The 71294-nt window shown below is 45.6% G+C and overlaps 2 protein-coding genes across 2 annotated transcripts; one reads left to right on the top strand and one right to left on the bottom strand.

The window, feature by feature from the left end:
• Window positions 1-2958: 2958 nt before the first annotated feature.
• Window positions 2959-14375, top strand: MYDGF (myeloid derived growth factor). Its single transcript, XM_058163649.1, has 6 exons — window positions 2959-3152; window positions 5990-6040; window positions 7611-7672; window positions 9121-9202; window positions 12711-12783; window positions 13756-14375. Exons 1-6 carry the CDS (start codon window positions 2985-2987, stop codon window positions 13833-13835), a joined length of 516 nt encoding a protein of 171 aa, XP_058019632.1. The 5' UTR covers window positions 2959-2984; the 3' UTR covers window positions 13836-14375.
• A 15657-nt stretch (window positions 14376-30032) lies between these two features.
• TNFAIP8L1 (TNF alpha induced protein 8 like 1) lies at window positions 30033-67731 on the bottom strand. Its single transcript, XM_058163648.1, has 2 exons — window positions 67094-67731; window positions 30033-34544 (listed from the first exon to the last, which is right to left on the bottom strand). Exon 2 carries the CDS (start codon window positions 34537-34539, stop codon window positions 33979-33981), a length of 561 nt encoding a protein of 186 aa, XP_058019631.1. The 5' UTR covers window positions 34540-34544; window positions 67094-67731; the 3' UTR covers window positions 30033-33978.
• Between the last annotated feature and the right edge of the window lie 3563 nt (window positions 67732-71294).

Genomic DNA, 71294 nt, shown 5'->3' with positions numbered 1-71294 from the left:
ATATTAATAGAATAGAATAGAATAGAATAGAATTTTTATTGGCCAAGTGTGATTTGACACACAAGGAATTTGTCTTGGTGCATATGCTCTCAGTGTACATAAAAGAAAAGATATGTTCATCAAGGTACAACATTTACAACACAATTAATTGGATATGATGAAACAAAAGAATAGGACAGGAATGGTAGGCACGTTTGTGCTCTTATGCACGCCCCTTACGGACCTCTTAGGAATGGGGTGAGATCAATAGTAGACAGTTTTTGGTTAAAGCTTTGGGGATTTTGAGAAGAGACCACAGAGTCAGGTAGTGTGTTCCAAGCGTTAACAACTTTGTTACAGTAGTCATATTTTCTGCAATCAAGATTGAAGTGGTTAACATTAAGTTTAAATCTATTGTTTGCTCTTGTATTGTTGTGATTGAAGCTGAAGTAGTCTTCAACAGGAAGGAGATTGCAATAGATGATTTTTTGAGTTAAACACAGGTCCTGTTGAAGGCGGCGGAGTTCTAAGTTTTCTAAATTCAAGATTTCAAATCTGGTGGCATAAGGTATTTTGTTGTATTCAGAGGAGTGGAGAACTCTTCTTGTAAAATATTTCTGGACACGTTCAATTATCTCATTGGATAAAAATCTCATTGGATTCTTCCTGCTGATGTTGCACCCAGTACCAGTTTGCCTACACAGAGAATGCAACAATTATTCGGACAGCTTTGCGTAACAAGATTTTCCGTTTATTTATTTATTTTATTTATTTAATCAAATTTTTATACTGCCCTATCTCCCAAAGGACTCAGGGCAGTTTACAGCCAGATAAAAATACAGAAATCATACACAATAAAAACTAATTAAAAAACTTATTTAAATAGGCCAAAATTTAAAATTACAATTAAAATGATAAAACCCCATTACCTAAAATTAATAATTAACCCCAGTTAAAATTAAATAAAACTTTTAAAACTTTTAGTCCAGTCCCGCTTGGATAAATAAATGCGTTTTCAGCTCACGGCGAAACATCCGAAGATCAGGCGCTTGGCGTAAACCAGGGGGAAGTTCCTTCCAAAGTTCGCTGTTGTGCAAGTAGAGTTTTGCAATTTAGGGCAGGGGTCTCCAACCTTGGTCCCTTTAAGACTTGTGGACTTCAACTCCCAGAGTTCCTTAGCCAGTTTTGCTGCCTGAGGAACTCTGGGAGTTGAAGTCCACAAGGGCCAGGGTACTTACGGGACGCCTTCTGCTACCGAATACCTCCCACCAACCCGTACGCTCACACAGAGAGGGGCTTCTCAGGGTGCCGTCCGCCAAGCAATGTCAGCTGGCGGCCCCCGGGGAAGGTCCTTCTCTGTGGTGGCTCCTACCCTCTGGAACGAACTTCCCCCTGGATTACACCAACTGCCTGACCTTCGTACCTTCCGCCGTGAGCTCAAGACCTATTTATTCATCCGTGCGGGACTGGCTTCGTGATTTTTAAATTTTATAATTTTATATTTTTAGAGAGTTTAATTTCAATAGGATATTGTTTTATATCTCAGCCCATATATAATAAGTTTTTTAATTGTTGTTTTAATTGTATATTGTTCTATTTTTATTATGGCTGTGAACCGCCCTGAGTCCTTCGGGAGAAGGGCGGTATAAAAATCTAATAAATAAATAAATAAATAAATAAACAAGTCTTCAAGTTGCCAAAGTTTTTTTTTTTTTTTTTTTTGTTTACATTTATACCCCGCCCTTCTCCGAAGACTCAGGGCGGCTTACAGTGTATAAGGCAATAGTCTCATTCTATTTGTATATTTTTACAAAGTCAACTTATTGCCCCCCCAACAATCTGGGTCCTCATTTTACCTACCTTATAAAGGATGGAAGGCTGAGTCAACCTTGGGCCGGGCTCGAACCTGCAGTAATTGCAGGCTACTGTGTTCTTAATAACAGGCTTTACCAGCGTGAGCTAAACCGGCCCTGAGTTGGAGACCCCTGATTTAGGCAACGGGAAGCTGTGTGAACTCCAACTCCCAGAATTCCCCTGCTAGCGAATGGCAGCAGAGAGGACTTGATTTTGGCATTCTTTGCTGCCCTCTATAGGTCGTCCGCACTTTGCAGCCCAGATTTGGTAACTCCCACTGAATATCCGCCGGCGCCCCCTTAAAAGATGGCCGCCTTGGCCTCCCGGAAACAGAGGCGCCTGCGCTGAACAGTAAAACGCGATTTGGTTGCTCCAGCTACCCGTAGCTTAATCACCTGGCCACGGTTTTTTTTTTTTTTTGTTTCTGCTTCCAAGATGGTGGCGCCCAGGTTACTCGGCAACGGGAGGCTTTGGGACAGTTCGACGTCCTTCTTCTTCCTCCTGCAACTCCTTCTCTCGGCGGTCGGGGCAAAGCAGGAGCCCGTCACGGTCGACTTCGATGTCAGACCCGGCGGGATGGTTCACTCGTATTCGCAAAATCTGGTGAGAGCGACCGAGACAGGGCAGAGAGCTAGGTGGCGGCTGCTGATTGGTTGGGCGCCCCGAAAAGCTAGCTTCTGATTGGTCGAAGGGAGGAGCGGGTCTTTTTTTTGTGTGTGGGTGTGTGGTGTTGTGATTGGTCTCTTAGGAACCGAAGGCGGGAGTGACGGAACGTTTTGGCATGTCCCAGCTAGGCTTCCGTAGAAAGTGGCTAAATGCAGAACTGTAGTTTATAGTGGCTGCCCCAAACCTACCCCGGGGTAAATGGGTGGTAGAGCCCCCGCCACGGTTTTGCTCCTGCCTGTGCCAATGGCAGCAGAGACCCTGATTTTGGCATTCTTTGCTGCCCTCTATAGGTCGTCCGCACTTTGCAGCCCAGATTTGGTAACTCCCACTGAATATCCGCCGGCGCCCCCTTAAAAGATGGCCGCCTTGGCCTCCCGGAAACAGAGGCGCCTGCGCTGAACAGTAAAACGCGCTTTGGCTGCTCCAGCTCCCTGTAGCTTAATCAGCTGGCCACGCTTTTTTTTTTTTCCGTTTCTGTTTCCAAGATGGTGGCGCCCAGGTTACTCGGCAACGGGAGGCTTTGGGACAGTTCGACGTCCTTCTTCTTCCTCCTGCAACTCCTTCTCTCGGCGGTCGGGGCAAAGCAGGAGCCCGTCACGGTCGACTTCGATGTCAGACCCGGCGGGATGGTTCACTCGTATTCGCAAAATCTGGTGAGAGCGACCGAGACAGGGCAGAGAGCTAGGTGGCGGCTGCTGATTGGTTGGGCGCCCCGAAAAGCTAGCTTCTGATTGGTCGAAGGGAGGAGCGGGTCTTTTTTTTTTGTGTGTGGGTGTGTGGTGTTGTGATTGGTCTCTTAGGAACCGAAGGCGGGAGTGACGGAACGTTTTGGCATGTCCCAGCTAGGCTTCCGTAGAAAGTGGCTAAATACAGAACTGTAGTTTATAGTGGCTGCCCCAAACCTACCCCGGGGTAAATGGGTGGTAGAGCCCCCGCCACGGTTTTGCTCCTGCCTGTGAGATGGCGGCACTTGCCATTGGCTCCATGCATGCTGTGTCCTTTTCCTCTTAATATTTCACATTTATGTGACTGCCCCTTTAAACTTCTTTCCAAATAATGCCAACTTTTCTATTATTTTTTTATTGTATAGTAATATCTTGATTAGAGGGGTAAATTCCATTTTTTTGTAGGCTTTGCATGTCGCATTTCTCTCAGCCCTCCCCAGTTATTGCTAAAGTTTATTTTATTTTATTTTATTTGTCACAACAGTATATATAAGCATAAGCATGAAATAACTATATAATATATAAGCATATATATATATATAAGCATAAGTATGTAATAACTATATTAATTGGATATAATGAAAGGAAACAATAGGACAGGAACGGTAGGCACGTTAAGGTATCGGGCTAGAAACTGGGAGACTGAATTCTAGTCCTTCCTTAGGCATGAAAGCCAGTTAGGAGACTGTGAGTTCTAGTCCTTCCTGAGCCATGAAAGCCAGGTGGGTGACTTTGGACCAATCACCAGGAGACTGTGAATTCTAGTGCTTTCTTAGGCGTGAAAGCCGGGTGGGTGACTTTGGGCCAATCACCAGGAGACTGTGAATTCTAGTTCTTCAGCCATGAAAGCCGGGTGGGTGATTTTGGGCCAATCACCAGGAGACTGTGAATTCTAGTTCTTCAGCCATGAAAGCCGGGTGGGTGACTTTGGGCAATCACCAGGAGTCTGTGAATTCTAGTTCTTCAGCCATGAAAGCCGGGTGGGTGACTTTGGGCCAATCACCAGGAGACTGTGAATTCTAGTTCTTCAGCCATGAAAGCCGGGTGGGTGACTTTGGGCCAATCACCAGGAGTCTGTGAATTCTAGTTCTTCAGCCATGAAATCCAGGTGGGTGACTTTGGACCAATCACCAGGAGACTGTGAATTCTAGTGCTTTCTTAGGCGTGAAAGCCGGTTAGGTGACTTTGGGCCAATCACCAGGAGACTGTGAATTCTAGTTCTTCAGCCATGGAAGCCGGGTGGGTGACTTTGGGCCAATCACCAAGAGACTGTGAATTCTAGTTCTTCAGCCATGAAAGCCGGGTGGGTGACTTTGGGCCAATCACCAGGAGACTGTGAATTCTAGTTCTTCAGCCATGAAAGCCGGGTGGGTGACTTTGGGCCAATCACCAGGAGACTGTGAATTCTAGTTCTTCAGCCATGAAAGCCGGGTGGGTGACTTTGGGCCAATCACCAGGAGACTGAATTCTAGTTCTTCAGCCATGAAAGCCAGGTGGGTGACTTTGGGCCAATCACCAGGAGACTGTAATTCTAGTTCTTCAGCCATGAAAGCGGTTAGGTGACTTTGGACCAATCACCAGGAGACTGTGAATTCTAGTGCTTTCTTAGGCGTGAAAGCCGGTTAGGTGACTTTGGGCCAATCACCAGAGACTGTGAGTTCTAGTCCTTCCTTAGCCATGGAAGCCGGGTGGGTGACTTTGGGCCAATCACCAAGAGACTGTGAATTCTAGTTCTTCAGCCATGAAAGCCGGGTGGGTGACTTTGGGCCAATCACCAGGAGACTGTGAATTCTAGTTCTTCAGCCATGAAAGCCAGGTGGATGACTTTGGGCCAATCACCAGGAGACTGTGAATTCTAGTTCTTCAGCCATGAAAGCCGGGTGGGTGACTTTGGGCCAATCACCAGGAGACTGAATTCTAGTTCTTCAGCCATGAAAGCCGGGTGGGTGACTTTGGGCCAATCACCAGGAGACTGTGAATTCTAGTTCTTCAGCCATGAAAGCCGGGTGGGTGACTTTGGGCAATCACCAGGAGACTGTGAATTCTAGTGCTTTCTTAGGCGTGAAAGCCGGTTAGGTGACTTTGGGCCAATCACCAGGAGACTGTGAATTCTAGTTCTTCAGCCATGAAAGCCGGGTGGGTGACTTTGGGCCAATCACCAGGAGACTGTGAATTCTAGTTCTTCAGCCATGAAAGCCAGGTGGGTGACTTTGGGCAATCACCAGGAGACTGTGAATTCTAGTGCTTTCTTAGGCATGAAAGCCGGTTAGGTGACTTTGGGCCAATCACCAGGAGACTGTGAATTCTAGTTCTTCAGCCATGAAAGCCAGGTGGGTGACTTTGGGCAATCACCAGGAGACTCTGAATTCTAGTGCTTTCTTAGGCATGAAAGCCGTTTCGTTGACTTTAGGCCAATCACCAGGAGACTGTGAATTCTAGTTCTTCAGCCATGAAAGCCAGGTGGGTGACTTTGGGCAATCACCAGGAGACTGTGAATTCTAGTGCTTTCTTAGGCATGAAAGCCGGTTAGGTGACTTTGGGCCAATCACCAGGAGACTGTGAATTCTAGTTCTTCAGCCATGGAAGCCGGGTGGGTGACTTTGGGCCAGTCACCAGGAGACTCTGAATTCTAGTGCTTTCTTAGGCATGAAAGCCGGTTAGATGATTTTAGGCCAATCACCAGGAGACTGTGAATTCTAGTCCTTTCGTGTTTTGAAGACTAGATTTTTGCTTCCCTACCATTTCATGTGTTATTTTTTTAACAGGGGGACGTTACCTGCACTTTTACCTACGCAGCTCAGGGCGGGACGAACGAGGTAAGTTGTTTTTCCCCCCCTTTCAATCCTTGTGATTTGTTCTGTGTGGATCTAGACCAGGGGGTCTCCAACCTTGGCAACTTTCAGTCTTGTGGACTTCAACTCCCAGAATTCCTCAGCCAGCTTTGCTGGGAGTTGAAGTCCACAAGTCTGAAAGTTGCCAAGGTTGGAGACCCCCTGGTCTAGACAAGATCTATTCCGCATTTTGCAAAACTGAACTCCCATACAGCATGCCGGCTTCTACAGAGGGAGGGTCTCAGCCCCAGAAGTGGAGGTGAGGGTGAAGAAGCCAAGTCGGCCTCAGAATCTCATTCTCCGCAGGGTCCTGGAGGCCCTTTGACCTTGGCTGTTGCCAGCAGTTTAGACATTAGTGGCTGTGTGTTGCGTTGTTTTCAGGGGACAGCAGGTTTACACTGTTATACAAGCTGTATACTCACTAGTTTACATTGTAGCCAAGTGTCATTTCTTCATTGTTGTCACATGAAAAGATATGCTTAAATATTTACAAAATGTGAGGGGGAGTACTCACTTCTGTGATATACTGTATATTGTATTCTCCTCTCCTCTTCCTATATCTCTTCTCTCCTCTCCTCTATTCTATTTATTCTATTCTATTTTTTTTCTGTTCTCCAGTATATTGTATTCTTCTCTCCTGTTCCTATTCCTCTCTACTTCATTCTATTCTATTCTATTCTATTCTATTCTATTCTATTCTATTCTATTCTATTCTATTCTATTCTATTCTATTCTATTCTATTCTATTCCCTGTTCTGTTCTCTACTTCGTTCTGTTCTGTTCCATTCCGTTCTGTTCTGTAATTTTATTCTGTTCTATTCTGTAATTCTATTTCATTGCATTATTCTATTCTATTCTATTCTATTCTATTCTATTCTATTCTATTCTATTCTATTCTATTCTATTCCCTGTTCTGTACTTCATTCTCCTCTCCTCTCCTCTCCTCTCCTCTCCTCTCCTCTCCTCTCCTCTCCTCTCCTCTCTTCTCTTCCCTGTTCTGTTCTCTACTTTGTTCTGTTCTGTTCCGTAATTTTATTCTGTTCTGTTCTGTCATTCTATTCTATTTCATTGCATTATTCTATTCTATTCTGTTCTATTCTATTCCCTGTTCTCTACTTCATTCTCTTCTCTTCTCTTCTCTTCTCTTCTCTTCTCTTCTCTTCTCTTCTCTTCTCTTCTCTTCCCTTCTCTTCTCTGTTCTCTACTTTGTTCTGTTCTGTTCCGTAATTTTATTCTGTTCTGTTCTGTCATTCTATTCTATTTCATTGCATTATTCTATTCTATTCTGTTCTATTCTATTCTATTCTGTTCTATTCTGTTCTATTCTATTCTATTCTATTCTATTCTATTCTATTCTATTCTATTCTATTCTATTCTATTCTATTCTATTCTATTCGAATGTATTCTATTCTATTCTATTCTATTCTATTCTATTTGAATGTATTCTATTCTATTCTATTCTATTCTATTCTATTCTATTCTATTCTATTCTTTTCTATTTCTATTTCTATTTCTATTTCTATTCATTGACCTTCGCCCTTCTCTCTGCTTTCAGCAATGGGAAATGATTATTGGGGTCAGCGAAGACAAGAAGCTATTTTCCTGTTCAATCTGGAGGTATGTCGTTTTTTTCCTCCTCTCCCTGTTACCAGGTGTAAGCTTTACAGGTAGTCCTCGCCTTACGACCACCAAACAGCTGTTAGGTGAGTTTGCTCCATTTTACGACATTTCTTTTCACAAGTGAATCGCTGCAGGTCTTAAACCATCATGAATGTGGGTCAGTTGCCCCACTGCCTGAATTTTGATTGCGGGCCCACGGGGTTGCTGCACATGGTCATTAAGTGTGGAAAGCGGCCGTAAGTCACTTTTTTCAGAGTAACTGGGTGGGTGGTCCTTAAACGAACGGTTGTACGTCGAGGACTACTTGTATTCCACCGAGAGAACAATTTGATCGGTCCATCAAAATTAAAATCTTTTGTCTAGATACATGTCGTATGGGTATGACTAGTTTGATGAAAAAAAAGACAATGGGGAAACCAGATTCACTTAACAACCATCTGGCTGGTTTAATGACTGCAGTGATTCACTTCACAAATGGAGGCAAGAAAAGCCGTAAAACCTCACTTGACAAATTTCTCACTTGGCACCGTATATTTTGGGCTCAGTTGGGGTCGTAGGTCAAGGGCTTACCTGGGTTCGTATTTATGCTTTTTATCGTCTGCTTTAAATCTTCCTGTTATTGGTGGTGTTATTGTTGTTGTTATTCTGTCTGTGGCTTTGCAAGTACACGGAGGGTCTAATAAGACTCGGCCAAATAAAACATGCAATTCAATTGAATTCAATTTTTCCTTTCCGTCCCCTTCTCCTTTCTGTCTCCTCTCCCCTCTCCTTCTCCTCCCTCTCCTTCTCCTTCTTCTTCTTCTCCTCCTCCCCCTCTCCCTCCTCCTCTCCTCCTCCTCCCCCCATCCACCTCCTCCTCTTCTTCTTATTCTCCTCCTCCCCTCCTCTCCCTCCTCCTCTCTCCTCCTCCTCCTCTTCTTCTTCTCCTCCTCCTCCTCCTCCTCCTCTTCTTATTCTCCTCCTCCTCCTCTCCTCCTCCTCTCTCCTCCTCCTCCTCTTCTTCTTCTCCTCCTCCTCCTCCCTTCTCTCCATCCTCCTCCTCTTCCTCCTCCTCTTTTCTTACTCTCCTCCTCCTCCTTCTCCTCCTCCTCCTCTTCTCCTCCTCCTCTTCTCCTCCCCATCCTCCTCCTCCTCTTATTCTCCTCCTCCTCCCTTCTCTCCTCCTCCTCCTCCCTTCTCCTCCTCTTCTTCTCCTCCTCTTCCTCCTCCCCATCCTCCTCCTCTTATTCTTCTCCTCCTCCTTCTCCTCCTCCCCTTCTCTCCCTCTCCCTCTTCCTCCTCCTCTTTTTCTTTTTCTCCTCCTCCTCCCCTTCTCCTCCTCCTCCTCCCCCTTCCCCCTCCCTCTCCCCTTCTCCTCTTTTCCACCTCCCCATCCTCCTCCCCTCTCCTCTTCTCCTCCTCCCCCACCATGTCCCCCATCCTCCCCTTTCTTCCTTTTCTTTTAGGCCCCAAGGAAAATCTTACCTTTTCTTCACCCAGTTTAAAGCTGAGATGAAAGGAGCAAAGATCCAGTACGCCATGGCTTACGTGAGTCCCACCTGAGGGGGGCTGGGGGAAGGTAGCGCCTGCTTGTATGCCAGTTTGAATTGAGGGGGGGGGTCCCTTTCTCCCTCTCAGTTTATGGGTTCGCTTACTACCACATTCTTGGCCTTTCCTATATTTTCTGCTGACCACTAGGAGGCGCTACCCAACCAGCGGATGAGGTACATCGATATACCTATACAGGTAGCTCTCAACTTGAGCCCAAAATTGAATGTTGCCGAGTGAGAAGGGAGCCTTGCCCCGTTTTACGACTTTTCTCGCCACATTGGTTAAGTGAGTCGCTGCAGTTGTTAAATTAGTAACACGGTCGTTAAGTGAATCTGGCTTCCCCCCCTGGAGTCTGCTCGTCAGAAGATCTCCAAAGGGGATCGGGTGATAAATGTAAGTCCATTGCCAAGTGCCCAAATGTGACTCTCGTGACCATGGGGATGCTGCAACGGTCGTAAGTGAGAAAAATGGCCATAAGTCCCTTTTTTCAGTGCTGTTGTAACTGCGAAGGGTCACTAAATGAACTATAAGTCGAGGGCTACCTGCATATATAATATATGCAATTCGAGGACAAAACTGGTCTTATGGTGAGTGCCTTCGAATAGTCAATGGAACATATAAAAAGGAGTTAAACCCCCCATAGGGTAAAGTCTCCTGAGGCTTCTGCTAGGAGGCCCAGAAAGAACCAACAGTGATAAGACAGAACTAATGGAGAAGAGCAACAAAGAGAATGAGGGAGCTGGAGGCTAAACACATATGAAGAACAGTTGCTGGAATTGGGTATGTCTAGTTCAGGACTGTCAAACTCCCGGCTCACGGGCCAGATGCATCATACACTGGCCATGCCCACGCCCGGTTTAGCGAAGGGGGGGAAAAAGTCCCAATACGTCACGGGACGATGCAGTGATGACGTGAGTTTGACACCCCTGATCTAGTTTAATGGAAAGAAGGACCAGGGGAGACATGATAGCAGTCTTCCAATATCTCAGGGGCTGCTACAAAGAAGAGGGAGTCAAGCTATTCTCCGAAGCACCTGAAGGCAGGACAAAAAGCAATGGGTGGAAACTAATCAAGGAGATGATGATGATGATTATTATTATTATTATTAATCTACCCTTCAAGAAGACCTCGACTTAATTTCTGATTGGTCTAAAACTTGGCAACTCCAAATCTCAACCAGCAAATGCTCAGTCTTACATATTGGAAAAAAGAACCCCAACATCAAGTACAAACTGGATGGACATTACCTAACTGATGACCCCCACCCTGTCAAAGACCTTGGAGTTCTCATATCTAATGACCTTAATGCCAAAGCCCACTGCAACTACATAGCAAAAAAGGCCCTAAGAATTGTAAACCTAATTTTACGCAGCTTCTTTTCAAAAAAACTCTACACTACTAACTAGAGCATACAAAACATTTGCCAGACCTATTCTTGAATACAGCTCATCCGTCTGGAACCCATACCACATCTCTGACATAAACACAATAGAACGAGTCCAGAAATATTTTACTAGAAGAGTTCTTCACTCCTCCGAAAACAACAAAATACCTTATACCAACAGACTTGAAATCCTGGGATTAGAAAACTTACAACTCCGTCGACTTCGACATGACCTGTGTTTAACACACAAAATCATCTATTGCAATATCCTTCCTATAAAAGACTACTTCAGCTTCAATCGCAATATTACAAGAGCAAAAAATAGATTCAAGCTAAATGTCAATCGCTTCAAACTCGATTGCAGAAAATATGACTTCTGTAACAGAGTTGTTAATGCTTGGAACTCATTACCTGACTCCATAGTCTCTACTCAAAATCCCAAAATCTTTAACCAAAAACTGTCTACCATTGATCTCACCCCATTCCTGAGAGGACTATAAGGGGCGTGCATAAGAGCACAAAAGTGCCTACCGTTCCTGTCCTAATGTTCCCTTTGATTGTATACAATTTTATGTATTCAGTTCATGCTTATATATATTTAATTGACTTGCCTCTAGAAGTTGTGGGTGCTCCAACACTGGACATTTTTAAGAAGGGACTGGACAACCATTTGTACCCTACCTAAACAGGGGGTTGGACTAGATAGGAGACCTCCAAAGTTCCTTCCAACTCTGTTATTCTATACTTCCATGGTCTCTTCCAGCTCTATGATTCTATGTCCTATTTCATATCATTGTTAATTAGAACCAAATGCATGGCTGGCTCAGGAATTCTGGGAGTTGAAGTCCACAAGCGTAAAGAGGCCATAGTTGCTCACCCATGCTCCATTAAGTGAAAATCAAGGGTCCTTGAGTGGCTCAGACTGCTAAGACAGTCTATTATTAACAGCAGCTGCTTACAGTTACTGCAGGTTCAAGCCCCACCAGGCCCAAGGTTGACTCAGCCTTCCATCCTTTATAAGGTAGGTAAAATGAGGACCCAGATTGTTGGGGGCAATAAGTTGAATTTGTATATAATATACAAATGGATGAAGACTATTGCTTAACACAGTGTAAGCCGCTCTGAGTCTTCGGAGAAGGGCGGGATATAAATGCAAATAAATAAAAAAAATTAGAGGAATTTGTTTAAACATGTAGACCCAATATATTTAATCCCCAAAGGCCACTTTGGGGAAAAAATACTAAAATGCGATTTCAGCAGTGAATGGCTAGAATTCTTCATCCTTTTCCATGCTACTTAACAGCTAACGGGTGATTTGGAATTTAGATACTTTGTGTGAGAGAAAGCTGAATAATTGCATCAAGACCAGGGGAGGTTTTCTCCAATCTGCTACCACCTTCCCAAATTTTGCGAAATTGTTGCCGTAGCATCTTTGCTGCTACGTGGACAAAATCCACGCTTCAGGGTGTTGGTATGTTTTGGTGCCCAGGAGCAGAAATGGAAGCAAATCATACCCCACAGAAGTTTTTTTCCCCACCATGCTGGCTGGGAATTCTGGGAGTTGTAGTCCACCCATATTAACTGTGGAACTCTGGGAGTTGAAGACCACATACACCCAACTTATGAAGGTTGTGAAACCTTACTATACAGGATTTCCTTGGTTTTTTTTTTAAATTATTATTATTATTTATTTGCATTTATATCCCGCCCTTCTCCGAAGACTCAGGGCGGCTTACACTGTGTTAAGCAATAGTCTTCATCCATTTGTATATTATATACAAAGTCAACTTTTATTGCCCCCAACAATCTGGGTCCTCATTTTACCTACCTTATAAAGGATGGAAGGCTGAGTCAACCTTGGGCCTGGTGGGACTTGAACCTGCAGTAATTGCAAGCAGCTGCTGTTAATAACAGACTGTCTTACCAGTCTGAGCCACCAGAGGCCCAAGGTGCACTAGTACCTCCTCGATGGCGTTGGGGCTACCATCTTGACTTTTTTGAACGTTGCGAACACCCTGGGCCCACTTCCTTTTTGTCTCAGTAACAGGCCATTAAAATAGTAGGGGGTAGGGTTGAGCCCTTTGGGCACTCCTGCGTGGCTGACAGGTTTGTTTCTTTCAGTCCTCAGCTAGTGTCGGAGGACAGAATGACGTCCCATTAAAAGAGGAGGAATTCTTGGTCACGGAACGGGCAGGTGAGTTTGCTTGTTTGTAACATCTAGACAGCCACTCGTCTTTCAACCAACTCTGGAGTAGAAGACCTCCAAGGTCCCTCCAACTCTTGTTTATTCTATTTCTATTCTATTTCTAATTCTATTTCTATTTCTATTTCTAATTCTTTAATTCTAATTCTCTAATTCTAATTTAATTCTAATTCTCTAATTCTAGTTCTCTAGTTCTCTAATTCTCTAATTCTTATTCTAATTCTAATTCTCTAATTCTAATTCTCTAATTTCAGTTCTCTAATTCTAGTTCTCTAATTCTAATTCTCTAATTCTTATTCCTAATTCTAATTCTCTAATTCTAATTCTCTAATTCCAATTCTCTAATTCTAGTTCTCTAATTCTCTAATTCTAATTCTCTAATTCTCTAATTCCAATTCTCTAATTCTAATTCTCTAATTCCAATTCTCTAATTCTAATTTTCTAATTCTCTAATTCCAATTCTCTAATTCTCTAATTCTAATTCTCTAATTCTAGTTCTCTAATTCTCTAATTCCAATTCTCTAATTCTCTAATTCCAATTCTCTAATTCTCTAATTCCAATTCTCTAATTCTAGTTCTCTAATTCTCTAATTCTAATTCTCTAATTCTAATTCTCTAATTTCAATTCTCTAATTCTCTAATTCTAATTCTCTAATTTCAATTCTCTAATTCTCTAATTCTAATTCTCTAATTCTAATTCTCTAATTTCAATTCTCTAATTCTCTAATTCTAATTTTCTAATTCTAATTTTCTAATTCTAATTTTCTAATTCTCTAATTCCAATTCTCTAATTCTAGTTCTCTAATTCTCTAATTCTAATTTTCTAATTCTCTAATTCTAATTCTCTAATTCCAATTCTCTAATTCTAATTTTAATTCTAATGAATTCGAATTCGAATTCTTCTATCCCTATCCCATTTCTATTCCATTTCTAATCTTCCTGCCCTCCTCTTCCTCATTCCAGTGTCTCACCGGGAGGGCAAATTCCACTCCGAACTCTCCAAGCTGATGATCGTGGCCGAAAAATCCCACGACGAACTGTGAGCACCGTCCACCTTGCCCTCGGAGAAGACAACGCGGTGGGACCTCGAGGCGTTCTTGGTGGGGGGACTCTTCTTTTTTGCGGGTCCCGAGGTCCACCTGAGCGCCCCTTTAAGAAGAACGCATTTGGGGAAGAAACAACGAGCGGCGCGTACGACCCTTGGACCCGAGAACGCTCCCTTCCACGGCGGTCCTTCCGTGGCATCGGGGGTGTGCGTGTATGTCCTGTGACGCGTGAGACGTGAAGCGGGCTCAAGGTTACTGCATCTCGGATCTGGTGCTGCAAAAACTGATTGCATAGGATCTGGCCGTATCCACTTGGAACGAGATTTAGCCCAAAAGACTTAACAGAAAGTCCATCCCTTTTGCAGGAATTGATGTGTGCGTGTTTTGCGTGTGTGTGTAATCCCCTACAAATTTTTTTTCCCCACCTCTTCTCCATATACTGGTCGATTGGTCACCCCTCCCACCCCCCAAAAAAATCCCCCCCTCCCCCGTGGAAGTGGAGCAATTGTATGAATAAAAACAGATTTATATCCTCAACGCTGATGAGTTTGCACCTGCCTTTCCGCCTCGCTTCCCTTAGTGAAGAGAGGACAATACAGCGGGTCCTCATGTTAACGACCACAATCGAGCCCAGCGTTTCTGTTGCTAAGCGAGGCATTTCTTAAAGGGGTTTCAACCTAGAAATAAGGAGGAATTTTCTGACCGTGAGAACAATCCACCCATGGGAACAAACGTAGCCTTCGGGAGTTATAGGAACTTCATCACTGGAGGCTTTCAAGAAGAGATGTCTAACCTTTTCCAGTGCCCAAAGTGTGTGCACGTGCGCGCAAACCCTCATGCACCCTCCGCATGCGCCCCCCCCCCACGCATGCGCACGCAACCCCCCACATCTGCCCCCTGGATTAACATATCCAAAGTTGATTCAACCCAGTTCCACACATCGCCCAATCTGGAATCGCACATTACATTGAACTCTCTAAAACAAGGGTCCCCAAACCTTTCGGACCTCAGGGATCACTAAATTCATAATTTTAAATACCGCGGACACCGAATATGATCTGCCTAATGATCGGCTGGGTGGGCGTGGCTAGGTGGTCATGTGACTGGGTGGGTGTGGTCAACTTGATGTCACTCAGGGCGCCTTGCCGGCCTCTACTCGCCCCTCCCCTCCCAGCCCCTCCTCTCCTGCCTGCCTGGACTCCTTAGGGCCCCAACAGGAAGCAGTTGCTGGAGCTAAGCAGCCACCACGAGAAAAAGTTGGCAAAACAGCTCAGTTCAGTTTGGATCTGACCAGGAAGGAGGCTCAGCAAAAGCACCTCACTGAGGACTAGGGGCATAGGCTTTCCAAGTAGAGGGAAGACCTGCGGGAGTGCAAGGCCAGGTACCGGCGCCTGGAGGCTCAGCGGGCTGAGATGGTCAGCCAGTTCCAGGCCGTGATGCAGTCCCACTGGAACAACGACCTCTGGTTTCTTGCCACCAGTGGCACTTCCCTCCAGTCTTTGCCCAAAACCCCACAGCAGGAGACTGAAATAGACCCCAAGTCAGAATTTCTGTCCCCCACCCCACACAAAAAGACCCCAAAGGAGGAGACTGTCTGCAGCAACACAAACGTTCATTGCACATATCCAACCCAGGGGCCGTAGTTTGAGGACCCCTGATTGAGTGCAATATAAAAAAATGCAAATAATTTTTCTGAGGACCACCAACATTTTCTCCCGGACTACCAGTGGGTCCATGGACCACCGGTTGGTGACTGCTGCTCTAAAACATTGTCCACTTTACGGATTCAAGCTGGCGCATGAACTTTCAGCAGCCCTGTTGGCCCCACACTTAATGGGGTGACTAACGGGAGCATCATCGTCCCATGCGGTGATGAGTGAAAGTCGGCGGATGAAGTCGGTGGATTAATTGTAGCTGCCATCTTGGCGTTTTGACACACACCAACCCAAACACGGCCGCGACTGCTAAACCCTCCTTTAAATTTAGCCTCAAATAGAGTTCATCGTGCACCACAGATTAAAGCGACTCTATCCAATGTTGTGAGAATAGCTAAACCCAGGTTTTTGGCAATATTTAGGCCTCCCTAGAAAAAACTGACTTGAAGGGAAAGAATGGTTGGGGGAAAAAAAATCCATTTCTCCATAGTAGAGTTGGCATGCTGGCTGGGGGATTCTGGGAGTTGAAGTCCACCCATCTTGAAGCATTGCTGGCTGGGAGATTCTGGGAGTGGAAATCCACCCATCTTGAAGCATTGCTGGCTGGGAGATTCTGGGAGTGGAAATCCACCCATCTTAAAGAATGCTAGTTGGAGAATTCTGGGAGTGGAAGTCCATCCATCTTGAAGAATGCTGGTTGGAGAATTCTGGGAGTTGAAGTCCATCCATCTTGAAGAATGCTGGCTGGGGAATTCTGGGAGTGGAAGTCCATCCATCTTGAAGAATGGTGGCTGGGGGATTCTGGGAGTGGAAATCCACCCATTTTAAAGAATGCTGGTTGGAGAATTCTGGGAGTTGAAGTCCACCCATCCTGAAGCATTGCTGGCTGGGGGATTCTGGGAGTTGAAGTCCACCCATCTTGAAGCATTGCTGGCTGGGGGATTCTGGGAGTTGAAGTCCACCCATCTTGAAGTATTGCTGGCTGGGGGATTCTGGGAGTGGAAATCCACCCATCTTAAAAAATGCTGGTTGGAGAATTCTGGGAGTGGAAGTCCACCCATCTTGAAGAATGCTGGTTGGAGAATTCTGGGAGTGGAAGTCCACCCATCTTGAAGAATGCTGGTTGGAGAATTCTGGGAGTGGAAGTCCACCCATCTTGAAGCATTGTTAGTTGGGGGATTCTGGGAGTTGAAGTCCACCCATCTTAAAGAATTGCTGGCTGGGGAATTCTGGGAGTGGAAGTCCACCCATCTTAAAGAATGCTGGTTGGAGAATTCTGGGAGTGGAAGTCCACCCATCTTGAATCATGCTGGCTGGGGAATTCTGGGAGTGGAAGTCCACCCATCTTAAAGAATGCTGGCTGGGGGATTCTGGGAGTGGAAGTCCACCCATCTAGAAGCATTGCTGGTTGGAGAATTCTGGGAGTGGAAGTCCACCCATCTTGAAGCATTGTTGGTTGGGGGATTCTGGGAGTTGGCGTCCACCCATCTTGAATCATGCTGGCTGGGGGATTCTGGGAGTTGAAGTCCACCCATCTTAAAGAATTGCTGGCTGGGGAATTCTGGGAGTGGAAGTCCTCCCAGTCCTAGAACAATTAGAACAATCAGAACAATCAATCAGTGGAACAACTTGCCTTCAGAAGTTGTGGGTGCTCCAAACACTGGAGACTTTCACTGAAGCTCATCCATCAGGCCGGCATGGTGTCTGGGCTCACAATATCCAAGAGACCCTCCTTGTTTGAAATCCCCCATCCCTTTTTCTCAGAATTCCTCATCCAGTCTTCTCGTTCAGTATATGCTGCAACATATACTCAGTTCATTCGATCGAACCCGGAGAGGTGCGAGGCACTAATCCAGCCTGTCAATTTAATCTACCCTCTCTTGTGCAACTTTTCTTTTGTCGCCAATTTATATTAGTTTATCAACATATAAAACACCAAATAGATAAATAAATAAAATAACACGAAAGGAAGGAAAGGAGCGGGGAATAAGAAAGAGCATTGACTTCTGACTTTTTGGCACAGTAGAATAATAATAATAATATTACCTCAACTTTTTACTTTTATGTAATAATTCACACTAGCCATTTCTGTGACCACAAACCTACCTAATCAGCAGGACTCAAGTTTTGTTTTTTTCCCTACCCCAAGCACAAAGTCCAGAAATGGTTTCCGCGTGGAAACTAAATTAATTGTGTTCCTTTATTAATCTAAGCAATCAGTTTCTGCAGCGTCCCTAGCTTGACAACTCTGGTGATTCACTTAACGACTGTGGCAAGAAAGAGTTGTAAAATGGGGCCACCCTCACTTCACGGCTGCCTCGCTTAGGCAACAATTGTGGTCGTACGTCGAGAGCCGCCCGTATATTCACTTTAAAGAATCTTCTGCCCGAAGACGTGAATCCTACTCCGATATTTCTTTTCCTCTTACGCAACTCTTGAGTAGCAAGCCTGGAAGACCGCACAATGGGGAAACAACAACCCCCCCCTCTCACACACACACCTGTCAACATCGTAGCAAAACATTTCCTGCCCTGTGTGTTTTCGATGACGCCAGCCACCCTGGCTCGGTTTCCCGGACCGCCGCGTCGTGAATAATAAACCTCTCCAGAGGTTGGCAAACAAGTCGGACAGCTCTACAGCCAGGCGTCCCTCCCTGTCCGGGTTTCCGCCTTTGGCTTGGCAGAGTCCTTCACCTGAAGTGTGGTTGCGGTTCATCACAAGGGTTGTGACACCAGCTGGGCTGCCATCTGCTCCTTCCCACAAAGGCCTCCCTCTGGGCAGCTAGCGGGGGGGAAAAGCTCAAATTCCTGCAGCTGGTCTCCAGATTTCCATGTTTAAACTGGAAGACAAATGATGTGTTGGAGACGGAGCCTAAGAGATGCGGACTTCAACTTCCAGAATTCCCCAGCCAGCACGGGAGAATTCTGGGAGTTGAAATCCCACCTGTCTTCCGCTTGCCAAGCTTGTGAGCTATCTACTCCAGTGGTGAGTTGCTACCAGTTCACTCTGGATTGAACAAACTGGTAGCAAGAGCAGCAGGAGGCTCCGCCCACCTGCCCGGACGCTTCTGCGCATGCGCAGAAGCGTTACACACACACGTGAGTACACGTGTGCACATCAACTTGTGCACATCAACACATCAACAAAAAGTTGACATCCGTCAAATTCCCGACCTTCGAACCTTTCGCCGCGAGCTTAAGACACATCTATTTATTTGCGCAGGACTGGGCTAGGATGTTAATTCTAATTTAGTTTTTAATGGGGTTTTAGTATTTTAATTATAATTTTAAAGTCAGCCTTATTTAATAAGTTTTTTAATTAGTGTTTTATCTTGTATTTATATCTGTCTTTGTGTTTTTAATAGGCTGTAAACCGCCCTGAGTCCCTCGGGAGATAGGGCGGTATAAAAATGTGATTAAATAAATAAAATAAAAATAAAATGAGCGAACCGGTAGCAAGCTAAATTGAAACCCACTACTGACCTCCTCCCCTAGGCCAGTGTTCCTAAAAGCATGATCCAAGGACCCTTGAGGGTCGTCCAACCAGGCTGCAGATTAACTTAATCACCATGCTAATTCATTTAAGATCATAAAATCCGGTACAACACACAACCAAGTCTTTTTCCCCCTGGAGACGGGAGGGAATGGAGATTTTACAGTATCTTTCCCCTGCCACGCCCACCAAGCCACGCCCACCAAGCTATGCCACACCCACCAAGCCACACCCACCGAACCGGTAGTAAAAAAAATGTGAAACCCACCACTGGTCCAAATGGCTCTTTTGAGTATTTTAGGTTGCAGAAGCCCCAGCCTAGGGTCCACCACCCCGCTTCACACCGACAAGGTTGGGAAACACAATTCTAATCATTGTTAAGGCCGAATGCTCTTGAATAAGGAAGCTCCTTGGAAGTCATCAGACGCCTCTCTTTGCCTAACCTTCTTCGCATGGCATCTAATTTGCAAACCCCCTGGCATGGAGACGGAGTTAGCAAATAGCAAGACGCCAGCGTTCCCGAGTCTGCTTCCCCCCCCTCCCCCCCCCCCCGGTCGTCGGAGGTGTCGGAAGAGGAATTCCCAGGACTTCTCAACCAGCAGGGCCTCAACAGATGGAAAATTGGCTTGTGCTAAGCCCAGCTGTGGTTCGCTTGGGCTTTAGCCCAAACCACCCTAGGCCTCGTTTGATAAACTCTGGTTCATCGCTAAGCATATTATATAAATTTAGCTAGTTTTCAGGGGTGAAATGCTCCCGGTTCGGACCGCATAGCCCGAACTGGTAGCGATGGCGGCGGGTGGTTTGGAGAACCGGTAGCAAAAATCCCTGCCCCCCCCGCCCCATGCCCAGCTGAGCTGTGCGATCGTCAGAGGTGGGGTTTTTGTTTTTTTACTTTTAAAAGCATTTTTTCTTCGGCCAAAAAAATGCTTTTATTTTTTTATTTTTTTATTTGCATTTATATCCCGCCCTTCTCCGAAGACTCAGGGCGGCTTACACTATGTTAGCAATAGTCTTCATCCTATTTGTATATTTATATACAAAGTCAACTTATTGCCCCTCCAACAATCTGGGTTCTCATTTTACCTACTTTATAAAGGATGGAAGGCTGAGTCAACCTTGGGCCTGGTGGGACTTGAACCTGCAGTAATTGCAGTCAGCTGTGTTAATAATAGACTGTCTTACCAGTCTGAGCCACAGGGGCCCTAAAAGTATATATATATAAAAAGCCTCTGATGATTGCGCGGCTCAGCTGGGATTGTCAGAGCCTTTTAAAAGCATTTTTTCTACAATCTCTTCAGCTGAAGAGACTGTAAAAAAATGCTTTTAAAAGGTTCTGACGATCCCAGCTGAGTTGCCTGATCGTCAGAGGCTTTTAAACGCATTTTTGAAACCTCCTGGGCTGAAGAGGTTGTAAAAAAAATACTTTTAAAAGTAAAAAAAAAAAAAAGTTGGCCATGCCCATCCAGTTACATTACCCCCAACCCCACCAAGCCACGCCTACAGAACCGGTAGTACATTTCACCACTGCTAATTTTGGCTTGATCCAGTAAACTCTAACTAAACCACAGCTTAGCACAATGTGTGAATTGAACTACTGGCTGGTTATCAAGCAATTCTGGAAGACAGAAAAATTTGAAGCTATCTTGGAGATCACTTAATTGAATTCTCTCTCTCTCTCTTTCTCTTTTTCTCTCGCTCTTACGGCCAGCTACAATTATCCATAATGCTAAACCACGTTTCATCTTCTTCAGATGTCGGTTTAATGCAAAACAAACATAGCTAATTATAATTTGTGCAGTAAACTAGCTTGGCTTAGCCATAACCCCAAGCCATTTTGTGTCTTCTCCACATGTTGTTTCATGTGAAACAAACATGGCTAATGACAGTTTATGCAGTAAACTAGTATGGCTTACCCCGAAAATTATCCATCACGCTAAGCCACGTTGTGTCTTCTCCAGATATTGGGTTAGTGTGAAATAGAAACCCAGCTAATTATAGTTTATGCAATAAATTAGTATGGCTTAGCCTAAGAATTATCCAATGTGGCTAAGCCACATAGTGTCTTCTTTAGATGTCAGTTTAGTGCAGAGTACAAACACAGCTAATTATGGTTTAATGCAGTAAACTAGTATGGCTTAGCCCAACAATTATCTATCATGCTAAGCCACAAATGCATCTTCTCCACATGTTGGCTCAATGTGAAACAGAACACACAGCTAATCATAGTTTATGCAGGAAACCAGTATGGCTTAGCCCAACAATTATCCATCATGCTAAGCCATGTTGTGTCTTCTCCAGATGTTGGCTTAATGTGAAACAGAAAAAAACACAACTAATTATACTTCATGCAGGAAACTAGTATGGCTTAGCCTAAGAATTATCCAAGAATTTTTTTCTTTAGACGTCAGTTTAGTGCAATGTAGGTAAAGGTAAAGGTTTTCTTTGCACATACGTGCTAGTTGTTCCCGACTCCAGGGGGCGATGCTCATCTCCGTTTCAAAGCCAAAGAGCCAGCGCTGTCCAAAGACGTCTCCGTGGTCATGTGGCCGGCATGACTCAACACCAAAGGCGCACGGAATGCTCTTCCCTTCCCACCAAAAGTGATCCTTATTTTTCTATTTGCATTTTTTACCTGCTTTCAAACTGCTAGGTTGGCAGAAGCTGGGACAAGTCACGGGAGCTCACCCCATTACGCGGCAGCACTAGGGATTCGAACCGCCAAGCTGCCGACCTTTCGATCGACAAGCTCAGCTGTCTTAGCCCCTGAGCCACCACGTCCCTGATAGTGGAATGTAGAAACACAGCTAATTATGGTTTAATGCAGTAAACTATATTATATGAACTGAATCCCCAACCAGAAACTGTTGAGGCCAGTTCAGCTCCCAGCCTGCATCTGACCACTATCAAAACCACTGCACGTCTGAATGACCACAGCTGCCCACTGGACAATTTACTGTTCTCACCGCTTTAATGTCACGATTGTGTTCCGATGTGGGCTTGCAGGAATGCTTGTTTGCCGATGAAAGATTGCCTGTCCAGAAAGCTGTTCTCCGAACGGACAGCGTGCCAAGATGGCCTACGCCAGCTGTGCTTGGCTGGACGCCCGTTCAGTGTTTTGACTTTCTTTTACATGTCTTTGTTTCGCTCGAAACGCGACAGTTCAGGGTAGACGGGGATCCCTGGGTGATCTATTAGATTTTATTTATTTATTTATTTATCTATTTATCTATTTATTTACATTTATATCCCGCCCTTTTCCGAAGACTCAGGGCGGCTTACACTATGTCAAGCAATTGTCTTCATCCATTTGTATATTATATACAAAGTCAACTTTTATTGCCCCCAACAATCTGGGTCCTCATTTTACCTACCTTATAAAGGATGGAAGGCTGAGTCAACCTTGGGCCGGGCTTGAACCTGCAGTAATTGCAGGCTATTGTGTTCTAATAACAGGCTCCTAACAGCCTGAGCTATCCACGGCCCAGATTCCCACCTGGGGCTTAAAAACAAAGAAAACATTTACTCAAACTTTGGGAGAAACACCCATGTTGCTGCTGTCGCACCGTCTTACATCAGGAATGGCCAGCTTGGCCACTTTCAGACTTTGCGGACTTCAACTCCCAGAATTCTACGCTGGCTAGGGAATTCTGGGAGTTGAAGTCCACAAAAGTTGGACACGCCTGATCTACACCCTACTAGCAGCTTCCAGGCCTTGTGGTAGTGGGTGTGTCCTGTTCTTACAGGTCCTCAGTTTATGACCGCAAGTGAGGCCGAAATTTATGTTGCTAAGTGAGACCTTCCTCAAGAGAGCTTTGGCTCATTTTATACGGCCTTTCTTGGCGCCGTTGTTAAGTGAATCCTTGTGGTGTTAACTTAGCCACACGGTTGTTAAGGGAATCTGGCTCCCCCGTTGACGGTGCTTGTCAAAAGGTCACAAAAGGGGATCATGTGACCCCCCCCCCCCCGGGAACCATAATGATCATAAATATGGACTACAGGGAGTCCTCGACATACGACAATTCATTTAGTGACCGTTCAAAGTTGCAACATCACTGGAAAAAGTAACTTACGACCATTTTTCATGCTTGCGGCCCTTACAGCATCCCCGTGGCCGCACAATTAAAATCCCGAACGCTTGGCAACTGACTCGTATTTATGACGGTCATAGTGTCCCGTGACCCCTTTTTGCGACCGACTGACAAGCCAAGTCAACGGGAAAGCCCGTTTCACTTAACAACCGTGTTATGAATTTAACAAGTGCACTGCTTCGCTTATCAACGGTGGCAAGAAAGGTAGGTAAAATGTAAAGGTAAAATGTGGCCAAACTCACTTAAGAACTGCTGTGGCGCAGCGGTTAGAGTGCAGTGCTCCAGGCTAGTTCTGCTGCCTGCAATTTGGCGGTTCGAATCTCACCAGGCTCAAGGTTGACTCAGCCTTCCGTCCTTCCGAGGTGGGTAAAATGAGGACCCAGATTGTGGGGGGGGCAATATTGTGACTCTGTAAACTGCTTAGAGGGGGCTGGAAAGCGGCATGAAGTGGTATCTAAATCTAAGGGCTATGGCTATTAACCAGTTTCACTTAGCAGCAGAAATTTGGGGCTCAATGGTGGTCTTAAATCGAGGATTCCTTGGGATTGCCAAGCGTCTGAATTTCAGTCAGGTGACCATGGGAAGGCTGCAACGGTCGTTAAGTCTGGGGCCTCTGGTGGCTCAACAGGCTAATGCAGCCTATTATTAACAACAACTGCTTGCAATATTGCAGGTTCAAGTCCCACCAGGCCCAAGGTTGACTCAGCCTTCCATCCTTTATAAGGTAGGTAAAATGAGGACCCAGATTGTTGGGGGGGGCAATAAGTTGACTTTGTATATAATATACAAATGGATGAAGACTATTGCTTAACACAGTGTAAGCCGCCCTGAGTCTTCGGAGAAGGGCGGGATATAAATGCAAAAAAAAAAAAAGTCTGAAAAGTGGTTGTAGATCAGGGGGTCTCCAACCTTGGCAACTTTAAGACTTGTGGACTTCGACTCCCAGAGTTCCTCAGCCAGATCCGGGACGATGGAAAAAAAACTGAAGCAAACAAACCAGAATTAGACCCGGCCAAAGCACCTGAGGGTAGAACAAGAAGCAATGGGTGGAAACTAATCAAGGAGGGAAGCAACTTAGAGCTAAGGAGAAATTTCCTGACAGTCGGAACAATCAATAAGTGGAACAACTTGCCTGCAGAAGTTGTAAATGCTCCAACACTGGAAATTTTTAAGAAAATGTTGGATAGCCATTTGTCTGAAATGGTGTAGGGTTTCCTGCCTGGGCAGGGGGTTGGACTAGAAGACCTCCAAGGTCCCTTCCAACTCTGTTGTTGTTATTGTTAAAACATCGGTTGCAGAGAAGAGCCACTAAGCTGATTAAAGGCCTGGAGACTAAAACATTAAAAAAAAAGTCATAACTAGTGGTCCGAAGGATTTAAAATTATGAATTTAGTGGTTCCTGAGGTCCGAAAAGTTGGTAACCCCTGATCTAGACTGAATGTGGACTCCAAATAAAATTTGCCAGTTGCAAAAAAAAGACGCTCCCAGATTCCTCCCAATTTTATTTTCGCGCTCCGAGCAAAAGCTCAATCAGGTTTGCCATCTACAGAGTCCATTCCAGATTAGAAGGATCTACTACAGAGATTAACTCCTAAGGGCTGACTTGCATTCTTTTCTTCTTCTTCCTCCTCCTCCTCCTCCCAGCGTGTGGGTGAGGAACGGTTACAAGATCTGGCATTCTTTCTCTTGGCATTCAGTTTGCACTTCAACAAATAAGCTTAATAGCCCGGAGGGGCAGGGTTGTAACTGTTTAAACAACCACACAAAACCCAGCCCATCTGCCCTTCGCACTAATTTCTGCAAAGAATAAAAAAATAAAAATAAAACATTCACCAACCAGCCACCCTGCCCTTCCCCGCCAGCTTTTCAAGGAACTGGAATCATCTTGGACAGATAAATAACATTTTTTTGGAGGTGCTTTTTCCAAGATTTTCGGTTACCAAATCGGGACAAAACCACTGGGAGCCAAGGACTCCGCGTGTGTTTAGGAAAAAAAAAAAAGTGATTTATTTAATCCCGAAGAGCTAACAATCGAGCTAAAAATGCTTGCATTTCAAAACATCAACCAAATAAACCAGGGGTCTCCGACCTTGGCAACTTTAAGACTTGTGGACTTCAACTCCCAGAATTCTGGGAGTTGAAGTCCACAAGTCTTAAAGTTGCCAAGGTCGGAGACCCCTGATATAAACCAATGGTCTCTACCCTGGGTTCAAGAAGTGGAAGTCGCTTAGACAAGTGAATTAATTGCACTCAGCTTAACCATGGCTTACTGGACAATACACGCAGATTAATCCACAGCCCAAGAATTCCAGCTTGGAGACCCCTCCCCATTCCACAACCCACTTCTGCGGCCTCCCCAGTCTGCAAAAGTTTATTAGCAATAAATAAAGGATTCAAATGTATGACCCAAAAGTGCTTTTTCAAGGGGCAACTGGACTTTCTGGTTTCTCTTTGAAGAGGTTTTGCTTCTCATCCAAGAAGCTTCTTCAGCTCTGACTGGTTGGGGGGGAATGGAAGGATTTGTACTCCTTGCAGACAGCTATCATGAACGTATCTTTTCTTTTATGTACACTGAGAGCATATGCACCAAGACAAATTCCTTGTGTGTTCAATCACACTTGGCCAATAAAAAATTCTATTCTATTCTATTTGCATTCTTTGAAGGAGCCGTTGAGGCCACCTGGAGGTTTAATCTGTGTCCTTAGGGTCACCTGAATGGTTGCAAATGGGTGGGGAGCCTTCTTGGAACTGCTGAAAGGACACAACTGTACATTGGAGAAACAAAACAACCACTTCACAGACGCATGGCACAACATAGGAGAACAAACCCATCAGGACGAGATTCAGCGGTCCTGTTGTGGCTCCAGCCACCCACCCACCCCGGGCCTGGCCCCCTGCCAGAGAGTGATTCAGAGAGTGAGGGGGAAGGGCCATCAGGGCTCCCCTCTGCAGGGCCGGCCTCTCTGGCTCAGCTCCAGGAGCCAGAGGCAGGCCAGGTGGAGGAAGTAATGAGGCCTCTGTCTCCTGTATCTCCCCCCCCAGGCAACGCTTCCAGACCCAGCTGTGGACAATCAGTCCTGGTTAGATCCCAGGTTTCGTAGACAAGAGAGGCGGGAACAACAGAAGAAGGGGTGGAGCAGGCCTAGAAAGTGCTGAGTCACGGAGCCACACCCCACAGGGTATAAAAGCAAGAGGGGCTGCTCTACTACTTCATGACGGACAAATCAAACTGACTGGAGAAAACTTGAGCTGAACTATTTGACTGAGCATTTGGCTTGGATTGCTGTTCATTCCTGACTTCCTGGTTTGCTCCGGTAACGAGCTTCTGACATGCCAGCATCAAGGAAGATAAAAGAAAACCTTGGCAGACGCTCGCTGGTTTGCTGCCAGAGCTGATAGCTGCCGTGGACTAAATTGCCGGCTAATTGAGTCATTTCACGTGCCTCCCGGATTGAGGTGGGGGGACAGAACAGGTCCATCTGCATTTGAAAGACAAAGGCCACTCTTTTGAAGACAGCAAAGTCCACATTTTGGACGGAGGGGACCACTGGTTGGGAATAGGGGTCAAAGAAGCCATCTGTGTCAAAATTGAACAGCCCTCTCTCAACCGAGGAGGAGGGATATGACATCATCTATCTCCAATCTATAACACATCCTTTCAACTGTTCCAAGAAGGCTCCACATCCATTTGCACCACTCAGGTGACCCCCAAGGACACAAACAAAACCTCCAAGCGGCCTCAATGGAACAATGCAAATGACCAGCTTTGTCTGCAAGGAATATAAATCCTTCCATTCCCTACCATCCAGTCAGAACTGAAGAAGCTTCTCGGATGAGAAGCAGGGGGTGAAATCCAGCAGGTTCTGACAGGTTCTGGAGAACCGGTAGCGGAAATTTTGAGTAGTTTGGAGAACCGGCAAATACCACCTCTGGCTGGCCCCCGAGAGAGGTGGGAATGGAGATTTTGCAATATCCTTCCCCCAGGAGTGGGGAGGGAATGGAGATTTTGCAGTATCCTTCCCCCAGGAGTGGGAAGGGAATGGAGATTTTGCAGTATCCTTCCCCCTGGAGTGGGGTGGGAATGGAGATTTTGCAGTATCCTTCCCCCTGGAGTGGGGTGGGAATGGGGATTTTGCAGTATCCTTCTCCCAGTGGGGTGGGAATGGAGGCTGGGAAGTGGCTCAACAGGCTAATGCAGCCTGTTATTAACACACAGCTGCCTGCAATTACAATTACTGCAGGTTCTAGTCCCACCAGGCCCAAGGTTGACTCAGCCTTCCATCCTTTATAAGGTAGGTAAAATGAGGACCCAGATTGTTGGGGGGGCAATACAAGTTGACTTTGTATTTAATATACAATTGCCTTACACAATGTAAGCCCCCCTGAGTCTTCGGAGAAGGGCGGGATATAAATTAAAATTAAAAAAAAATTTGCAGTATCCTTCTCCCAGGTGGGGTGGGAATGGAGATTTTGCAGTATCCTTCTCCCAGGAGTAGGGAGGGAATGGAGATTTTGCAGTATCCTTCCCCCAGGAGTGGGGAGGGAATGGGGATTTTGTAGTATCCTTCCCCCAGGAGTAGGGAGGGAATGGAGATTTTGCAGTATCCTTCCCCCAGGAGTAGGGAGGGAATGGAGATTTTGCAGTATCCTTCCCCCAGGAGTGGGGAGGGAATGGGGATTTTGCAGTATCCTTCCCCTGCCACGCCCACCAAGCCACGCCCACAGAACCGGTAGGGAAAAATTTTGGATTCCACCCCTGATGAGAAGCGAAATGCCTTCAAAAGAAAAACCAGAGAGGGGAAGTAGGAAAGCGAGGAGAAGGTGGTGGGGGAAGTTTAAGAAGGATGAGAAGGGAAGAAAGGATTAAAGGGGGGAGTGGCAGTCGAGCAGCCCTGACTGAGTATAATTTGAGTATAGGACTGATTGTTGGATAAGTGATCGTATTGTACACTGGTCAAATTGTGGGAATTATTATGGAAAAATAAAAAATTTTTGCAAAAAAAAAAAAAAAAAAAGAAAAACCAGAAAGTCCAGTTGCCTCTTGAAAAAAACACACCTTTGGGGCAACCACGACCTGGACGACGGAGAATCTCCATAGACTGAAATGTATGCATTAAAGCAGGAGTCACCAACCTCAGGGACCACTAAATTTATAATTTTAAACCCCCGTGGACCACTAATATGACCTGCCTAATGACCGGCTGGGTGGGTGTGGCTAGGTGGTCATGTGACTGGATGGGCGTGGCCAACTCAATGTCACTCACGTCGAGGGGCATCTTGCCAGCCTCTACTCGCTATTCCTCGCCTGCCCGCCCGCCCGGGCTGTTTAGGGCCCCAACGGGAAGCACTTGTGGGAGCTAAGCAGCCGCCACGAGAAAGAGTTGGCAAAACAGCTCAGTTCAAATTGGATCTGACCAAGAGGAAGGCTCAGCAGAAGCACCTCACTGAGGACTAGGAGCATAGACTTTCCAAGCAGAGGGAAGACCTGCGGGAGTGTAAGGCCAGGTACTGACGTCTGGAGGCTCAGCGGGTTGAAATGGTCAGCCAGTTCCAGGCCATGATGCAGTCCCACTGGAACGAGGCCCTCCGGCTCTTCGCCACCAGTGGCACTTCCCTCCAGCCTTCGCCCAAAGCCCCACACCAGGAGGCTGAAACAGACCCCAAGTTGGAATTTCTGCCCCCCTCCGACCCGCACAAAAAGACCCCGAAGGGGGAGACTCTCTGCAGCAACACAAACGTTCATTGCACGTATCCAGCCCAGGGGCCGTAGAGTTTCAGGACCCGTGATTGAGTGCAATATTAAAAAAATGCAAATAATTTTTCTGAGGACCACCAAAATTTTCTCATGGACCACCAGTGGTCCACGGACCACTGGTTGGTGACCAATGCATTAAAGCAGGGGTCCCCAGGCTGCAGCCCGCTAGTGGGTCTTGGTCTGTGTTTGGTCCGGGTCCTGGAAGCAGCTGGCAAGAGGGTGCAAGCACGGAGCTTCAGTTGTGTCAGGGGCGGCTGTGTTTGCCTGCCATGCACGTGGATGGAGTTGTACACTAGTGTGCTCACACATAACCAGGGGCGGGTTCCAAATCCCGTCACAACTGTTTTGCTTGTGCACGGCACTTCTGCACATGTGCAGAAGTGTCCGGATGTGTGGCGGAGTCTCCCATCACCGCTGCTACCAGTTCACCCAATCCGGTACGAACTGGTAGCAACCCATCACTGCACGTAACTGTTGTGTTTCGTCCGATCTCACCACAGCCGGGGCCTTCTTATCTGCTTCTGAACACGGAGGAATGTCCTAGTATGCCTCCGGCCCCAGCCCTGGCTCCATGCCCAGACAGGCTGAAGAGGAGGAAATACCTCCAGCCCCCAGCTCTGGCTCCATGCCCAGGCAAACGGAGCAACTAGACCCCTCCCCCTCCTCCACAGCATGTGAGCCTGAGGGAGGTCAATTGCCAACAGCTGCAGACTGGAGTGACCCTCGCGTCAGAAGACTTGATAGGCGGAGGCAACAGAAGGAAGGGAGGGGCAGGCCTGGATAAGTGCTGAGTCATGGAGCCACACCCCATGGCCTATATAAAGGATCTGCTTTCTGGCATTCTCTGAGTCAGGCAAAGTCTAAACATATCTTGCTGAAGTCACTTTCTGGTCTCCTGCCTGCCCTGAGGACTTTGCTAGGACTTTGGCAGAGCTGCAGAGGCACGCTTGATACGGATTTCCCTGACCCAGCCGTCAGCGGAGGAGTGGGACACGACAGTAACCATTCCCTCCTCCCCCACCACCACTGGTCCCCAAAACTGGAAGAGTTGGGGAACGGTGCATTAAACGTTTTCCTCTGAAAGAGGATTGAAATATTCACATTAAGGGTGGTACATAATCTGTTTTATTCCGAACTATTCGGCCTCCTCTTTTTAGAGCTCATCCACGACGGGGATCAGAAATCACACATTGCAGGTAGTCCCCAACTTACAACCTTTCGTTTAATGACCGTTCGAAGTTACGACGACACTGAAAAAAAGGGGACTTCGGACCGTGGCAGCGCGATCCAAATTTAGACGCTTGGCAATTGATTCGTATTTATGACGGTCGCAGTGTCCTGGCGGAGCGGTCCCGTGATCTTTGCTTAACCACGGTGAAACCTTTGCTTAACCACGGTGAAAAGAAAGGTCGTACGATGGGGCAAAACCCCACTTCACAACACCTGCGTTGGAGAAGCGTTGGGTTCCATTGCGGTCGTAAGTCAAGGACTGCGTATATCTGCCGTTTTGTGGATTTTCGCTCCTTCGCCACGCTTTGTTTAGGAAAAATAAAAATAAAAATCACAATACCACAAGTGTTTTGCCCTTGTCTCCAAAACAAACTTTGGAAGGCAGAGCTGCGGCGTGAAATCTGAACACTCAGGAGGTCTCCTGGTTCAGGGGTCGCCAACCTTGGCCACTTTAAGACTTGTGGACTTCAACTCCCAGAATCCCTCAGCCAGCTTTGCTGGCTGAGGGATTCTGGGAATTGAAGTCCACAAGTCTTAAAGTGGCCAAGGTTGGAGACCCCTGTCCTGGTTCGCCATCAAGATGGCCACGATCATATTTTCTACATCCCAAACATCCAGTTGTACTCTAACTTCACACCGGAATGTGTAGGTTTGTTGAGAATGGCCTTTGGCTGAAATCCAAAGCGATTTTTTTTCCTCCTCACAAACAATATTTTGGGAAAGAAAAACAATTAAGGAGCTATTGAGAAGCAATGGGTTTTTATGTTAGATATGAATACGTCAAGCCGTGTTTCTGAGATTTGGAAAATTTAAGAAGTCTGGACTTGGATTCCAAGCATGTTAGCTGGGGGATTCTGGGAGTTGAAGTCCACCCATCTTAAAGCTTGGCTGGCTGGGGGATTCTGGGAGTTGTTCACCCATCTTAAAGCTTGGCCGGCTGCGGGATTCTGGGGGTTGAAGTCCACCCATCTTAAAGCATGCCGGCTGGGGATTCTGGGAGTTGAAGTCCACCCATCTTAAAGCATGCCGGCTGGGGATTCTGGGAGTTGAAGTCCACCCATCTTAAAACTTGGCCGGCTGGGGGATTCTGGGAGTAGAAGTTCATCCATCTTAAAGCTTGTCCGGCTGAGGGATTCTGGGAGTTGAAGTCCACCCATCTTAAAACTTGGCCGGCTGGGGGATTCTGGGAGTTGAAGCCCACCCATCTTAAAGCTTGGCCGGCTGCGGGATTCTGGGGGTTGAAGTCCACCCATCTTAAAGCATGCCGGCTGGGGATTCTGGGAGTTGAAGTCCACCCATCTTAAAACTTGGCCGGCTGGGGGATTCTGGGAGTTGAAGCCCACCCATCTTAAAGCTTGGCCGGCTGGGGGATTCTGGGAGTTGAAGTTCACCCATCTTAAAGCTTGGCCGGCTGGAGGATTCTGGGAGTTGAAGCCCACCCACCTTAAAGCTTGGCCGGCTGGGGGATTCTGGGAGTTGAAGCCCACCCACCTTAAAGCTTGGCCGGCTAGGGGATTCTGGGAGTTGAAGTTCACCCATCTTAAAACTTGGCCAGCTGGGGGATTCTGGGAGTTGAAGTTCATCCATCTTAAAGCTTGTCCGGCTGGGGGATTCTGGGAATTGAAGTTCACCCATCTTAAAACTTGGCCAGCTGGGGGATTCTGGGGGTTGAAGTCCACCCATCTTAAAGCATGCCGGCTGGGGATTCTGGGAGCTGAAGTCCACCCATCTTAAAGTTTGGCTGGCTGGGGGATTCTGGGAGTTGAAGTTCACTCATCTTAAAGCTTGGCCGGCTGGGGGATTCTGGGGGTTGAAGTCCACCCATCTTAAAACTTGGCCGGCTGGGGGATTCTGGGAGTTGAAGTTCATCCATCTTAAAGCATGCCGGCTGAGGGATTCTGGGAGTTGAAGTCCACCCATCTTAAAACTTGTCCGGCTGGGGGATTCTGGGAGTTGACATTCATCCATCTTGAAGCACGCCGGCTGAGGGATTCTGGGAGTTGAAGCCCACCCATCTTAAAGCATGACGGCTGGGGGATTCTGGGAGTTGAAGCCCACCCATCTTAAAGCTTGGCCGGCTGGGGGATTCTGGGAGTTGAAGTTCACCCATCATAAAGCTTGTCCGGCTGGGGGATTCTGGGGGTTGAAGTCCACCCATCTTAAAGCATGCCGGCTGGGGATTCTGGGAGTTGAAGTCCACCCATCTTAAAGTATGCCGGCTGAGGGATTCTGGGAGTTGAAGTCCACCCATCTTAAAACTTGGCCCGCTGGGGGATTCTGGGAGTTGAAGTCCACCCATCTTAAAGCTTGGCTGGCTAGGGAATTCTGGGAGTTGAAGTCTACCCATCTTAAAACTTGGCTGGCTAGGGAATTCTGGGAGTTGAAGTCCACCCATCTTAAAGCATGCCAGCTGGGGGATTCTGGGAATCAAAGTCTACCCCTCTTAAAGTTGCCAAAACACTGGGCAGGGCACAGAATCAAATTACAGTAAGATAGAATGTAGATGAATGTTACAACCAAAAACCCCCACAATCCTTTGAGTTTTGACCATGAAGGCTGGAGAGCCAACAATTGTGGGTGCTTCAGTGCAGTTTTTCTCTCAGATCAGATGGATGCCCTCCGGGTTCCTTCCAACTTGAAAGCATTTCCACAGGAGCTCCTTGGCTGACTGCCAAAGCTAAATAAGCTGCCGGTGGGAAGTGGAACATTTGGAGAAGCGCAATGGACCTTTAAGAGTTGCGTTTATGTGCGAATGCCAGCCACGTTGGGAAGAAAGACCATCGATGTCCCACTTGGCCAAAGGAGCTCCTTGAAAAGATTTGGTGAAAGTTAGAAGGCCCAACCAAATCAAATCTTTGGTTTAGTTGCTCCCACAGATGCATCTTCTATTCTAGAAGAAGACCAGATGCAGACGTGCAGAGAAGAGCGACAAAGATGATTAGGGGGACAATATATAAAGAACGGTTGCTGGAATTGGGTATGTCTAATTTAATGAAAAGGAGGACTCAGGGTGACACGATAGCAGTCTTCCAGTTTTTGAGGGGCTGCCCCAAAGAAGAGGGAGTCAAGCTATTCTCCAAAGCACCTGAAGGCAGGACAAGAAGCAACGGATGGAAACTCGTCAAGGAGAGAAGCAATCTAGAACTAAGGAGAAACTTCCTAACAGTGAGAACAATCAATCTGTGGAACTACTTGCCTCCAGAAGTTGTGGGTGCTCCAATACCGGAAGTTTTTAAGAAGAGCTTGGACAACCGTTTGTTCTGCTTTGGTATCGGATTTCCTGCCTGAGCAAGGGGTTGGACTAGAAGACCTCCAAGGTCCCTTCCCACTTTGTTACGCTGTTGTTAGCAAGACAACACAGGGGTCTGGAAATAGCTTGCGGTGTAACCCACCTCTTTAGCCCTTTCAGGTTGAAGAGGTACCAGAGTGGAAGTCAATTATTTAAGTCAAAAATCCAGGGGATTGGACTAGAACAGAGGTCTTCAACCTTGGCAGCTTTAAGACTTGTGGACTTCAACTCCCAGAATTCTGGGAGTTGAAGTCCACAAGTCTTAAAGCTGCCAAGGTTGAAGACCTCTGGACTAGAAGACCTCCATGGTCCCTTCCAACTCTGTCATTCTGTTCTGTTCAAGAACAAATCTGGAGATGGCCCTCAATGATGGTCTCCATCAGAGTTGGCCCTGGTTGCCTTCCACCCAAACCCTTTATAAACCTCCTTTAGTCTCTTGGAGAAAGTTAAGAGAGGACAGTGGAAAAACCCAAGGTGAAACCATCCATCACTAAAAACAACAACAACAACAAGAACACCCCACAATCTCATTCGTAAAATACTCCTCCATTACGTCAAAAGCAGATCCGGAGGGTGGAGAAACCAAAGTCAAGGAGTCCACCGGAGTCTTGAAGATACAGGCTTCGGTGTTTCAGATGTTGCCTTCATCCAACATTTGGTTCAGCCCTTCGCAGATCCGTTGCAGGTGGGTCTGGTAGGGCTCCGAAGAACCGTAGAGCGCGGAGAGGAACTCGTAGTCCGCGAAATGGTTGAAGACATGGTTGATCCGAGAATGGGACTTGCCGGTCAGGTGCGTGTTGACGGCTTGGTGGAGCAGGTCGCGGCATTCGTTGAGCATGTTGGACATGACCCGGCGGTCGAAAGTGAAGTCTACCTGGTAGAAGCTGACCGCCGTCATGGCCAAGGTATGGAGCTTCTTACGGAAGCGGTCCATCAAGACCAGCTCTTCGACGGCGAACTGCTTGTTGCGGTACAAGACGCCCAACTTCACCACGATCTTGATCAGGTTCTTGATGACCTTTTGGGCTTCTTTGCGGTTGTGAGTGTATTCCTTGGTGACCCGGTAGAGCTCGTCCAGGATCTCGCTGCTGATGTCATCGATGAAGATGCTGGCCATGTTTTTGGAGGCCATCTTGCTCAGCAGCTTCTTCTGAGCTTGGAGAGCCAAATTCTTAGTGCTGAAGGTATCCATCTTCCCTGAGGGATGGGAGAAGAAGGCATCTGTCATCATCATCATCATCACAAGTCCTCTTATTATTGCATCATCGGCATTTATGCAAGCAGGCTGGGACATCACCTGAGGCAGGGGTCTCCAACCTTGGCAACTTTAAGACTTGTGGACTTCGACTTCCAGAGTTCCTCAGCCAGCTTTGCTGGCTGAGGGATTCTGGGGGGCGGAGTCCACAAGTCTTTTTTTTTTAAATTTGGATTTATAGCCCGCCCTTCTCTGAAGACTCAGGGTGGCTTACACTATGTCAAGCAATAGTCTTCATCCATTTGTATATTATATACAAAGTCAACTTATTGCCCCCAACAATCTGGGTCCTCATTTTACCTACCTTATAAAGGATGGAAGGCTGAGTCGACCTTGGGCCTGGTGGGGCTTGAACCTGCAGTAATTGCAAGCAGCTGCTGTTAATAACAGACTGTCTTACCAGTCTGAGCCACAGAGGCCCCTAAGTCTTTAAAGTTGCCAAGGTTGGAGACCCCTGACCTGAGGGACATTTTACTCAACTTGCCTTGAGTGGGACTGACCTTGAATAGGACCATCATGACGTACGACCGTAATGGTCAGCCTCCAATACGGTCCTAACGTCCAGGGCTACGTATACTGGTAGTCCTCGACAGTCAACATTTCACTTAGTGACCGGTCAAACAAGGTCACTGAAAGAGTGACTTATGACCATTTCTCAAACTTAGGATCACAGATCCTGAGCCTCTGGTGGCTCAGGCTGCTAATGCAGTCTGTTATTAACACACAGCTGCCTGCAATTACTGCAGGTTCGAGCCCCACCAGGCCCGAGGTTGACTCAGCCTTCCATCCTTTATAAGGTAGGTAAAATGAGGACCCAGATTGTTGGGGGGGGCAATAAAAGTTGACTTTGTATATAATATACAAATGGATGAAGACTATTGCTTAACACAGTTTAAGCCGCCCTGAGTCTTCGGAGAAGGGCGGGATATAAATTAAAAAATAAATAAAAAAGTACCCCCAGGGTCACGGGATCAAAATTCAGACCCTTGACAACTGGGTTCATACTTACGACGGTTCCAGTCATGTGATCCCCCCCCTTTTGTGACCTTCTTACAAGCAAAGTCGATGGGGAAAACCAGATTCGCTTAACAACCCTGTTCCTAACGTAACCACGGCAGCGATGCGCTTAATGACGTTGGCAAGAAAAGTTGTAAAACGGAGCGGCTTGCCTCCGGAGGTTGTGGCTGCTCCAACCCTGGAGGGTTTCAAGAAGAGATTGGAGAAGCCATTTGTCTGAAATCGTTAAGGTTTTCCACTTGAGCAGGGGTTGGACTAGATGACCTCCAAGATCCCTTCTGTTAAACGGCGCAAAAGCTCACATAACAGATGTCTTGCTTAGCAGAACATAACAGAATTGACAAGGGCCGTGATTCACTTAACAACCATGGCAGGGAAGGTGGTAAAATGGGACAAAGCTCAGTCAATAAACTGTCTCGCTTTGGAATGGAGGAAGTGGATCGATTATATTCAAAATAAGTATCAGATTAAAAAATATCAATTAGTTTTTGAGTGAAGTTAGGAATTGCTATGTATTAGAGTTTAAGAAAGAAGGGAATTGATAGTGTGATGGTGTGAAATGGAATATGTTTTATGTTATATTTTAGATTCTGTTTGTTAGTTACAATACCTGGTATTCTGTTCTGGGAAGTCTCGGGGAGGAGGGGAAATGGGGGAGGAAGCTTATAAATTGATTGACTGCCATTGTACAGGAATAATGGTAGAATTAAACAAGTTGGAATGGTGTAAAGTCGGGACTGCTCGGTCACCACTCCCGAAGGGAAAGGGTAAGGAAAGAGGAGTAAAGAAGGAAGAAAGTAGGTAGGCAGGTGGGTAGGTAGGAAAGAAGGAGGAGAAGAAAGGATAGGAGGAGGAGAAGAAGGAGAAGATAGAGGGTTAGAAAGGATGGTAGTGAGAAGTGGGAAGAGGAGGGAAGTAGGAAAGCGAGGAGAAGGATGGTGGGAAAAGATGAAGAAGGATGAGAAGGGAAGAAAGGATTAAGGGAGGGAGTGGCGGTGGAGCAGCCCTGATTGAGTATAATTTGAGTATAGGATTGATTGTTGGATAAGTGATTGTATTGTACACTGGTCAAATTGTGGGAAATATTATGAAAATAAAAATTTTGCTCTAAAAAATAAATAAAAAGTACCCCAGGGTCACGGGATCAAAATTCAGCCCCTTGACAACTGGGTTCATACTTACGACGGTTCCAGTCATGTGATTCCCCCCCTTTTGTGACCTTCTTACAAGCAAAGTCGATGGGGAAAACCAGATTCGCTTAACGACCCTGTTCCTAATGTAACCACGGCAGCGATGCGCTTAATGACGTTGGCGAGAAAAGTTGTAAAACGGAGCGGCTTGCCTCCGGAGGTTGTGGCTGCTCCAACCCTGGAGGGTTTCAAGAAGAGATTGGAGAAGCCATTTGTCTGAAATCGTTAAGGTTTTCCACTTGAGCAGGGGTTGGACTAGATGACCTCCAAGATCCCTTCTGTTAAACGGCGCAAAAGCTCACATAACAGATGTCTTGCTTAGCAGAACATAACAGAATTGACAAGGGCCGTGATTCACTTAACAACCATGGCAGGGAAGGTGGTAAAATGGAACAAAGCTCAGTCAATAAACTGTCTCGCTTTGGAATGGAGGAAGTGGATCGATTATATTCAAAATAAGTATCAGATTAAAAAATATCATTTAGTTTTTGAGTGAAGTTAGGAATTGCTATGTATTAGTTTAAGAAAGAAGGGAATTGATAGTGTGATGGTGTGAAATGGAATATGTTTTATGTTATATTTTAGATTATGTTTGTTAGTTACAATACCTGGTATTCTGTTCTGGGAAGTCTCGGGGAGGAGGGGAAATGGGGGGAGGAAGCTTATAAATTGATTGATTGCCATTGTACAGGAATAATGGTAGAATTAAACAAGTTGGAATGGTGTAAAGTCGGGACTGCTCGGTCACCACTCCCGAAGGAAAGGGTAAGGAAAGAGGAGTAAAGAAGGAAGAAAGTAGGTAGGCAGGTGGGTAGGTAGGAAAGAAGGAGGAGAAGAAAGGATAGGAGGAGGAGAAGAAGGAGAAGATAGAGGGTTAGAAAGGATGGTAGTGAGAAGTGGGAAGAGGAGGGAAGTAGGAAAGCGAGGAGAAGGATGGTGGGGAAAGTTGAAGAAGGATGAGAAGGAAGAAAGGATTAAGGGAGGGAGTGGCGGTCGAGCAGCCCTGATTGAGTATAATTTGAGTATAGGATTGATTGTTGGATAAGTGATTGTATTGTACACTGGTCAAATTGTGGGAATTATTATGAAAATAAAAATTTTGCTCTAAAAAATAAATAAAAAGTACCCCAGGGTCACGGGATCAAAATTCAGACCCTTGACAACTGGGTTCATACTTTACGACGGTTCCAGTCATGTGATCCCCCCCCTTTTGTGACCTTCTTACAAGCAAAGTCGATGGGGAAAACCAGATTCGCTTAACAACCCTGTTCCTAACGTAACCACGGCAGCGATGCGCTTAATGACGTTGGCAAGAAAAGTTGTAAAACGGAGCGGCTTGCCTCCGGAGGTTGTGGCTGCTCCAACCCTGGAGGGTTTCAAGAAGAGATTGGAGAAGCCATTTGTCTGAAATCGTTAAGGTTTTCCACTTGAGCAGGGGTTGGACTAGATGACCTCCAAGATCCCTTCTGTTAAACGTGCTAAAAGCTCACATAACAGATGTCTTGCTTAGCAGAACATAACAGAATTGACAAGGGCCGTGATTCACTTAACAACCATGGCAGGAAGGTGGTAAAATGGAACAAAGCTCAGTCAATAAACTGTCTCGCTTTGGAATGGAGGAAGTGGATTGATTATATTCAAAATAAGTATCAGATTAAAAAATATCAATTAGTTTTTGAGTGAAGTTAGGAATTGCTATGTATTAGTTTAAGAAAGAAGGAATTGATAGTGTGATGGTGTGAAATGGAATATGTTTTATGTTATATTTTAGATTATGTTTGTTAGTTACAATACCCTGTATTCTGTTCTGGGAAGTCTCGGGGAGGAGGGGAAATGGGGGGAGGGAAGACTATAAATTGATTGGTTGCCATTGTACAGGAATAATGGTAGAATTAAACAAGTTGGAATGGTGTAAAGTCGGGACTGCTCGGTCACCACTCCCGAAGGAAAGGGTAAGGAAAGAGGAGTAAAGAAGGAAGAAAGTAGGTAGGCAGGTGGGTAGGTAGGAAAGAAGGAGGAGAAGAAAGGATAGGAGGAGGAGAAGAAGGAGAAAATAGAGGGTTAGAAAGGATGGTAGTGAGAAGTGGGGAAGAGGAGGGGAAGTAGGAAAGCGAGGAGAAGGATGGTGGGGAAAGTTGAAGAAGGATGAGAAGGGTAGAAAGGATTAAGGGAGGGAGTGGCGGTCGAGCAGCCCTGATTGAGTATAATTTGAGTATAGGATTGATTGTTGGATAAGTGATTGTATTGTACACTGGTCAAGTTGTGGGAATTATTATGGAAAATAAAAATTTTGCTCTAAAAAAATAAATAAACTGTCTCGCTTAGCAACATAAATTTTGGGCTCCGTTGGAGCCGTAAGTCAAGGATTGCCTGTACTCCGTTTTTCTTCCAGGTTCTGTGAGAGGCTTAAAGTCATCTGATGCTCAGAGTGGATTTGAATTCTCCAAATCAAAGTTTTTCAACCTTGGCATGTTTAAGAGGCTTCACTCAACCTGAATAGAGCTGGAAGGGACCTTGGAGGTCTTCCAGTCCAACCCCCTGCTCAAGTATAGGAGACCCTATACGTGTGATGGGGTGTTCTGTCTCCTTCCCCACTTCAGACCCACGAGCTGGCCTTCAGCCAGTGGATTCACGGCTCTTATCAGTCCTGGCAGAGAAAACGCAGCTGCCTGCCAAAGTTAACTCACAGAGTAAGACTTTCAGCTCTTTTTGAAACGGATCAGCTAAACTTTGCTTCCCGTGGAGTGAGAGCCATCCCAAAGCTCCTGCCCCACCCTTCCTTTTGATGACGCCACCTTTCTAATTTTCTGAAGCGTGGGTCAATCCAAGCTTGGTTATTATTATCAGCTGGGTCTGAAGGCGTAGCCTGGGGAAGGGAGGAATCAGGGGATGACGGCCTCATTACGTCCTCCGACTGGCCTGGTTCTGGCTCCTGGAGCCGAGCCAAAGGAATCGGTGCTCCCGAGGTAGCCACCGCCCTTCCCCTCACTCTCGGAGTCACTTTCGGGCATGGGGCCAGGTCTGGGGCTGGAGTCACAACATGGGGAACCATGGCATGTGTGCCACAGGTGCGGAGCCATATCTCTGGGCACAGTCCCGTTGCCCTAGTTCAGCTCCTGATTTTTGGGCCTTCAGGGCTCACCGAAAGTTGGGAAAGGAGCCTCTGGGGCACCTCTGGGAATGGGGAAGGCAGTTTTCACCCTCCCCAGGTTCCAAAAAAGGCTCTGGAGGCTGGGTAGGGTGAAAAACAGGCCTACTGGCCCATCGGGCCGCTATGTGTCAAAAGCAGGGAGTGTCACACACGGGGACAGGGTGCATTGAATTATGGGTGTGGGCATGCAAGCGACCTCCTGCTCCTCCCGCTTTTGGCAATTCTGGGAGTTGAAGTCCGCCAGGCTTAAAGTTGCCAAGGTTGGAGACCCCGGGTATAGGGCAGTGATGGCTAACCAGTCTCTTCTTAAATGATCGTAAGTCATTTTTTTTCCACTGCCAATTGTAACAGTCACTAAACGAACTGTGATAAGTTGAGGGCTACCTGTACTTGGTTATAGAGTGGGATTACTCTCATTTTACTCCTTTACTCTTTTCACTGGGTGGATGGGTAGGTGGGGGGGAAGGAATGTATCCAAATTTTAATCATGTGATCACAAGGGTGCTTCCATCAATCAATCAATCAATCAATCAATCAGAATAGAGCTGGAAGGGACCTCGAGGCCTCCTAGTCCAGCCCCCCTGTTCAGGCAGGAGACCCTATCCCATTTCAGACAAGTGGCTTTCCAGTCTCTTCTTAAAATCCTCCAGTGATGGAGCACCCACAACTTCTGGTGGCAAGCTGTCCCGCTGGTTAATTGTCCTCACTGTTAAGAAGTTTCTCCTCAATTCCAGGTTGCTTCTCTCCTTGATTAGTTTCCATCTGTTGCTTCTTGTCCTGCCCTCAGGTGCTTTGGAGAATAATTTGTCCCCGTTCCTCTTTGTGACAGCCCCTCAAATACAGCTATCATCCTTACGATTTATACTGATATTGTTTCCCGATTGCTTATTTGTAGCCTATGACTATCATTAAGTGTTGTATCATTAAGTGTTAAATTTTGTACCCTATGACTATCATTAAGTGTTGTAAGTGTTGTACCTTTAAATATTTGAGCGGGAAATCAGCACGTTGCTGATTGGTCAAAGCCTCCAACAGAATTGTATAAAAGGAGAGGGTTTTCGCCCAGCCTGTTGCTGGGTTCACCATATATTAAAGAGCTGTTGTCACTACCCTGGTCTCCAGCCTCGTTACTTCCCGAACTTAACATTGGCGACGAAGGTGGGATTTCGAGGCTAAGGAGAACCACGATAGTTCCGAACCCAGCAAACTCAGGGCAGAAACGCGGAAATGGCAAACACGCCACCCGCACCGTACAACCCGGCCAAGGAGAAATGGGGAACGTATATGACCCGTTTCGAAAGCTTTCTAGAAGCCAACGAACTACAGGGAATCCCTGATAACCGCAAACGGGCTTACTTCTTAAGCCATTGCGGGCCGGAGGTAATCGAGATTGCGGAAGCCCTGGCAGAGCCAACGCCGATACAATCGGTATCGTGGCCGACTCTGCAGACTTTGCTGAAGAACCATTTCGCCACGCCGGCCCAAATACGCAGCGGTTTGAATTCGGAGAACGAGACAGATGGAGGGCGAGTCCATCGGTGACTACATGGCCATAAGAAGAGCGCCCAAGGACTGCGGATACCGAGACTTAGACGAGGTGCTACTCGAGCAACTCATCCGAGGGGTCAAGGACATCCGCTCACGGCGACGGCTGCTAGCCAAGAGCAACCTGACACTAGCCAACGCCTGGACGAAGCCAGAGCACACGAAATGTCTACTAAAGCAGCAGAGACCCTATCCCATTTGAGACAAGTGGCTGTCCAGTCTCTTCTTAAATGATCGTAAGTCATTTTTTTTCCCAGTGCCAATTGTAACAGTCACTAAACGAACTATGATAAGTTGAGGGCTACCTGTACTTGGTTATAGAGTGGGATTACTCTCATTTTACTCTTTTACTCTTTTCACTGGGTGGGTGGGTAGGTGGGGGGGAAGGAATGTATCCAAATTTTAATCATGTGATCACAGGGGTGCTTCCATCAATCAATCAATCAGAATAGAGCTGGAATGGACCTCGGAGGTCTTCTAGTCCAGCCCCCCTGTTCAGGCAGGAGACCCTATCCCATTTCAGACAAGTGGCTGTCCAGTCTCTTCTTAAAATCCTTCAGTGATGGAGTAGCCACAACCTCTGGTGGCAAGCTGTCCCGCTGGTTAATTGTCTTGACTGTTAAGAAGTTTCTCCTCAATTCCAGGTTGCTTCTCTCCTTGATTAGTTTCCATCTGTTGCTTCTTGTCCTGCCCTCAGGTGCTTTGGAGAATAATTTGTCCCCGCTCCTCTTTGTGACAGCCCCTCAAATACTGCTATCATCCTTACGATTTATACTGATATTGTTTCCTGATTGCTTATTTGTAGCCTATGACTATCATTAAGTGTTGTACCTTGATGAAGGTATCTTTTCTTTTATGTACACTGAGAGCATATGCAATCAAGACAAATTCCTTGTGTGTCCAATCACACTTGGCCAATAAAAATTCTATTCTATTCTATTCTATCTACGGGACCACCTACTGTTACCTCATGCCTCCCACCGACCCGTACGCTCACACAGAGAGGGACTTCTCAGGGTGCCGTCCGCCAAACAATGTCGGCTGGCGGCTCCCAGGGGGAGATCCTTCTCTGTGGGGGCTCCTACTCTTTGGAATGAACTTCCCCCTGGTTTACGCCAAATATCTGACCTTGGACCTTCCGCCGCGAATTGAAAACACATTTATTTATTCGCTGGCTTAAATTTTGTACCCTATGACTATCATTAAGTGTTGTAAGTGTTGTAAGTGTTGTATCATTAAGTGTTAAATTTTGTACCCTATGACTATCATTAAGTGTTAAATTTTGTACCCTATGACTATCATTAAGTGTTAAATTTTGTACCCTATGACTATCATTAAGTGTTGTATCATTAAGTGTTGTATCATTAAGTGTTAAATTTTGTACCCTATGACTATCATTAAGTGTTGTAAGTGTTGTATCATTAAGTGTTGTATCATTAAGTGTTGTAAGTGTTGTAAGTGTTGTATCATTAAGTGTTAAATTTTGTACCCTATGACTATCATTAAGTGTTAAATTTTGTACCCTATGACTATCATTAAGTCTTGTATCATTGTTAAATTTGTGCCCTATGACTATTGTTAAGTGTTGTAAGTGTTGTACCTTGATGAAGATATCTTTTCTTTTATGTACACTGAGAGCATATGCATCAAGACAAATTCCTTGTGTGTCCAATCACACTTGGCCAATAAAAATTCTATTCTATTCTATTCTATTCTATTCTATTCTTGTTGTGCCTCGTCCTCCTCCTCTCCTCAGCTGGGCCCCTCCCGCCTCTTCCCGGCCCTGCTATCAGATTCAGAGTCTGATAATGAAGAGGAACGGCCTGGCATGCCTCTAGCCCCCAGCCCTGGCACCATGCCCAGACTGAAAGTCAGAAATGAACAAATAAACCTCACTCCTACAGCGTGTGCGCAGGGAGCCAGCCACGTGCTAGAATTACCGCAGCAGATTCAGAGTCTGATAATGAGGAGGAACGGCCTGGCATGCCTCTAGCCCCCAGCCCTGGCACCATGCCCAGACTGAAAGTCAGAAATGAACAAATAAACCTCACTCCTACAGCGTGTGAGCAGGGAGCCAGCCACGTGCTAGAATTACCGGCAGCAGATTCAGAGTCTGATAATGAAGAGGAACGGCCTGGCATGCCTCTAGCCCCCAGCCCTGGCACCATGCCCAGACTGAAAGTCAGAAATGAACAAATAAACCTCACTCCTACAGCGTGTGAGCAGGAGCCAGCCACGTGCTAGAATTACCGCAGCAGATTCAGAGTCTGATAATGAAGAGGAACGGCCTGGCATGCCTCTAGCCCCCAGCCCTGGCACCATGCCCAGACTGAAAGTCAGAAATGAACAAATAAACCTCACTCCTACAGCGTGTGAGCAGGAGCCAGCCACGTGCTAGATTAGGCTTAAGGCGAGGAGAGTCCTTTGCCCTAAAACCAAAATTGATAAGGAGCTGGATAAGCTCATTAATCAGGGATCTTGGTGCCAGTCGATCACGCAAAGTGGGAGACGCCAATCGTCACCCCATAAAACCGGACGGGTCAATTAGAATTTGCGCTGACTACAAGGCGACGCTTAACAAAGCCTTACAGAAAAGCGCCACCCGGGTTCCGTAGTGCAACACTTATTGCACTCTTGGGGCAAGGGCAAGTCTTTGCAAAGTTAGACTTGGCCCAAGCCTACCAACAACTGCCAGTAGACGCCCGCACAGCCAAGCCCAAACGATTGTGACGCACAGGGGGCCTTCACCTGAGGCAGGGGTCTCCAACCTTGGCAACTTTAAGACTTGTGGACTTCGACTTCCAGAGTTCCTCAGCCAGCTTTGCTGGCTGAGGGATTCTGGGAGTCGAAGTCCACAAGTCTTTTTTTTAAAAATTTGCATTTATATCCCACCCTTCTCCGAAGACTCAGGGCGGCTTACACTGTGTCAAGCAATAGTCTTCATCCATTTGTATATTATATACAAAGTCAACTTATTGCCCCCCCAACAATCTGGGTCCTCATTTTACCTCCCTTATAAAGGATGGAAGGCTGAGTCAACCTTGGGCCTGGTGGGACTAGAACCTGCAGTAATTGCAGGCAGCTGTTGTTAATAACAGACTGTCTTACCAGTCTGAGCCACAGAGGCCCCTAAGTCTTTAAAGTTGCCAAGGTTGGAGACCCCTGACCTGAGGGACATTTTACTCAACTTGCCTTGAGTGGGACTGACCTTGAATAGGACCATCATGACGTACGACCGTAATGGTCAGCCTCCAATACAGTCCTAACGTCCAGGGCTACGTATACTGGTAGTCCTCGACAGTCAACATTTCAGTTAGTGACCGGTCAAACAAGGTCACTGAAAGAGTGACTTATGACCATTTCTCACACTTAGGATCACTGATCCTGAGCCTCTGGTGGCTCAGGCTGCTAATGCAGTCTGTTATTAACAGCAGCTGCCTGCAATTACTGCAGGTTCTAGTCCCACCAGGCCCAAGGTTGACTCAGCCTTCCATCCTTTATAAGGTAGGTAAAATGAGGACCCAGATTGTTGGGGGGGCAATAAATTGACTTTGTATATAATATACAAATGGATGAAGACAATTGCTTGACATAGTGTAAGCCGCCCTGAGTCTTCGGAGAAGGGCGGGATATAAATTAAAAAATAAATAAAAAAGTACCCCCAGGGTCACGGGATCAAAATTCAGCCCCTTGACAACTGGGTTCATACTTACGACGGTTCCAGTCATGTGATTCCCCCCCTTTTGTGACCTTCTTACAAGCAAAGTCGATGGGGAAAACCAGATTCGCTTAACGACCCTGTTCCTAATGTAACCACGGCAGCGATGCGCTTAATGACGTTGGCGAGAAAAGTTGTAAAACGGAGCGGCTTGCCTCCGGAGGTTGTGGCTGCTCCAACCCTGGAGGGTTTCAAGAAGAGATTGGAGAAGCCATTTGTCTGAAATCGTTAAGGTTTTCCACTTGAGCAGGGGTTGGACTAGATGACCTCCAAGATCCCTTCTGTTAAACGGCGCAAAAGCTCACATAACAGATGTCTTGCTTAGCAGAACATAACAGAATTGACAAGGGCCGTGATTCACTTAACAACCATGGCAGGGAAGGTGGTAAAATGGAACAAAGCTCAGTCAATAAACTGTCTCGCTTTGGAATGGAGGAAGTGGATTGATTATATTCAAAATAAGTATCAGATTAAAAATATCAATTAGTTTTTGAGTGAAGTTAGGAATTGCTATGTATTAGTTTAAGAAAGAAGGAATTGATAGTGTGATGGTGTGAAATGGAATATGTTTTATGTTATATTTTAGATTATGTTTGTTAGTTACAATACCCTGTATTCTGTTCTGGGAAGTCTCCGGGGAGGAGGGGGAAATGGGGGGAAGGGAAGACTATAAATTGATTGGTTGCCATTGTACAGGAATAATGGTAGAATTAAACAAGTTGGAATGGTGTAAAGTCGGGACTGCTCGGTCACCACTCCCGAAGGGAAAGGGTAAGGAAAGAGGAGTAAAGAAGGAAGAAAGTAGGTAGGCAGGTGGGTAGGTAGGAAAGAAGGGAGGGAGAAGAAAGGATAGGAGGAGGAGAAGAAGGAGAAGATAGAGGGTTAGAAACGATGGTAGTGAGAAGTGGGAAAGAGGAGGGGAAGTAGGAAAGCGAGGAGAAGGATGGTGGGGAAAGTTGAAGAAGGATGAGAAGGGAAGAAAGGATTAAGGGAGGGAGTGGCGGTCGAGCAGCCCTGATTGAGTATAATTTGAGTATAGGATTGATTGTTGGATAAGTGATTGTATTGTACACTGGTCAAATTGTGGGAATTATTATGAAAAATAAAAATTTTGCTCTAAAAAAATAAATAAACTGTCTCGCTTAGCAACATAAATTTTGGGCTCCGTTGGAGCCGTAAGTCAAGGATTGCCTGTACTCCGTTTTTCTTCCAGGTTCTGTGAGAGGCTTAAAGTCATCTGATGCTCAGAGTGGATTTGAATTCTCCAAATCAAAGTTTTTCAACCTTGGCATGTTTAAGAGGCTTCACTCAACCTGAATAGAGCTGGAAGGGACCTTGGAGGTCTTCCAGTCCAACCCCCTGCTCAAGTATAGGAGACCCTATACGCGTGATGGGGTGTTCTGTCTCCTTCCCCACTTCAGACCCACGAGCTGGCCTTCAGCCAGTGGATTCACGGCTCTTATCAGTCCTGGCAGAGAAATCGCAACTGCCTGCCAAAGTTAACTCACAGAGTAAGACTTTCAGCTCTTTTTGAAACGGATCAGCTAAACTTCGCTTCCCGTGGAGTGAGAGCAGTCCCAAAGCTCCTTATATATCCTGTGGGGTGGGGCTCCTGCCCCACCCTTCCTTTTGATGACGCCACCTGTCTAATCTTCTAAAGCGTGGGTCAAGCCAAGCTTGATTATTATTATCAGCTGGGTCTGAAGGCGTAGCCTGGGGAAGGGAGGAATCAGGGGATGACGGCCTCATTACATCCTCCGACTGGCCTGGTTCTGGCTCCTGGAGCCGAGCCAAAGGAATCGGTGCTCCCGAGGTAAGCCTTACCGGCCCTTCCCCCTCACTCTCGGAGTCACTTTCGGGCATGGGGCCAGGTTCGGGGGCTGGAGTCACAACATGGGGAACCTATGGCATGTGTGCCACAGGTGGCATGCGGAGCCATATCTCTGGGCACAGTCCCGTTGCCCTAGTTCAGCTCCTGATTTTTGGGCCTTCAGGGCTCACCGAAAGTTGGGAAAGGAGCCTCTGGGGCACCTCTGGGAATGGGGAAGGCAGTTTTCACCCTCCCCAGGTTCCAAAAAAGGCTCTGGAGGCTGGGTAGGGTGAAAAACAGGCCTACCGGGCCCACCGGGCCGTTGCGTGTCAAAAGCAGGGGAGTGTCACACACGGGGGGACAGGGTGCATTGAATTATGGGTGTGGGCATGCAAGCGACCCTCCCGTGCTCCTCCCCGCTTTTGGCACGCGATGGCAAAGCTGGCTGGGGAATTCTGGGAGTTGAAGTCCGCCAGGCTTAAAGTTGCCAAGGTTGGAGACCCCGGGTATAGGGCAGTGATGGCTAACCAGTCTCTTCTTAAATGATCGTAAGTCATTTTTTTTCCACTGCCAATTGTAACAGTCACTAAACGAACTGTGATAAGTTGAGGGCTACCTGTACTTGGTTATAGAGTGGGATTACTCTCATTTTACTCCTTTACTCTTTTCACTGGGTGGATGGGTAGGTGGGGGGGAAGGAATGTATCCAAATTTTAATCATGTGATCACAAGGGTGCTTCCATCAATCAATCAATCAATCAATCAATCAGAATAGAGCTGGAAGGGACCTCGGAGGTCTTCTAGTCCAGCCCCCCTGTTCAGGCAGGAGACCCTATCCCATTTCAGACAAGTGGCTTTCCAGTCTCTTCTTAAAATCCTCCAGTGATGGAGCACCCACAACTTCTGGTGGCAAGCTGTCCCGCTGGTTAATTGTCCTCACTGTTAAGAAGTTTCTCCTCAATTCCAGGTTGCTTCTCTCCTTTGATTAGTTTCCATCTGTTGCTTCTTGTCCTGCCTTTGGGTGCTTTGGAGAATAATTTGTCCCCGTTCCTCTTTGTGACAGCCCCTCAAATACAGCTATCATCCTTACGATTTATACTGATATTGTTTCCCGATTGCTTATTTGTAGCCTATGACTATCATTAAGTGTTGTATCATTAAGTGTTAAATTTTGTACCCTATGACTATCATTAAGTGTTGTAAGTGTTGTACCTTGATGAAGGTATCTTTTCTTTTATGTACACTGAGAGCATATGCACCGAAGACAAATTCCTTGTGTGTCCAATCACACTTGGCCAATAAAAAATTCTATTCTATTCTATTCTTGTTGTGCCTCGTCCTCCCTCCTCTCCTCAGCTGGGCCCCTCCCGCCTCTTCCCGGCCCTGCTATCAGATTCAGAGTCTGATAATGAAGAGGAACGGCCTGGCATGCCTCTAGCCCCCAGCCCTGGCACCATGCCCAGACTGAAAGTCAGAAATGAACAAATAAACCTCACTCCTACAGCGTGTGAGCAGGGAGCCAGCCACGTGCTAGAATTACCGGCAGCAGATTCAGAGGAAGGGAATTCACAGTGGACGGATCCCCGCTTCCGGAGATCTGAGAGGCGACGTCAGCAGAAGGAAGGGAGGGGCAGGCCTGGATAAGTGCTGAGTCATGGAGCCACACCCCACAGCCTATATAAAGGATCAGCTTGAGTCAAGCAACTTTGAGTCAAGCAAAGTCTCATCTGGTTTGCTGAAGTCACAACTTGGATTCCTGCCTGCCCTGAGAAATCTGAAAGGAATTTGGCAAAGCTGCAGAGGCTTCGTGGCCATGTTTGATACAGACTTCCTAGACCCGGTCGTCGGAGAGGGAGGGGGACACGACAATTCTATTCTATTCTATTCTATCTACGGGACCGCCTACTGTTACCTCATGCCTCCCACCGACCCGTACGCTCACACAGAGAGGGACTTCTCAGGGTGCCGTCCGCCAAACAATGTCGGCTGGCGGCCCCCAGGGGAAGATCCTTCTCTGTGGGGGCTCCTACTCTTTGGAATGAACTTCCCCCTGGTTTACGCCAAATATCTGACCTTCGGACCTTCCGCCGCGAATTGAAAACACATTTATTTATTCGCGCGGGGCTGGCTTAAATTTTGTTGGTTTTTTAAATTTATATTATGAATTTTAATGGGTTTTTAGAATTTTAAATGTTTTTAAAGTCTTAGGCCAATTGTGTAATAAGTTTTTTAATTTTTGTTTTAATTGTATATTGTATTGTTTGTTTTTATTTTGGCTGTACACCGCCCTGAGTCCTTCGGGAGAAGGGCAGTATAGAAATCTAATAAATAATAATATTAATATTAATATTAATATTAATATTAATATTAATAATAATAATAATAATAATAATAATAATAATAATAATAATAATAATAATATTCTATTCTATTCTATTCTATTCTATTCTATTCATGTCACCCCTAATTCTTCTTTTCTCTAGTCTAGCCAAACCCAAATCCTGCAACTGTTCATCGTATGTTTTAGTCTCCGGGCCTTTAATCATCTTAGTTGCTATTCTCTGCACTTTTTCTGTAAAAGTCTCAACATCTTTTTGGAGCGTGGGGACCAAAATCAGTGATGGGATTCAAATAATTTAACAACCGGTTCTCTGCCCTAATGACCAGCTGGGTAGGTGTGGCTCAGCGGTCATGTGACGGTGTGGGCGTGGCCAGCTCAACGTCACTCACGTCGATGGGTTCTTCGCCTTAGCTGTTACAATTGTAATAAGGGTTAAGCAGAGAGGCGGTTTCTGTAAGCAGGACAATAAAGATGAGGCTAGAAACGCCACCAGAATGTTACCTTCCCGCCTTCCTTATAGGATTAGCCCAGTGAAGTGGGAAAAAACAAAATAAGATTTCTTCCAACAACTGGTTCTACAGTTATTAAAAAGTTTAAAACTTTTAAAACTTTTTAAAAAGTTAACTTAAAAAGTTAACAACCAATGTTGGAGATGCGATTGTGAAGATGCTACTTATTACCATATATGGTGGACTTGTAAAAAAGTTAAAGCATTTTGGATTAAAGTATGGTGGATCATGCAGAATATTTTGAAAAAGAAGATTAAGTTTACTCCGCAGTTCTTTCTACTAGGAATAATTATGGACTACACAGCTATAGAGACTAAATTGATTTTGAACTTAATAACAGTCGCAAGACTTTTGATTGCTCAGTATTGGAAGAAAGAAGAATTACCTACAATCGAAGAATGGACACTCAAAGTATCAAATCTGGCAGAGATGACAAAAATCTCCGCTTACTTGAAAGACTATACACTAGAAAAATATATTTTAGAATGGAAAATGTGGATTGATTATATTTAAAATAAGTATCAGATAAAAAAAAATATTGAATAGCATATGAGTAAATTTAGGAAATATTTTGTATTAGATATATTTTTGAAGGAGAGGGGAATTGAGAGTGTGACTAAGTGTGGTGTGACTAGAGATTATAATTTAGGAATTATTTTGGATTATGATTGTTAGTTTTGATACCCTGCATTTTGTTCTGGGAAGTCGGGTGGGGGTGGGGGTAAGGGGAGGGAATTGGGGGGTTTGGTAGAGATGGAGTGATGGTTAATGTACAGGGATTATTGAAGAAATATAATTAATGTAGGATCGGGTCTGCATAGTTACCATTTTAGAACGGTGAGGAGGGAGAAAAGAGAGAGTAGGAGGTAGGAAAGAGAAGAGGAAGGAAGAGGAGTAGAAGAGGGAGAAGGAGTGTAGGGTGGAGGGAGGAGAGGATGTAGATAAGAGAAGGAGAGGAAGTCTGGAAAGTAAAAGAAGGTAGAAGAGGGAAGAGTGTTAAAAAGGGGGGTGGTGACTGGGCAAGCCCGACTAATTGTATATAACTGTACATTGGATGAATTATTTGATATGACTGTAAAAATAAAACTTTTTATGTAAAAAAAAAAAAAAAAAGTTAACAACCGGTTCTCCCGAATAGGTGCGAACCGGCTGAATCCCACCACTGACCAAAATTGATTGCAGTTATTCCAGGTGTGGCCTTACTAAGGCTTTATAAAACGGCACTAATCATAATTTTGATTCTATGCCTCTGTTTATACAACCAAGGATTGTATTGGCTTTTTTGGCTTTTCATTTGCAGCGTATGCTGGCTGGGGAATTCTGGGAACTGAAGTTCACGCATCTTAAACATTGCCAAGGTTGAGAAACACGGCTCAAAATAAACTTACACTTTCTAAATTAGGGAAAGATCCCGTTTTTGGCAGCTGCTTATACGAGGTGTCGTTTTGTCCCAAAATGGGGACATTAAGAAGAACCCTTGCCTATTCCCTCCCCCACACACACACAAACACACACCGGTCTCCTAGGAAGCTGCAAATCAAATGAACTGAAACAAAAATGTAAGATTAGACAATGAAAAATGGCAGCAACTCAAAAGAAGGAAGGTTTGTTTGGCATCAGTGAATTTTTATCCCAGTCTTCGCTCTCTGCTTTCTACCATGTCCCCAGAGGGTTAAGTCTACAAACATCCCCAAAACTGGAAAGTCACCACAAACCACATTTTTATTCTTGCCAGGTGTCAAATTTGATTCAAAGGCAGAAAGAAAGGCAGGAAGGGAGGGAGAGAGAGGGAGGGAGGGAGGGAGAGAGAGAGAGAGAGAGAGAGAGAGAGAGGGAGAGAGAGAGAATGAATTCTGATGGATTTTTTTTGGCAGCCCTATATTGCAAATTCCTCTTCTCTTTCTAAAGATTAACCACAACTTGTGTCTTGCTGTCAGCTTATCTTGTTGCTTTCCTCTCCCCCCCCAACTTCAAGAAAAACATTCTGGTAAAAAATGACATTTTAAGACCAACAGACCTGCTGCTCCGTTGGCGAGAACAATCACACCAATTTCAGTGCAACGAAGAACAATTAACGACAAACGCACGCCTAGCCAGAATTGAGAAGATGGCAAAATTGCCGCAAAGAAGCTGGAGAAACAGGGGATCACCGGGTTAGCCCCTGTAAGAAGTTCGCACAAAGCACGGTGTGACAAAGTAGCAACAATAGTGCATTGGAAGATCCACAAGAAATAATATGTGACAAACTGGTGGGACCATAAAATAGTGAAAATAATAGAAAAAGAAGTTCAAATGCTCTCAGACTTTAGAATTCAAACAGACAGGCATCTGCCCCCAGTCTTAAAGAGAAAGAGATAGGGAGAGGGAGGGAGGGAGGGGGGAGAGGTGATAGATAGACAGACAGACAGAGACAGACAGACAGACAGACAGACAGATGATAGATAGATAGATAGATAGATAGATAGATAGATAGATAGATAGATAGATAGATAGATAGACACACAGATGATAGATAGATAGATAGATAGATAGATAGATAGATAGATAGATAGATAGATAGATAGACAGACAGACAGATAGACACACAGATGATAGACAGATAGATAGATAGATAGTCAGACAGATGATAGATAGATAATAGATAGATAGATAGATAGTCAGACAGATGATAGATAGATAGATAGTCAGACAGATGATAGATAGATAATAGATAGATAGATAGTCAGACAGATGATAGATAGATAGATAGATAGTCAGACAGATGATAGATAGATAATAGATAGATAGATAGATAGATAGATAGATAGATAGATAGATAGATAATAGCAATAGCACTTACTTATATACTGTTGCACAGTGCTTTACAGTCCTCTCTAAGCATTTAGATAGATAGATAGATAGATAGATAGATAATAGATAGATAGATAGATAGATAGATAGATAGATAGATAGATAATAGCAATAGCACTAACTTATATACTCTTGCACAGTGCTTTACAGTCCTCTCTAAGCATTTAGATAGATAGATAGATAGATAGACAGATAGACAGACATGTGATAGATAGATATAGACAGATACAGATAGATAGATAGACAGACAGACAGATGATAGATAGATATTTAGATATATACAGATAAGATAGATGATAGATAGATAGATAGATAGATAGATAGATAATAGCAACAGCGCTGAGTCTTCGGAGAAGGGCGGTATAAAAATGTGAATAAATAAATAAATAAATAAATAAATCTGGGTCCTCATTTTACCGACCTCGGAAGGACGGATGGCTGAGTCCACCTTGAGCCCGTCAGGATCGAACTGCTGACAGAGGGCAGAATTAGGCTGCAATTCTGACCACCGCGCCACCAGGGCTTAGAGATCGCCTTTCAAGGAGAAGCCGACCTATGTTTTCAATTCCCGAGGGATGCGCGTGGTGGTCAGCCCGCGTTCCGTGAAACAGAAACCATGATCTGATGAGCTCACCCAGCTCAGCAAGGATCCAAACCCGCAGAGGGTTCCTCAAACCGGCAATCAACTTGACTCAGCATGGAATCCGTTCGATAATTACATGCTTAAAGACAAGCAAACAAACCCAATTCCCAGCACTCAGATGCTGCTCGGATCTGAACCACCCGATAATTATAGCGGTCTTGGTCAGACTACTTGGTCAGAATTCAGCCGGGTATCTAGGCTGCTTTCTTGCCAAAGCATCGACGCAACTCAGAACAACAGAGTTGGAAGGGACCTCAGAGGCCTTCTAGTCCAACCCCTTGCTCGACCAGGAGACCCTATGACATTTCAGACAAGTGGCTGTCAAGTCTCTTTTTGAACATCTTCAGCGATGGAGTAGCCACAGCTTCTGGTGGTCAATTGTCCTCACTGTTAGGAAATTTCTCCTTCATTCCAGGTTGCTTCTTCAGGTGATTGTGAGAATACGCTGACCCCTTCTTCTTTGGGGCAGCCCCTTAGTTATTGGAAGAAAGGAAAGGAAAGGAAAGGAAAGGAAAGGGGATTATCTATCTTTATCTGTCTGTCTGTCTATCTATCTATCTATCTATCTATCTATCTATCTATCTATCTATCCATCTCCCACTCTCTCTCTCTCTCTCCATCCATCCATCCATCCATCCATCCATCCATCCATCCATCCATCCATCCATCCATCCATCCATCCATCTATCTATCTATCTATCTATCTATCTATCTATCTATCTATCTATCTATCGCTCTGTCTCTCTCTCTCTCTTTATCTATCTCTACTCCATCTCTATCTAATCTACAGCTCTATCTATCTCAATTTATCTATCTCTATCTATCTATCTATCTATCTATCTAATCTACCTATATCTATCTATCTATCTATCTATCTATCTATCTATCTATCTATCTATCTATCTATCTATAGCTATCTCTATCTCTATTTATCTATTTCTATCTCTATCTCTCTCTCTATCTAATCTACCTACCTATCGATCTATATCTGTCTGTCTGTCTGTCTGTCTCTGTCTATCTATCTATCTATCTATCTATCTATCTATCTATCTATCTATCTATCTATCTATCTATCTATCTATCTATTGATCTATCGATCTATCTATTTCTCTCTCTCTCTCTCTAATCTACCTATCTCTATCAACCAATTGATCAATCTATCATCTCTATGTATCTCTCTCTCTCTCTCTCTCTCTTTCTCTATCTAATCTACCTCTCTATCGATCAATCGATCAATCTATCATCTCTGTCTCTCTGTCTCTCTCTCTATTTCTCTCTCTCTCTTTCTTTCTCTCACTAGCTATCTCTAGCTATCTCTACCTACCTACCTACCGTATATACTCGAATATAAGCCGATCCGAGTATAAGCCGAGGTCCCCAATTTTACCCCAAAAACTGGGGTAAACTGACTCAGTATCGAGGTGGACACACCTTGAAACCTCCTCCCTCAGCTGAGAAGGCTGGCGGCCCCCGCCCGCCTCTCACTGCACCGCAGGGCTTCCTCGCGCTCCGGTAAAATGTGAAAAAGAAAACAAAACTCGAGTATAAGCCGTATATACTGAGTATAAGCCGAGGCTTAAAAAACAAAACTCGAGTATAAGCCGTATAGACCCGAGTATAAGCCGAGGGGACGTTTTTCAGCACAAAAAACGTGCTGAAAAACTCGGCTTATACTCGAGTATATACGGTACATCTTCTCCCTATCTACAATTTCTCTCTCTCTCCCTCCCCCCTCTCTCTCCCCTCCCTCTCCTCCCTCTCTCTTTCTCTGTGTAGCATTGGACAGCTGAACCTTTAGCAAAGACCCGCAAATCTGTTTTGTTCTTTCTCTTCCTTCCATCCCATCTCCTCGCCTCCCTTTCCCTAATTCCACCCTTGTGAGTTTTGCACATCGATTGCTTTCTCCAAGTTTTTGCAAAACAATCTCTTTACCGCCCCCCCCCCTCTGGTCCCTGGGAAACCTAAACCCTGCAGCATGGCCCCAGCGACGGAATGAATTTTTCATGGAGGCTTAGAAAAAAAAGCCTCTTAATAATTTACAGGCCAGCCTGGGGGAGGAAGAAGAGAACTCGGAGGGGTCCGAAAGCAATTTATAGGGTAGCGTTTTCCAATCTTGGCGAGGGGAAGAATGGGTGGACTTCAACGCCCAGAATTCCCCAGCCAGCCATGCATAGCTGGCTGGGGAATTCTGGGTGTTGGAAGTCCACCCATTCTTCCCCTCGCCAAGGTAGAAAAAACACTGTTTTAAGGTTGAGGAAGCTTCACAACTTGATCTGAAATTCTGTTAACTTTTCTACTGGGTTGCGGTGTCCGAAATTTATTAAACAAATTGTTCATTAAATTTACATGCCACCTGTGTCACTTGCTGGAGTGACTCTTGGCAGCTTAAAATTATACACACATATACAAAAAAAATCCATCCATACAAAAGCATTAGAATTAAACGTCATTTATCGCAGGGGTGAAATGTTCCCGGTTCAAACCGGATCGCCCGATCCGGTAGCGATGGCAATGGGTGGTTTGGAGAACTGGTAGCAAAAATCCCTGCCGCCTCCATGCCCAGCTGAGGCGTGCGATCATCAGAGTTTTTTTTTTTAACTTTTAAAAGCATTTTTTTTCTTCAGCCAAAAAAATGCTTTTAAAAGTAAAACAACAACACCAGCAATCTCTGATGATCACGCAGCTCAGCTGGGATCACCAGAACCCTTTAAAAGCATTTTTTCTACAACCTCTTCGGCCGAAGAGGTTGTAGAAAAAATGCTTTTAAAAGGCTCCTCTGACGATCCCAGCTGAGTTGCCTGATCGTCCGAGGCTTTTTTTCTTTTAAAGGCAAAAAAAAAATGCTTTTAAAAGAAAAGAAAAACCTCTGATGATCAGGCAACTCAGCTGGGATCGACACAGACTTTCAAAAGCATTTTTTACAACTTCTTCGGCTGAAGAGGTTGTAGAAAAAATGCTTTTAAAAGGGAAAAAAAAAAGCTGGCCATGCCCATCCAGTCACATTACCCCCCCCCACTAAGCCACACCCACAGAATCAGTAGTAACAAATTTTACATTTCACCAATGGCTTATCGTTCATTTATTAAATTTATTGCATCCGAATCTCAGGGGAGGAGCCAGACCATAGCGGGCGGATCCGTAGCCAAACATGTTTGCCATTAGCTCCTCCCCATCTTTACAAAGCTCCTCCCCCCATCTCACAGACCTTTTACTCACCTAGCAGGGTGGGTGGGTTATGAGACCATTGGAGTGGGAGGGGCTCTAACAATAAAGAACTGTTCATTGGCCAGGCCACGCCTCCTCATTCACCAGGCTCCACCCCTTATTCCACAAGCTTCTCTCCTGGGGGTCTCTTAGCTTATTCTCTCCCCACATCCTCCAAAAAATGGATATTTAATAAAAGTCCCCAATTGGAGGATTTTCACCCCCATCCTCCAAAAATTGGATATTTAATAAAAGTCCCCAAATGGAAGATTTTCACCGCCATCCATCATTACGGGAAGATTTTACTCTTATCCAGAAGTTGGATAAATTACATTCAATAAATTAAATGAAAATTGCATTTAATAAATGAAAGAACAGAAGTGACCTCTAGGGCGGGAAGAACAGCTGGTGCTTTTTCCCAGTGACTTTCAATTCCAACTTGAACTCCAACCAGTCCCAGCCAGCAGGGCCAAGTTTGTGGGATTTATGGGTATTGTAGTCTGAAACTTCTGGAAGTGGCCTGCGCTAGGTTTTTCTGCTGCTCAAAAAGAGAATGCAAATCTCATTCAGCCTGGGCTCTTCTTCTTTCGGTTATTAAGTTTCACGGAGAAGAGAGAGATCGCTTGCTCTCCCTCTTGATGATAAAAAAAAAAAAAGCCTCCAGAATCAGGAGCAGTCTACCTCTGGGAGAGCAAAGGGGAACATGGGCTTCAAGGCCTCCTTATCTAAGGTTCTGATCACTGTCCGAAGCAGGAATTACTGGCCGGTTGGACTGTTCAGCTGGGGTCCAGAAAGAAAGTAGTAATATTCATTCATTTGTCCGTCCATCCATCCATCCATCCATCATCTGTCTGTCTATCTATCTATCTATCTATCTATCTATCTATCTATCTATCTATCTATCTATCTATCTATCCATCCATCCATCCATCCATCATCTTTAATCTATCTATCTATCTATCTATCTATCTATCTATCTATCTATCTATCTATCTATCTATCTATCTATCTATCTACCTACCTACCTACCTACCTACCTACCTACCTACCTACCTACCTACCTATCATTTATCTATAATTATCATTCTATCTATCTATCTATCTATCTATCTATCTATCTATCTATCTATCTATCTATCTATCTATCTATCTATCTATCTATCTATCTATCTATCTATCAGGGTGCCGTCAGCTAGGCAGTGTCGTCTGGCGACGCCCAGGGGAAGGGCCTTCTCTGTGGGGGCTCCCGCCCTCTGGAACGAACTCCCCCCAGGACTCCGTCAACTTCCAGATCTTCGAACCTTCCGTCGCGAGCTCAAGACTCATTTATTCATCTGTGCAGGACTGGCTTAGATTTTTAAATTTAGAGGGGTTTTAAATTGATTTTAATATTTATATTTTTATTTTTATTAATTGGTATTATTAATTATTGGCATTAGAATAAGTCTTTTAATGATTATTTTAATTTGTATATTGATGTTTTTATATGCCTGTAAACCGCCCTGAGTCCTTTGGGAGATAGGGTGGTATATAAGTTTAAATAATAAATAAATAAATAAATAAATATCTATCATCTTTAATCTCTCTCTCTCTCTCTCTCTCTCTCCCTACCTACCTACCTACCTACCTACCTACCTACCTACCTACCTACCTACCTACCTATTATTTATCTATAATCTATCATTCTATCTATCTATTCTGTCTATCTACAATAGCTATCTATTACTGCCTATCTATCTGTCTGCCTTTCTCTATATTATCTATCTGTCTGTCTATCATCTGTCTGTCTGTCTGTCTGTCTTATATTATCTATCTCTCATCTATCTATCTATCTATCTATCTATCTATCTATCTATCTATCTATCTATCTATCATCTATCTATCTATCTATCTATCTATCTATCTATCTATCTATCTATCTATCTATCTATCTTCTATCTATCTATCTATCTATCTATCTATCTATCTATCTATCTTCTATCTATCTATCTATCTATCTATCTATCTATCTATCTATCTATCTATCTATCTATTTGTCATCCACCCACCCACCCATCCGTCTGTCCATCCATTACGATTCTTTCGCATTCATTTAGTAAGTTCTACAGGTAGTCCTTGACTTACGACCCCAATTGAACCCAAAATTTCTGCTGGCTACGGGAGTCTGTTGTTAGATCTGAGTTGGGACTCATTTTACGACGTTTCTGGCCACCACAGTCGAACGAACGGCTGCCGTCGTTACCTTAGTCATGCAGCTGTTAAGCGAACCTGGTTTCTCCCACAGACTTTGCTGGCCAGAAGGTCGCAAAATGGGGTTACCTGGCACCTCCCTCCCCCCCACCAGCCACAGTCATAAGTGTGAAAAACAGTCGGAAGTCCCTTCTCCTCAGAACCGCCGGAACGTCCAAGAATCGCTGCACGAACGGTCGTAAGTCCAGGACTTCCTTCCGACGATCCTTCTGCCTCGATTCATTTTATTTATTTATTTATTTATTTTATTTATTTATTTGATTTTTATACCGCCCTTCTCCCGAAGGACTCAGGGCGGTGTACAGGCAGAATAAAACCAACAAAGAACAATATACAAAGTTAAAATATCAATTTCGCGTGAGTGACCGTGCATAAGGCATCCCGATCAAGGAAGGGGCGCAACTGCCGAACCAGGCGAACCTGGTGGAAGGCCCTCCTGGAGACGGCCGTCAAATGGTCTTCAAACGACATTTTCATTAACTTCTAATTATTGTTCGCTTGTGTTTGTTATATATATATACATATATATCACTCTTCATCTTTTTAATTGCGGCTCTATGGAACGGCACGCCTAAAAAAATTATACGAGCACCCTAAAACGCCGTGTGGGCAAACTTTTGATTTTTCTCCTCCACCCTTATTTGCAAGGGTGGAGATGCCAGGTGGTTTTGCCGGTTGTGGTTGTGTGTCCGGTCGCAACTTCTCCGAAGCCGGATTCCACCTAACTAGGAATTTGTCCTCAGGGGAGGGGAGGGGAACCAGAGTTGGGTTTCAGATTATCTTACTACCGGTTCGCCGTGCGCGTGCATGCCCAGTTTGTGTGCATGCCTGCCTTTCGCACATGTGCTTGGCCTTCCGCGCATGCGGCTGGCCTCAAAAATGTGCCTAATCTGATTTCTGCTACCGGTTCGAGCGAACCGGTCCGAACCAGGCTCAATACTATCTGTGGGGGGAAACGCAAAAAATCTCCCCTCCGCAGTCTAGTAAGACCATCCTTGGAGTGCAGGTAGTCTTCTGTTTACGGCCACAATAATGTACATTGCTGAGCGAGACATTTGTTAAGGGAGTTTTGCCCCACCGTACGACCTTTTCTTGCCGCCGTTGCTAAGCGAATCACCGCCCTTGTGAAGCTCGTAACAACGTGGTTCAACGCATCCGGCTTCCCCGTGAACTTCGCGGATCGGAAGTTCGCAAAAGGGGTTCACGGGGCTACAGCTGTCATAAGTCCATGCCAGTTTCCAAGCGTCTGAATTTTGATCACGTGACCACCACCCCCGGGATGTTAAGTGAATCACTGCAGTTGTAAGTGAGGAAAACAGCTGTTAAATGAATCTGGCTTTCCCGTTGACTTTGCTTGTCAGAAGGTCGCAAAAGGGGATCACGGGCTACAGCTGTCATAAGTCCATGCCAGTTTCCAAGCGTCTGAATTTTGATCACGTGACCACCACCCCCGGGATGTTAAGTGAATCACTGCAGTTGTAAGTGAGGAAAACAGCTGTTAAATGAATCTGGCTTTCCCGTTGACTTTGCTTGTCAGAAGGTCGCAAAAGGGGATCACATGACCCTCCCCAAGAACTGTAAGGATCATAAATATGGACTACAGGGAGTCCTTGACTTACAACGGCTCATTTAGTGACCGTTCGGATTTACCACATCCCTGAAAGAAGTGACTTACGACCGTTTTCCACGCTTATGACCGTCGCTGCATCCCTCGTGGTCGCGCGATCAAAATTCAGGCGCTTGGCAACTGACTCGTATTTATGACGGTCACAGCGTCCTGGGGTCATGTGATCAACTTTTGCGACCATCTGACAAGCCAAGTTTGCAGGGGAGTAAGCTTCACTTAACAACCGCGTTACTCATTTAGCAAGCGCAGTGCTTCACTTATGGACGGTGGCAAGAAAGGTCACAGAATGGGGCACAACTCACCAAATGGTTCACCTAGCAACAGAAATTTGGTCATACGTTGAGGACTACCTGTGATTGCCAAGCGTCTAAATTTTGACCACCTGATCATGGAAATGCGGCAACCGTCATAAGTGTGAACAACGGTTGCAGTCCCTCCCCCCTCCTGTGCTGCTGTAGCTTTGAAGGGTCACTAAACAGAACAGTCGTAAGTCAAGAACCGCCAAGCTAAGCGAGACGTTTGCTCAGCGAACCTTTTCCCATTTTACGACCTTCCTTGCCGCCGTTGTTAAGCAAAGCGCTGCCGCTTTTAAGTTAGTCACACGTTCGTTAAGTGAATCGCGTGTTCCCCCCCCTCCCATTGACTTTGCTCATCGGAAGGGCCCCAAAAGGGGATCACGTGACCCGTCGTGACGCTGCGACCGTCATAAATATGGGTCAATTGCCAAGTGGCCGAATTTTGATCATGGGAATGCTTCAACGATCGTAAACAGTCGTGGCCCCTTTCTTTTCAGTGCCGTTCTAATTTTGAACGGTCACTAAACGAACCGCTGTAAGTCAAGGACTATCTGCATTTGCGTCGAGGGACGCATAATTGGGGAGGCGGTGGCTCAGGGGCTAAGACGCTGAGCTTGTCGATCGAAAGATCGGCAGTTCAGCGGTTCAAATCCCGAGTGCTGCCGTGTAACGGGGTGAGCTCCCGTGACTTGTCCCAGCTTCTGCCAACCTAGCAGTTCGAAAGCAGGTAAAAAAAATGCAAGTAGAAAAATAGGGACCACCTTTGGTGGGAAGGGAACAGCGTTCCGTGCGCCTTTGGCGTTGAGTCATGCCGGTCACATGACCACGGAGACGTCTTCGGGCAGCGCTGGTTCTTTGGCTTTGAAACGGAGATGCGCACCGCCCCCTAGAGTCAGGAACGACTAGCACGTATGTGCGAGGGGGACCTTTACCTACGCATAATTAGCCCCTGAGCAACCCTCATTGTGGCTAAAACACCACCGGGCTGCCCATGGCAGCTAAGCCCCTCCACCCCTCTAATCTGCGGAGACCCTAAGAGCATTCTGCCTCTCAGGCAGTTCTTGACTTACGACCACAACGGAGGCTAAAATTTCCACGGCTACGCAAGACAGTTAGCGAGTTGCTCGATGTACGACCACAACTGAACCCAACGTGTCCTAAGCCAGACGGTGGTTAAGCCTCATTTTACGACCCATCCTGCCGCCGTCGTTAAGCGAATCACCGCTGTCGTGAAGCTCGTAACCCGGTTGTTAAATGAATCTGGCTTCCCTCCCACCCCCCTCGTGGATTTTGCTGATCAGAAGGTCACCAAAGGGGGTTCGCGCAACCCCGGGCACAATATGAGTCAGTTGCTAAGCGGATGAATTTCAATCGAGGGGAAGCTTCAACCGTTGTTGGTCAGAAAAATGGTCGTAAGTTGCTTTTTTCCAGTGCCGTGGTCGCTTCAGATGGTCACTAAACGGTTGCAAGCCGCCTCACTTTATGACCTGACTTGTCACCACGATCATGTGACGAAAATATAGGTGCTCTGGCATTAGTTACCTTCCCCGGGGCCACTTCATTTGCAAACTTCCCAGCCGGCTTCCGTAGAGCAAAATCAATTGGGCAAACCAACAGGGAAGGTCTCAAGTCACGGTAACACGATGTCTCGCTTAACGACAAACTGTCCCCATGGCGGCCGTAAGTCAAGGACAACCCGTCATGGATTTGGAACTGCCCGACTCGCGCCTTCAGAAAGAAAGGGAGAATGACCGTAGGCGCAGCCTGGTGGCTTTTTCCAGTAAATATTTGGCAACGTGTGATGATCCTGAGCCAGCTCTGCGCAGCAGCAGCCAAAAAAGCCAACACAGTTCTGGGCTGCATCAACAGAGGGATAGAATCAAGATCACGTGAAGTGTTAATACCACTTTATAAGGCCTTGGTAAGGCCACACGTGGAATATTGCATTCAATTTTGGTTGCCACGATGTAAAAAAGATGCTGAGACTCTAGAAAGAGTGCAGAGAAGAGCAACCAGGATGATTAGGGGACTGGAGGCTAAAACATATGAAGAACGGTTGCAGGAACTGGGTATGTCTAGTTTAATAAAAAGAAGGACTAGGGGAGACATGATAGCTATGTTCCAATATCTCAGGGGCTGCCACAAAGAAGAGGGAGTCAAACTATTCTCCAAAGCACCTGAGGGTAGAACAAGAAGCAATGGGTGGAAACTGATCAAGGAAAGAAGCAACTTAGAACTAAGGAGAAATTTCCTGACAGTTAGAACAATTAATAAGTGGAACGACTTGCCTCCAGAACTTGTGAATGCTCCAACATTGGAAGTTTTTAAGAAGATGCTGGATAACCATTTGTCTGAAATGGTGTAGGGTTTCCTGCCTGGGCAGGGGGTTGGACTAGAAGACCTCCAAGGTCCCTTCCAACTCTGTTATTATTATTATTATTAAAATCACAGGAAGTCTTAGCACCGCTTTATAAAGCCTTAAGAAGGCCACACCTGGAATGCCGCCTCCAGTTTTGGTCCCCACCTGACAAAAACAATATTGAGACTTTGGAAAAAGTGCAAAGAAGAGCAACGAAGACGATTAAAGGCGTGGAGATACTAACATATGGAGAACGGTTGCAGGATTTGGGTTTGCCCGGTCTAGAGAAAGGAAGGACTGGGGCGGGGTGGGTGGGGGTGACATGATAGCGGTCTTCCAATATTTGAGGGGCTGCCACAAAGAGGAGAGGGGTGAATTTATTTTCCAAAGCAAAGGGGAACTGGATTGGATGGCCATTTGTCTGACATGGTACAGGGTCTCCTGCTTGAGCAGCGGGTTGGACTAGAAGACCTCCGAGGTCCCTTCTGGGTCTATTCTAATCGATTGATTGATTGACATGATACCAGTGTTCTAGTCTTTGAGAGGCTGCCACGAAGAGAAGGGGGGGGGTCAATTTATTTTCCAAAGCACCTGAAGCCAGGACAAGAAACAACGGATGGAAACTAATCAAGGAGAGGAGCAACCTGGAATTAAGGAGAAATTTCCTAACAGTGAGGACAATTAACCAGTGGAACAGCTTGCCACCGGAAGCTGTGGGTACTTCATCACTGGAGGTTTTTAAGGAAAGACTGGACAGCCGTTTGTCTGGAATGGAATAGGATCCCCCCCTTGAGCAGGGGGTTGGACTAGAAGATCTTCAAGATCCCTTCCACTCTGTTGTTCTATTCTGTTAGGAAATGATTAAGGGCCTGGAGACTAAAACATATGAAGAACATTTGCAGGAATTGGGAATGGCTAATCTAGAGAAAAGAAGGATTCGGGGTGACATTTATTTTTTATTTATTTTATTTATTTTGTCACAACAATATATATAGGTATCATACAAAAAGATTATATAGTATATTTATTTATTTATTTATTTATTTATTTATTTATTTATTTATTTATTTATTTATTTATTTATTGTATTTTTATACCGCCCTACCTCCCTAGGGACTCAGGGCGGTTCACAGCCAGATAAAAATATACATATAAATACAAAATAAAACGTCCATTAAAAAACTTATTACAGATGGCCGAATAATTAAAAATGACAATACAAATAATAAAATCCCCATTAAAACCAATTCGAATTTAAAATCTAGTCCAGTCCTGCGCAAATAAATAGATGTGTCTTAAGCTCGCGGTGAAAGGTTCGAAGGTCAGGAAGTTGGCGGAGTCCTGGGGGAAGTTCGTTCCAGAGGGTGGGGACCCCCACATATAAACACATATATGGGTAAATATAAGGAGGTATAAGCATATATATAGGAAGAAGAAAAGAAAAACAATAGGACAGGAACGGTAGGCACGTTTGTGCGCTTATGCACGCCCCTTATGGTCCTCTTAGGAATGGGGTGAGGTCAATAGTAGAAAGTTTTTGGTTAAAGCTTTTAGGATTATGGGAAGAGACCACAGAGTCAGGTAAAGTATTCCAAGCACTGATGATTCTGTTACAGAAGTCATATTTTCTGCAATCTAGATTAAAGCGGTTGACATTAAGTTTAAATCTATTGGTTGCTCTAGTATTATTGTAATTAAAGCTGAAGTAGTCTTTAACATGATAGCAGCCTTGCAGCATTTGAGGGGCTGCCCCAAAGAAGAGGAAGACAAATTATTCTCCAAAGCACCCGAAGGCAGGATAAGAAGCAATGGATGGAAACTAATCAAGGAGAGGAGCAATCTGGAATTCAGGAGAAACTTCCTAACAGTGAGGACAATTAACCAGCGGAACAGCTTGCCACCGGAAGCTGTGGGTACTCCGTCACTAGAGGTTTTTAAGGAAAGACCGGACAGCCGTTTGTCTGGAATGGAATAGGATCTCCTCCTTGAGCAGGGGGCTGGACTAGAAGACCTCAGAGGTTCCCTTCCAGCTCTGTTCTGACTGATTGTGGTTCGTTGGAACAGCCCCCTCGTCTTTCCAGGCTGCGAGAGAATTCATATCCAAAGGGCGTCTACTTTTGATCCGTGACCCTCCGTTCCAAGAATTTGGTGCGTGTTTTAACAAGTTTTAATCCTGCTGCGGTTTTATTGTTTTGCTGATATTCTTTCTCTCCGTTTCCCGCTTGGAGAAAAACTCCAAGCGGTTTTTTTCCTGACAACATACGTTGCAAAGAAGATTTTGACCGAGGTTGTTGGTTCCCATCCGAAAGATTCAACTACGGTTCCCATTTCTTGCTGGGGATGAGGGGTCTGGACATCCATGCAGTCGAAGGTCGGGGGCAGAGGGAGGAGGAAGAGTGAGGCTGGCGAAAGGACCATTAATCAGGACTCTCAAACGATGCACACTTACGGCAGTTCGTTTAGGGACCGTTCGAGGTGGCTCAGTGGCTAAGACATTGAGCTCTGTCGGTCAGAAAAGGTCGGCAGTTCGGCGGTTCGAACCCTTAGTACAGGCTTCCTGCGTGGGCAGGGGGTTGGACTAGATGACCGCTAAGGTCCCTTCCAACGCTGTTACTGTTATTATTATATAAGTCAAATAACTGGAAAAAAAAGTGACTTATGACCGTTTTTCACACCTACGACCGTTGCAGAATCCCCGCAGTCACGTGATCAAAATTCGGACGCTTGGCTGACTCATATTTATGACGGCCACAGCATCCTGCGGGGCACGTGACCCTCTTTTGCGACCTTCTGACTTGGCAAGTCCACGGGAAAGCCGGATTCACATAACAACCATGCGAATAACTTATCAACGGCAGTGAGTCGCTTAACAACGGTGGCAAGGTAGGTCGTATAGCGGGGGGGGAAATTCACTTAACCAAGGTCTCGCTTAACAACAGAAACGTTGGGCTCCCTGGTGGTCGTAAAGCGAGGACTAGGTGTATTCACAAGTCCTTGATTTTGTTCCAAGATTTTTATCCCTCCTTCCTGAGAACAGCTGAAGCCAAATGCACTTCAGGTGGTCCTCGACTTACGACCACGCCTGGAACCTGAATTTCTGTTGCTAAATAAGCAGTTTTCACCCATTTTGGCCACCTTTTTGCCATGGTTGTTAAGTGAATCTCTGGGGTTGTTAAGTGAACCATATGGTCGTTAAGTGAATTTGGCATCCAACGTTGGCTTGGCTTATTGGAAACCGGCTGGGGAGGTTGCGAATGACAATCCTCTCACTCTGGAACGCTGTAGCCGTCATAAATACAGCTAGTCCTCGACTTACAATAGTTCGCTTAGTGACCGTTCGAAACGGCACTGAAAAAAGTGACTTAGGACCGTTTTTCCCATTTATGACCGTTGCAACCGCCCCGTGGTTACATGATCAAAATTCAGATCCTTGGTCACCGACTCACATTTACGACGGTCGTCTCGTCCCGGGGGTCCCACATACCCCCTTTTTGCGACCTTCTGACGAGCCACGTCAATAGGGCAAGCCAGATTCACTTAACAACCGTGTCCCTAACTTAACATTGGCAGTGATTCACTTAACAAGCACGGCAAGAACAGTCGTAAGATGGGACAAAACTCACTTAACAGCAGTCTCCCTTAGCGACCTATAAACGACCAGTAAGCCAGAGGGAAACAAACACACCGGTGGCATCATTCGCAGGGGCAAAACACACCGAACAACGGTCTTGCTTAAGGACAGAAATTAGTGGTCGGTAAATCCGAGACTACATTATTATTATCTTTGGCGAAGATCGAAAAGTTCAAAAGCCTTGTTTGCCAGAAATCTCTCCTTGGATCAACCCGGCATGCAGAACCCAGGAACCCGGGGGTGGGGGATGGGGTGGGGGAGATCAGCACCCCGTTAAAAATGGGGTTTGGCTTGGGTTCACCCCCCAAAAGCTACCCTGCCCGCTCTCCTTCCCTTCCAGCCTTCCTTACCTGCTTTTCTGCATTCAGACGGAGCCGATCGCGGGAGGCTTCCTTCCTTTAGAGACGCTCCGGATCTGGCGGAACCCTTCGCAAAATCCGTGCAAAGGATCTAAGGATCTTTCGGAAGCCTTGCTTGATTTTGCCCAAGTTGGCTGGGGTGGATCAAGGGATCCTTTGCGTTTCTCCTACTTCTCCTTCCTTTCCTTTCCTTTCCTTTCCTACTTTCTTTCCTTCTCTTTCTTCCCTTCTTTTCGTTCCTTCCCTTTTCTACTTTTTTCCTTCCCTTCTCTTTCTTTCTTTCTTTCCTTTCCTTCTTCCTTCTTTCCTATTCTTTCCTCCTTCCCTTTTCTACTCTCTTCCCTTTTCTTTCTTCCCTTCCCTTCTTCCCTTCCCTTCCCTTTCCCACTTTCTTCCTTTCCTTCTCGTTCTTCCTTTCTTCTCGTTCCGTGGTTCTCGCGGCTGGCCGCTTCTCGGACGGGAAAACCACACCGTCGCTTCGGTCCAAAGTTGAAACCCGATGCTCTCGCAACGCTCTCGGGGTGTGTGTGTGCGTCCGCGCACACAAAAACACACACACACACACACAAAGACACACACCCGCCCACCGAGCCAGACACTCGCAACAGCCCGATTCAAACTCAAGGCGAAGTTTAGCTGCGGGGGGGGGGGGGAGAGAGAGAAGAAGAGGTGAGTGACAGGCAGAGGTGGCCAACCCCTGGGGAAGGGCTGCCTATGAACCAACCAATGGGGAGCTGCCGAAGTGGGAGGGATTTAAACGGGGGGGGGAGGGGGAAAGAAAGAAAAAGGGAAAGTCGCCCCCCACCCAGGAACGGCTCCCGCCCTGTCTAGCCCCTCCGGACCCCCACGATCCAGTAAAGGAAGATGCCTCCCACGCGTGTCCCACCAAACCCCCACCCACCCACCCACCAGACAGCCGCCAAGGGGGTCGTGTAAGCTGTTTGAGAGCCGGAGGACCAGGTCCCATGGTTCCCATCCAGCGGGGATGGCCCAGGGAGGGAAGGGCGCAGCTGGCTTTCGTTTTTCGTTGTTCGGCTTTTTGTGTGTTTATTTTGTTTGTTTGTTTGAATAAAAGAAACCGAAATGGTAACAATGAATCGGTTTCTAGTTTTCTTCTGGTGGATGAAATCCAATTTTTTTTTTAAACTACCGGTTCTGTGGGCGTGGCTTGGTGGGCGTGGCAGGGGAAGGATGCTGCAAAAGCCCCATTCCCACCCCACTCCCAGGGGAAGGATATAGCAAAATCTTCATTCCCATCCCACTGGGGGGGGGAAGGATACTGCAAAAGCCTCATTCCCACCCCATTCCCAGGGGAAGGATATTGCAAAATCTTCATTCCCACCCCACTCCCGGGGGAAGGATACTGCAAAAGCCTCATTCCCACCCCATTCCCAGGGGAAGGATATTGCAAAATCTTCATTCCCACCCCACTCCTGGGGGAAGGATATTGCAAAATCCCCATTCCCACCCCACTGCTGGGGGAAGGATATTGCAAAATCTTCATTCCCACCCCACTCCCGGGAGAAGGATATTGCAAAATCTCCATTCCCTCCCGACTCCTGAGGGAAGGATACTGCAAAATCCCCATTCCCACCCCAATTCCAAGGGAAGGATACTGCAAAATCCCCATTCCCACCATACTCCCAGGAAAAGGATACTGCAAAATCCCCATTCCCACCCCACTCTGGGGCCAGCCAGAGGTGGTATTTGCCGGTTTTCTGTACTACTCAAAATTTCCGCTACCGGTTCTCCAGAACCTGTCAGAACCTGCTGGATTTCACCCCTGAGCGCTTTCTATTAGGAATAATAGACCCCAAAATAGAGAAAACATCACGATACATAATATTACACATATTAAAGGCAGCAAGGATGACTATTGCCCAAAGGCTGGAGACAAAATAACACACCATCGGAAGGAGATAGTGCTTGGAAAAATGTTACAATGTGCAGAAATGGATAAAATGACAATGGAAATCAAGGAAAAAGAAGATTCGGACTATAATAGAATGTGGAACAAAATAGAATAGAATTTTATAGAATAGAATTTTATTGGCCAAGTGTGATTGGACACACAAGGGATTTGTCTTGGTGCATATGCTCTCAGTGTGCATAAAAGAAAAGATACCTTCATCAAGGTACAACATTTACAACACAATTGATGGTCAATATAATATAAATCATAAGGATTGCCAGCAACAAAGTTACAGTCATACAGTCATAAGTGGAAAGAGATTGGTGATGGGAACTATGAGAAGATTAATAGTAGTGCAGATTTAGTAAATAGTTTGACAGTGTTGATGGAATTATTTGTTTAGCAGAGTGATGGCCTTCGGGAAAAAACTGTTCTTGTGTCTAGTTGTTCTGGTGTGCAGTGCTCTATAGCGTCGTTTTGAGGGTAGCAATGGTTAGAAAAAAGAAATCAAAATAAGAATTGGGAAATTTAAGCTAATATCGCTGAAATACAGACCGATAATTATTGTTATATTGATAATATAATGTAAACATATGTATTTAGTAGAAGAATGGAACAAAAATAGAGAATATGTATGTCGATACAGAATGGCTGAAAAAATAGTTGTATTGTTATGTATGTCTTGTTTTTTTACTGTGTTTTTGTCCGGTTTTTTTTAAAGGTAAAAGTTCATTAAAAACTATTTTTTTAAAAAAAGAAACGGTTTCTGATTTCTTAAGGGAGGAAGCGGAGGAGGAGGGGAAGGGGGAAAAGAACGAAAGGGAAAGAAGGGAAAGAGAAAGGGAATGCGGAAGACAAGGGGAAAAGGAAAGGGGGAAGGAAGAGAAAGGAGGAGAGGATTAAGAAATGGGGCTAAGAAATGGAGAGAATAATTAAAGGGGGAAAGGAAGGGAGAGAGAAGGAAGGGAAGAGGAAGAGGGAAAAAAGGAACAGGAAGAAGAGACAGAAAGGAAGAAAGAGGAAGGGAAAAGAGGAAGGAAGGAAGGAAAAAGCAAGGGGAAGGAAGAGCGAAAGAAGGAAAGGGAAAGGAAGGAAAAAGGAAAGAAAAACAGGAAGGAAGGGAAGAGAAAATGGAGAAAGGAAGGGAGGAAGGAAAAGGGGAAAAGAAGAAAGAAAGAAAAGGAGGAAGGAGAGGAAGAAAGAAAGAAAAAAGAAAGAAAGAAAAAGAAAGAAAGAAAGAAAGGCATGGAGGAAGGTATAGGAAAGAAAGAAAAGAAAAGAAAAGAAAGAAAGAAAAGAAAAGAAAAGAAGAAAGAAAGAAAGAAAGAAAGAAAGAAAAGGATGAAGGAGAGGAAGAGGAGAGAGGGAAGAAAGAAAGAAAGAGAAAGAAAGAGAAAGAAAAGGATGAAGGAGAGGAAGAGGAGGAGAGAGGGAAGAAAGAAAGAAAGAAAGAAAAGATGAAGGAGAGGAGGAGGAGAGGAGGAGGAAGAGAAAGAAAGAAAGAAAGAGAAGAAAGAAAAGGATGAAGGAGAGGAAGAGGAGGAGAGGAAGAAAGAAAGAAAGAAAAGAAAGAAAAGGATGAAGGAGAGGAAGAGGAGGAGAGAGGGAAGAAAGAAAGAAAGAAAGAAAGAAAGAAAAGGATGAAGGAGAGGAAGAGGAGGAGAGAGGGAAGAAAGAAAAGAAAGAAAAAAGAAAGAAAGAAAGAAAGAAAAGGATGAAGGAGAGGAAGAGGAGGAGAGAGGGAAGAAAGAAAGAAAGAAAGAAAGAAAGAAAAGAAAAGAGAAGGAGAGAGGAAGAGGGAAAAGGAAAAGAAGAAAAGAAGAAAAGAAGAAGAAGAAGAAGAAAAGAAAAGAAGAGAAAGGATGAAGAGAGGAGAGAGGAGGAGGAGGAAGAAAGAAAGAAAGAAAGAAAGGATGAAGGAGAGGAGGAGAGGAAGAAAGAAAAGAAAAGAAAGAAAAAAAGAAAGAAAGAAAGTCCGCCCACTCTCTCCTGGGAGCCCTTCCCCAGCCCTCCCCTCCCCTCCCTTCCCCTCCGCTCTTCCCTCCCGGGGTTTCTTAGCAGCGGCAGCCGCAGCAACCGAGCCGGCCGAGCGCCGCTTTGAGGCCGCCTGACCCCTTTTGTCTTCTCCGGCGGCCGCTTCCTCCGCTTCCGCCCCGGCCTCGCCTCGCCTCGCCTGGCCTGGCCTCCCCTTTGGCAGAAGGCCGGGCTCCTCCGGCGCTCTTGCGGCCCCTGGGAAAGCAACCAGGGCATCTGAGCATCAGCAGAGTGCCTCTTCCCTGT

This window comes from Ahaetulla prasina, chromosome 1 (assembly GCF_028640845.1).
Source record: "Ahaetulla prasina isolate Xishuangbanna chromosome 1, ASM2864084v1, whole genome shotgun sequence".
Taxonomy (NCBI): domain Eukaryota; kingdom Metazoa; phylum Chordata; class Lepidosauria; order Squamata; family Colubridae; genus Ahaetulla; species Ahaetulla prasina.
Note: the sequence above shows the minus strand (reverse complement) of the source record. Positions and strands in the feature narration are given on the sequence as shown.

What these genes read in the sequence shown, in the direction of transcription:
- MYDGF (XM_058163649.1), top strand. Translation starts at nt 2,985, where the DNA reads ATGGTGGCGCCCAGGTTACTCGGCAACGGGAGGCTTTGGGACAGTTCG. An exon ending in TTTTCCTGTTCAATCTGGAG is followed by an intron (nt 7,673 to 9,120) that starts GTATGTCGTTTT and finishes CTTTTCTTTTAG; the next exon opens with GCCCCAAGGAAAATCTTACC. An exon ending in CTTGGTCACGGAACGGGCAG is followed by an intron (nt 12,784 to 13,755) that starts GTGAGTTTGCTT and finishes TCCTCATTCCAG; the next exon opens with TGTCTCACCGGGAGGGCAAA.
- TNFAIP8L1 (XM_058163648.1), bottom strand. Translation starts at nt 34,539, where the DNA reads ATGGATACCTTCAGCACTAAGAATTTGGCTCTCCAAGCTCAGAAGAAG.